Source organism: Erpetoichthys calabaricus, chromosome 6 (genome assembly GCF_900747795.2).
Source record: "Erpetoichthys calabaricus chromosome 6, fErpCal1.3, whole genome shotgun sequence".
In the NCBI taxonomy this organism is placed as follows: Eukaryota; Metazoa; Chordata; class Cladistia; order Polypteriformes; family Polypteridae; genus Erpetoichthys; species Erpetoichthys calabaricus.
The window spans coordinates 131,145,683-131,217,771 of NC_041399.2; positions in this window are offsets into that span (position 1 = coordinate 131,145,683).

A 72,089-nucleotide genomic window follows, 5' to 3' on the forward strand; every position below is an offset into this window, starting at 1 on the left:
ATGGAAAAAAGGACCTGCAGACTTGTACTTTCAAAAGCAAAACACTCTTTAAAACTGTCTTTAAAGCAGTGTTTGACAGACTGTTAGAAAACAAGGTACCCAAACAAGCAGAGGGAGAATACAATGAAAGCCACTCTTGAGTAAAAGGCATAGATGAAGTTTAAAGGAGCATGAGGAAAAAAATTCTCTGGTCTGATGAGTCAAAAATAAAACTATTTGGGTAGAACATCAAACACTTTGGCAAAGACCAGGCACTGCTCATCACCTGCCCAATGCCACCCCTACGGTGAAGCATGGTGGTGGCAGCATCATATTGTGAGGTATAGTCGCAGCAACAGGGACAGGGAGATTAGTCAGAATTTAGGGAAGGATGAATGCAGTGAAATAGAGAGGGGTTCTTGAAGAAAACATGCTCCTAAGTGCATGCAACCTCAGACTGGAGTGATTGCTCACCATTCAGCACAACAATGACCCGAAATATACAGCCAGTATGCTGTACAGGCTTTAAGACATGTCTCTCAATGTCCTTGAGTGGCCCAGCCAAAGCCCCCATAGAACATTTGTGGAGTGACCTAAAGATGGAACATTATAGACGCTTCCCACCTGACCTAATGGAGCTTGAGAGGATGTGCCAGGAAGAATGAGAAAAACTCTGCATATCGAGGTGTGCAAAGATTGTAGAGGTTTACCCAAAAAGACGTGAAGCTTTAATTAATGCCAAACCGGTTTCTAGAAAGTGCTGAATTAAAAATCAGAAAATTTCAGTTTTTGATTTTTAATGCATTTCTAAACCTTTAAGAAAGCATGCTCTCCTTTTGTCATTATGCATTATTGAGCACAGATTAATAGGCAAAAATGGCACATTTTTCCATTTAAATTAAATCTACCACATAATTAAGTGTGCAGAAAGTTAGCATGTCTGAATACTTTCTGATTCCACTTTATATATATATTTTTTTTATAAAACAGGTAGAGTCTACTGAAGACGGATGGATGATTGTATACAGTCTTACAATTCCAAATTAACCAACACCATCTGTTGTTCTCATGTAAGATTTATATGATAGAAAATGATTATATGTTGCCAAACAGGTGGCATTAAGACTGTTTACTAAACAAACCATGCTGTTCACAACGTGCGAATTAAAAAAAAAAAAAGCCTAAGCGTAGGCAAATTCTTTATTTTTAATCAAGTGCCTAATATAGTTATCAGATTCATTTTAATTAAATAAATGCTCATATTTTTATTTCATGTTATTCATTTATTTTATACAGAGTATTATTAACATTTGGTTAAGACAGAATATCACTGACTGCGCTCAGCAGGCTCCTATCAATTATGGAGAATCCACTGCATCCACTAAACAGGATCATTTCCAGACAGAGGAGTAGCTTCAGCGACAGACTGCTGTCACTGTCCTGCTCCACTGACAGACTGAGGAGATCGTTCCTCCCCCAAACTATGCAACTCTTCAATTCCACCCGGGGGGTGAGGGGTTAAACGTTAACATTATTCAAAGTTATTGTCTGTTTTTACCTACATTTTTATTACTCTTTAATTTAATACCGTTTTTTTTTTTTTTGTATCAGTATGTTGCTGCTGGAGTATGTGAATTTCCCCTTGGGATTAATAAAGTATCTATCTATCTATCTATCTATCTATCTATCTATCTATCTATCTATCTATCTATCTATCTATCTATCTATCTATCTATCTATCATCTCAAGTACTGAAAAAGAAACGTGCATAATGAACATATCATTAAACCATACATGCACACTTTTTTGTTAAATATGTATTACTGTATTCTAAAATAGTGCAAAGCACAAATTATATTTAAAATTATTTTCAAAACTGCCTCAGTAATTATTTTGTCTGTTGGATCATCCTAATCATTCTTCTGATATTTATCCCAGTGACAGTACAATAAATAAAATGATGTGAAAAGAAAATGTGACTATATAATGTATATTATACTTTTACTTGCCTTCTAAGTAGATCATAAATCCGACAAAAACAGCAACATTAAGTAATCTTTATATTTTATTTTTATAGTACCTTTCTATAGTAAACATCATATACATATATATGAAAGGTACTGACCATACATTTTCTTAAGCACTTACTGTAGAGATGCTTAAAAATGGGAATACTAAAGAAAAGGGTGCTCTACTAACTTCTGAAAGAAAAATAGCAATGCTGTTAATTATGGCATATGAGCACTTAAATTCTGATTTTAAAATTTGAAAGGATATTTTCAGTACTTTACCACTAAGAGAATGGTCAGAAAATAAATTAATGGTGTTAATATAAGTATGAGTAAAAACAAAAAACATTGATGACAAAATAGTAATCAATTACGTAGGGAGATTACTGAGAGGAAAGGTTTGTAACAGTTACAATGTCTAAAAACAAATCACTAAGAGCAAACACCTTTTTTGCTTGCAAACTTGCATCCAAAAGGACTTTATAATCAAATCTGTGTAATGTTAATTTCTATTTTTGGAAAATTAGTCAATATTGTAAATAAATAAATAGAGGCAATTATAAAAAGCATCATAAACTACAGCACAGATTAAGATGGAGGAGAATGTTTTTCTAACATGATAATGTTTTATAAAGAAACAGCAAAAGCAACTATAACAAGGACTGGTGAATTTGAGAGTTTTATACAGATTTAAAAAAATATACAACAGTGAACTGCAGACACATACTATACATTATGTGTAATTGTAATAAGACCTTGGTTAGGGTGAACAAGCGTTTTGCAAGTCTCAGTACAGCCACATATATGTCCAATGTCCATCTTAAAACAATCTATTTTTCATGCAAATAACACAATGTTATTTTCTCAATGCAGTACTTTTTCAGACACTGAACTACATATATGAGCACACAATACTTTGATAACTGTACCTCAGTGTAACTCATTTAATCAATAATTGCATCAGTTCAACTCAAAACAGACAAGATCTGAAAAACCAGGTGTCCTGTAATTATGTCTGTGTCTGTCTGCACACTAGCAAACTCACATCCCAATAAAGTAATGCTATCAGTAATATTGCAGATGAGTTTTTATTTAAAGCTTAGAATTTGTTAGTCGTTCATTTTATGTCATTGTAGCTGTAATGTGGGTGACTTGCTGTATATGATCTGAGTGGCTGTGTAAGGTGTTCTTCTAGTTCTGTGAAGTTATAATGTGTAGGAGCAGTTCTGGTTAAGAAATATTTGTGTAAATTGTAGTAGGAGAAAATTCAGAAATGCTTAAAAATTGTAATTACACATACTGTAAGAGAGCAGATGAGAGGGGTAATGTAAGAATTTTGATGAATAATAATCAACAAGATGGCCACCCAGGAGGATGCCATAATAATGGGGGATTAATCCAGTAATTCTGCAAGGCTCATACTTTATTTACCTTACCTTTCTTTGTTGAAAGAGATGGGTCTCTGGTCTTTAGACTTTTACAAATGTAAAAGAGGCACACTCATTTCAAGAAACATCCATCCATCCATCCGTTTTCCAACCCACTGAATCTGAACACAAGGTCACGGGGGTCTGCTGGAGACAATCCCAGGGCACAAGGCAGGAACCAATCCCAGGCAGGGTGCCAACCCACCGCAGGACACACACAAACACACCCACACACCAAGCACACACTAGGGCCAATTTAGAATTGCCAATCCACCTAACCTGCATGTCTTTGGACCGTGGGAGGAAACCGGAGCACCCGGAGGAAACCCACGCAGACAAGGGGAGAACATGCAAACTCCACGCAGGGAGGACCCAGGAAGTGAACCAGGGTCTCCTAACTGCGAGGCAGCAGCGCTACCACTGCGCCACCGTGCCACCATTTCAAGAAACAGAATAATACAATTTATTTGACAACATAAGGAGTATAGAAATATGATAACTGCATATATGTATATGACATATAAGACTGGATGCAGACAAAGTAGACAGACAAACATCTAACATGTAGACTTAGATGTTTACTAGTATTTAGTGGTCTTCTTTGTCTGGGCACAGATAAATAGATTTACAATGATCTTTATGTCTTTATGGATGATGTCTAAAGTTGTGCAGATTTGTTGCTTTGTTGTTACTCAGGGATCTAGTGTAAGATTCCTCATGCGTTGGAGTGCACTTGCTCTCTTTGCTGCATGATCCTTGTCAGTGCTGCGCTGCTGCTTTCTCGGCTTGCCTTCTGCTGTCTTTTGCCACTTCACAGGCATTACTCATTCTGGCCCAAGAATTTAAATGCTGAAGTTCCCTTCTTGAAGTAATGGTTGATCCTAAGCAGACAGGGTTGAGTGCTTATCTTGGCAGACTGGATCTCAGCTCTCAGGCTCACAAAGAGAAAGGTTTGGCTCAAAGATTTTAGGGTCAGAGATGTTTTCAGTCATTTTGGAGAGTTTCCCTTCCCTGAGAGAATCTCTGAACTTCTCACTTTTCTTTGCTTCTTCCCACTACTTCTCACTTACTTTAAGAGATGGGGTGCATGTGTTTTTTTTTTAATCTATGATTGGATTAAAGTCACTTCCAGTTACAAAACCAGTCTTTTAATAGGTGTGTTCTTCTGTTCATTTTAGTTGTCACCCCTTGAAGTATAGGTCTTTGTCCTTGCTTGAGTCCATTTCATGCCTTCTGGCTCAAGAGGTCTGCAGAGGGTCTTATGGAGAGATGTCAGGTCACCTCTGATTTACAACTTTATCATCAGATGAAGTCCAGGCACAGGTACAAGATGGAGTTCATTCACTTAGTTTGGAATACAAGTGGAGGTTTTGTGCAGCTTGATGCCTGTATCCCTGTTAAATTTGCTTTCTTAACAGGCCTGGTGTACCACGAAAGTCTGGCAGAATGGACGATGCTCATTTTTTCCTACAATAACAGGGAGAGTGGAAGATGGGGAGCAGTGAATCTTGTAACACCATAATGGTGGAGTCTTGAAGCCAGCTCATGGACATCAGAATCCTCAATGAAATGCAGAAGTGCAAAATCTTGCTTAACCTTGAACTTACGCGTACAAATTGTAAAAATGGGCCTCTCAATCCTTGTCACTTTTTTGGTTTTTTAGCAGGAGGTGTCACAGGTATGACTGTCATTATTATTATTGTGAAAAACAATTTACTAAGCAAAACAATTTACTAAGCATTGGATTAGGTGGAGTCTTAATACTGACAGTGGTGTGCAACTTATAAATTAACCCTTTAGACTCCATAAAAGCTTGAAAATAAGTGTGTGTGTGGGGGGGTCCTTCTGACAAAAAATGCCCATTATTGTATATACAAGACAGTATTCTAGCAGCTGGCAGACAGATCTTCAGAGGATGGACAACAAGGCAATCTGCTACAAGCCTTTCACAGGATGGATTGGGCAAGATGTGTGAGTAGCAGCAACTAGTCTTAAAAGACTAATTTAAAATACCTTAAAAGAGGTATTAACAGGATCCCTATGCTTCCTTTAGTTCCCTTGATGATGCTAAAGAGTGTGACAGTAGTTAGCAGGAAGATAATACCATGATGCCAGCAGTCTTTACGTTGTACTGCTTTGCTCTTGAAATGGCATGCTTCTGCCTTCTGTAGTCTAAACTATTCGGAGCAGGTCCATGGTAAAGTGGTTCAGGGCACAGAATTACTGTAATCCTCATGAAATAGCTATTTAAAAATTTCACACACAGCATTTAAGTGTGTATGCCTCCTGAGTGCCTGATCTGTGTGATGCTAGTTAGACATAAAAAAGTGAAATGATATCATTCCACATAGCTAATTTAGTGTATAGTATCTTTATGTATAATATGCTACCACAGCTGTCCATTTGTCTGTCCAGGATTTTAAATCACCTGTAGCTCGCAAACCGTTTAACCTATTGACCTGAAATATGGTACACATAAACTACATGACGTCTACTATCCGCTTTCGGGGTGATGATTGACCTCCAATGTTATTCCTCTTTTTATTTTATTGTAGAATCAACTCTCGGTAGTGTCCAGCAGGGCGGCTGTGTGGTGCATGCGTACGGGCGCTGTTCTCATCCCTACCACCTTCGCTGTCACTTCCCCTTCCTCTTTATATCTTAAATCATTCTTGAGGCAGATTAAAGACTTAATTGCCAGCTTAAGTGAAAAATGAACGAAAATGTACTAAGTTATTGCAACACAAACACTGACTTGATCAGTTTCAACGCAAATAGATGCCGACAAAAGAAGAGAAGAAACAGGCCTCTAGGGTAGAAAAAAGAAGAACTGCTCAGGAAGCAGCAAGCGCATAAACCTCAAAGTAAACGAATGGTAAACGTGCAGAGAAAGAGTATGAAAACTATGAATGCTCAAGTCAAGTGTATTCACTGCATGTTATTGTGCAGTGCGCCATTACTGGTATTCCAGAATACCAAAATAATGTTTTACTGTTTATCAAGCACTGGAGTACTAATGAGACCACCAATTACTATAGGGTTTTATTTTGGTGCACTGTATAAAGTGTTAACTGTTCTAGTTAGTTTATAGTTAATTACTGCAGACAAATACTAAGTTTGTTGTATTATATTTTATTGCAAGGTTCAAAGGTGCAGCTTGTTATAATAAAGGAATGGTTAATTGAATATCCCAGCTTAGCATTATTTTGGACTGGTACAAAGGAACTGGTAAAATTAATATTGCACCTGAGCAGCACATTGGGGCCTGGATCTTTTAAATGGCCGAGCACATAAAAATGATTTCCACAGTCTAAGAAGTTGTCTTTGTGGGAGTGTGAACTGCAGTGAACTGACATCTCATCCAACTTTGTTCTTTCTATTGTGTCTATATAGTCAAAGTTGCACAAAAATAAGTACCTTTGAATTTAATTATCACATTGGGGGAAGCTTTAATAAATGATTGCAGATATTCTACTTTTAATTTTAGTCTACCTAAAATATTTAGATAGCATTGTTATTTACAAAAATAACAACAATAACAATAATACTTTTATTATTAATTATATAAATTAATTAATTATTTAATTAATTTATTATTTTAGCTTAAGAAATAGAAGAACATCCAGCTTGTGAAAAAAGTTAGCGTCCGTCATAAATTAATCTTTTCCTGACTAATCCAAAAAGAAATCAATCATAATAAAGCTAAATGTTGCAAATTCTGTTTTATAATCTTACATACTTGCTAAAAAAATTTTAGATTTCCTAATTCATTTAAAATCTTGTTTTGGAACATTTTAAAAATATACTCTAAGCTTCAAATCTCAGTTTAAAATTCTGGTGAAATAGCTTCCCTGAGGTGCTGAAATGGTATTATGTAGCACATGTTTTGAACATATTGAACAACAATGAAAGCAACTTACAGTAAAAGGTCAAAGATGCACACAATCAAAGCAGTTTTACTGCTATAATAGAAGTCCTTGGAAGAATCTTCTTATTGAAGTTATTTTAAAGCCAAACTGCATTAAAGAGCCTTTTGAAGGAAGTCTGCTTTGTGATTTATAAATGAGCAAAGACAAACCACAGGAGTCAGATCTCTGCCCCAGTTTCTGATGATCACAGTTAGTAATGCAGTACAAGGATTATGTGTTGAGCCAATCTCTCACTCTACATCTTCTGTGGGATGTAATGCTAAGCATGCACAAACATAACAATTTTTCAGTGTTAGAAGCAGAAAGCAAGAATATACTGTTTTCAGTTATTACAAGGGTTAATACCAACTCAAACCTATTTTTGAAATATATACAGGTAGAAACTGTACATTCCCTGGAAACCTTGGAAAGTAACCCTGATTTAACTTCTTTAAATAATAAATACATATTGAAACATCCATTCATCTATTTTCTGAAATGGATGTGTGACACTGGACACATGCAGTACGGACCACAATGCAGGAACCCACCATGGATAGCATTCCAAATCCACTGCAGGGAATACTCCTACAAATACAGTGAGCATACTGATATAATGCCATAATGCCAAAGAATAAACATCCACATTTTTTTGTATTGTAGAAACCAGTGTACTCTGGAAAATCCTTTGTAGAAGCAAAGAAAATGTTCATTCTCCAGAACATAGAAGGTGACCAAGTTGGAATTCAACCCTATTCATTATATGTGATTCGCAGAGGAGTAGGAAAAAAAATGCAAAAATGTGACTGGAAGAAATAACAAATGAATGAGATATCAATCCTACACAGCCTGCAAGTAAGAGTATGCACATATGTTATGTTAAGTCCATAAATATTTGGACAGAGACAACTTTTTTCTAATTTTGGATCTGTACATTACCACAATGGATCTATACTAATAAAAGGCAAAGCCCTCACTCACTGACTGACTGACTCACTCATCACTAATTCTCCAACTTCCCGTGTAGGTAGAAGGCTGAAATTTGGCAGGCTCATTCCTTACAGCTTACTTACAAAAGTTAGGCAGGTTTCATTTCGAAATTCTACGCGTAATGGTCATAACTGGAACCTGTTTTTTGTCCATATACTGTAATGGAGGAGGCGGAGTCACGTATCGCGTCATCACGCCTACTACGTAATCACGTGAACTAAAAACAAGGAAGAGATTTTCAGCACGAGTCAAACGCGGGAACGAAGGTAAATGACGTTAATTTTTGAGTGTCTTTTAATACTGTGTAAGCATACATATTAACACATGTGCAATTAAACGTGTGCATTTACGGGGTGATTTCTCAGGCTTAAAAGCTCGCCTTTTATTAAAAAGGTAAATGCTAACTGTTTTCATTCTGAAGGGCACAAACCACGTTAGATTTCAGCCGTTAAACGCGCAAAAATGTCGGTACACCAGATAAATAAGCGCAACATATTATCAGTTGTATTGTATGTTTACAATACATATAGAAATGTGTTAATCGTTAACTAATAGTATGGGATGGTGTTTTTCGACTCGCGCCTTGATTTAAACAATTCCATGTCTTGGTGGGTTTGCGTAGCTTATTGTCAATATCTTTACACCTGTTTTTAAAACTTATTGACTGAAACGGGCTTTCACGAAAAAAGTTAGGGCTTTGCTACAGGATACACCCTCCATAAGTTAAGGAAGTAAAAATAAAAGGTATATATTTCTGTTTTATTTAAACCTTTTAAGTTCGTGTAAGCATACATATTAACACATGTGCAATTAAACGTGTGCATTTACGGGGTGATTTCTCAGGTTTAAAAGCTCGCCTTTTATTAAAAAGATAAATGCAAACTGTTTTCATTCTGAAGGGCACAAACCACGACTCGCGCCTTGATTTAAACGATTGCATGTCTTGGTGGGTTTGCGTAGCTTATTGTCAATATCTTTACAGCTCTTTTTAAGACTTAATTTAAAAAGGTTTTCTTCTTAATAAAAATTTAAAAGCATTACTTCGCCGGTGCGAAGCGCTCACTTCACACCCTTACAGGAATCGAACCTCAGACGTCAGCACTAGAGGCGAAGCCCCTAAAATTGCTCCACAGCGTGTGGTTCGTTTATTTGACAGCATGTAGATCGGGGTAATTACATTCACGGCATTCGTAGTCTGATTCACAATCTCATTGTATGGGTGGTTACCTACCAGGTAACGCTTATGGTTAGCCAGCAAGTCAGCTCGAAGTGATCACTCGAGTAAAAGCAGCTTCACAAAAAAACAGATCCTTAACAAATTGTTATTAGTATATTTTCTCTCAATTTAAAAAGGTTTTCTTTTCTTCTTAATAAACATTTAAAAGCAGTACTTCGCCGGTGGGAAGCGCGGGGATTTGAGCGACTGACACATACAGACATATTCATGAGTGCAGGTACTTCGGAAAGAAAGCACCGTGTAAACCTAAAGTTTAAATTAAGTTCATAGACCTACAAAAGGTTGCCATTGATTTCAGGCAAGATTGCTTTTCTCCTGTACAACTATACGTTGCATTCTCAAGAGTGTGCTTGCACAGCTTGGTCATATTACAACCGGAGTGCTGAACTGACAACATGGTATACAAACAGAACTATAACAATCGTAAAAAAAGAAAAAAAAAAAGCGAAGAACCCTTGCATTTAATAAAAAGGTTCCTTCCTTGGCGTTTGTTTATAAAACAGCGGAAAAGCTGTGTTAAAGCTGCTTCACAAAAAAACTGATCCTTAATATAGATATAGATATATATAGATATAGATATATATATATGTATGTATGTCTATATATATATATATATGTAAGCTTGTAAGTACTGCCTTACTTCTCTTTAAGAAAGGAAGATGTAATGATACTTGATTTAAATGATTCCATGTCTTGGTGGGTTTGCGTAGCTTATTATCAATATCTTTACACCTCTTTTTAAGACTTATTGACTGAAACGGGCTTTCACGAAAACAGTTAGGGCTTTGCTACAGGATACACCCTCCACAAGTTAAGGAAGTAAAAATAAAGGTGTATATTTCTGTTTTATTTAAACCTTTTAAGTTTATATGCATAGCCCCATTTGGCTGTTTTAGTTTTTTTTTCTTTCTTCAGTAATATTTAATCTCCTTAAAGAAAAACAACATATGCATTTTACTTTTTTTGTATCTCTTTAGTAATATTTTAGTGTAAAAGGATAACCAGTATTTAAACCTTTTATGTTACTTTATAAAGTTATTTTACACAATGTTGAAAAATTAATAAGAAAGCTACATATTTTGGCAGCTGCTGCTTTAATTTTCAAAGAAATGTAAAAAGCTCTCCAAGAGAAAACCTCAATGAAGAAGAAACAGTTTGCACTGTCTAAAAACGAGAAACCCTCATTTATAAAGGTTTGCTGCAGATGACTTAACTGAAAATAAATGAATAGTTCCTATGTGTATAATACATATTTATCTATTTTACTTATGCCTTTATTCCAGCAACTTGCAACATCTGAGGTACAATTTGTTACATTACTTTTGTTTTTTGCAGCACAGGCAGGTGAAGTGACTTCCTCAGGGTCACACAGTGGTGTCAGTACCAGGATTTGAACTGACAAGCTCCGGGTTTGCTGAAATATTACTGAAGAAAGAAAAAAAACGAAAACAGGCAAATGGGGCTATGCATACAAATGTCCATCCATCCATTATCCAACCCTCTATATCCTAAATACAGGAGCCAATCCCTGCCAACACAGGGCACAAGGCAGGAAACAAACTCCAGGGCAAGGTGCCAGCCCACCGCAGGGCGCACACACCCACACACCACGGACAATTTAGAATCGCCAATGCACCTAACCTGCATGTCTTTGGACTGTGGGAGGAGTACCCGGAGAAAACCCAGACAGACACGGGGAGAACATTCAAACTCCACGCAGGGAAGCGAACCTGGGTCTCCTAACTGGCACCTTTCACTGCGCCACCATGCCGCCCGCATACAAACTTAAAAGGTTTAAATAAAACAGAAATATATACCTTTATTTTTACTTCCTTAACTTGTGGAGGGTGTATCCTGTAGCAAAGAACTAAGTTTTTTCATGAAAGCCCCTTTCAGTCAATAAGCCTTAAAAACAGGTGTAAAGCTAAACTTGCAGAACCGCTATTCAATTACAGTTGCCTAACGCCACTCCTAAGGGGAGATACTGTGGGATCTGGGCATCCGTCAAAGCACCAATCACAGGCCCGATTAGAAAGCGGGAAGCTGTGATTTGTCGTCTCCCTCCCATGTAACAATCACAGCCCGTGTTACAACGCACTATGTATGTATGTATATATGTATATATGAAGAGGATGGATGGATGGATGGATGTATATGTATATATGTATGTCTATGTTTATATATACAGTATATATGTGCATATGTATATATATGTGTATATATATGAACATATGTATATATATATGTAGATGTGTAAATTTGTATTTGTATATATATGTATATGTGGATGTGTATATGTATGTATATATGTGTATATGTAGATATGTACTGTATATATATGTATATGTATATATATGTTTACATAACCTCTTTAACACACTACTTCTCCGCTGCGAAGCACGGGTATTTCGCTAGTTTTAAATAAAACAACTCAGATGCAGTTGAAGTGCAGACTTTCAGCTTTAATTCAGTGCGGTGAACAAAACGATTGCATAAAAATGTGATGCAACTAAAGCATTTTTTTAAAACAATCCCTTCATTTCAGGGGCTCAAAAGTAATTGGACAATTGACTCAAAGGCTATTTCATGGGCAGTTGTGGGCAAGTCCGTCATTATGTCATTATCAATTAAGCAGATAAAAGGCCTGGAGTTGATTTGAGGTGTGGTGCTTGCATGTGGAAGATTTTGCTGTGAACAGACAACATGTGGTCAAAGGAGCTCTCCATGCAGGTGAAAGAAGCCATCATTAAGCTGCGAAAACAGAAAAAACCCATCCGAGAAATTGCTACAATATTACGAGTGGCAAAATCTACAGTTTGGTACATCCTGAGAAAGAAAGCAAGCACTGGTGAACTCAGCAATGCAAAAAGACCTGGACATCCACGGAAGACAACAGTGGTGGATGATGGCAGAATCATTTCCATGGTGAAGAGAAACCCCTTCACAACAGCCAACCAAGTGAACAACACTCTCCAGGGGGTAGGCGTATCGATATCCAAGTCTACCATAAAGAGAAGACTGCATGAAAGTAAATACAGTGGGTGCATTGCAAGGTGCAAGCCACTCATAAGCCTCAAGAATAGAAAGCCTAGATTGGACTTTGCTAAAGAACATCTAAAAAAGCCAGCACACTTCTGGAAAAACATTCTTTGGACAGATGAAACCAAGATCAACCTCTACCAGAATGATGGCAAGAAAAAAGTATGGAGAAGGTGTTGAACAGCTCATTATCCAAAGCATACCACATCATCTGTAAAACACGGTGGAGGCAGTGTGATGGCTTGGGCGTGCATGGCTGCCAGTGGCACTGGGACACTAGTGTTTATTGATGATGTGACACAGGACAGAAGGAGCTGAATGAATTCTGAGGTGTTCAGAGACATACTGTCTGCTCAAATCCAGCTAAATGCAGTCAACTTGATTGGGTGGTGTTTCATGATACAGATTGACAATGACCCAAAACATACAGCCAAAGCAACCCAGGAGTTTATTAAAGCAAAGAAGTGGAAAATTCTAGAATGGCCAAGTCAGTCACCTGATCTTAACCCAATTGAGCATGCATTTCACTTGTTGAAGACTAAACTTCAGACAGAAATGCCCACAAACAAACAGCAACGGAAAGCCGCTGCAGTAAAGGCCTGGCAGAGCATTAAAAAGGAGGAAACCCACCATCTGGCGATGTCCATGAGTTCAAGAGTTCAGGCTGTCATTGCCAGCAAAGGGTTTTCAACCAAGTATTAGAAATGAACATTTTATTTCCAGTTATTTAATTTGTCCAATTACTTTTGAGCCATTGAAATGAAGGGATTTTGTTAAAAAAATGCTTTAGTTGCCTCACATTTTTATGCAATCGTTTAGTTCACTCCACTGGCACTTCATCTGCATCAGAGTTGTTTCGTTTAAAATTCATTGTGGTAATGTACAGAACCAAAATTAGAAAAAAGTTGTCTCTGTCCAAATATTTATGGACCTAACTCTATATATGTGTGTGTGTATGTGTGTGTGTGCGCGTGTGTGTGTGTATATATATATATCTATGATTCTAAGAATTTTTTACCTAGTCTACCACTGAAAAAAAACATAAATAAAGTCACACTTGGACCTGCCAATCAGGAGTGTTTTTACAGTTACAAGCATTGTTTCTTTCTATATGCAAACAAGTAATGGGCTCTTCTGTGTACAAGTCTTCTAACCTAATGGAAACAAATAGGAAAAGTAGCAAGCCTAAATAAGAAAAACTTATTAATCAGTTACACACACCTATAGTGGATCTCCAAGACTACGAGTAAAACAACCCAAGAACTGTAACGGGGACCCTCACACTAGGATTTATCTTTCAAAATTACCTCCCTTATATAAAAAATAAAAATAGAAAGCCACTTATCATAGAGTATACTGAACTCTTTCCTGCATGTTTGACCAACATGCAACATGTTGCCATTCTTTTGCACCATGGCAAACAAGAATTTATTAAAATACTGAACATCAGTTTATTTTGTTTAAACTTCTAACTTTATTTAGAAAGCACAAATTAGCTTACTTGATACACTTTTTACTCCAGTTTCTGTGCCACCCAAAACCATCCATCCACTTTATTCAGACCAGGGTCTCAAGAAACCTGGAGCCTACCCCAGCAAGCATTGGGCATAGAGTAACAGTAAACCCTGGTTAGGGCATCAGTCCATCACAGGGTGAACACATGCATTAGGGCTAATTTAACAAGACCAGTTCACCTAATGTGCATGCCTTTGACCTGCAGGAAGAAACCAGAGCACACAAGAGGAAACCCAAGTGGATATGCAGAGAAGATGCAAACTCAATGCATTTGGGATGTGTACCCCAGTGTCTTTGTTGCAAGGTAGAAGTGATTCCAGTGGACCACTGTGCCCACCTTACATGAAACTTTGTGGAAAAAACCCAGGGAAAAAAATCAGTATAAATGAGACATGGTGTACTGGTCAAAACTAAAACTATCACCTAACCACAAAGTTTACTTATCACTCACAATTATTTGATTACGTTTATTTAACTTTGATAAAGCATAAACACTGTTTATACATAAACACAGTATAAGTATATACCGTGCATCAGATCATAATTCTTACAAGTCTGAAAATACCTTTTTAGGGATACCTTGGTTTGAGTAATTGAGAAATTCAAATTATTACTCCATCTAAGGTTGAATTTTTGTCTTGCACTTAAATTTGTCAGGTAAAGGGACTTCAGTATATGGTTGGGTTGTTTAAACAAAAGAAACATTTTCTGACTGGGGGCATCCCATCCAGCCAGTATGAAATCCTGATAGTTCAGCTTAGAGTCCTAGTAGGTTCCAATCCTATCATAGCAACATTAAACTCTAGGCAGTAACCAACATTAAATTGGTAATGACAGCAAAACTTATAAACTGCATTACATTATTATAATATATTTCATTCTATTTCCTTGCTCTCTAAAAACCCAATAACAATATAAAAATAATGGTTATGAGCAATAACAGTTTTATTTAGTAATTCAAAAAGTTAATTAAGAGTCCAGGAGAACCTCAGTACATAAGTGTGTTTTTGAGGTAAAAATACTATCTAATGGCAATACAATCATTTCAGAACAATTTCCAATATACAGACAACTTTAATGTAAACAAGAATAAAAACTCATTTCTAATGTTACTTTTAAACTGCATTAATAAACATTCTTTACAAAATGTTAAAATTATATTGGGAAATTAGTTGGATTACAGAACTAAAAGTAAACAGTTGTAGTTAGACCTGAATACAACATAACATATTTTTTGCTTTTGCTGTAGTACTTCATTAACACTGTAATAATAATTCTATACACATAGTGCCTTAATTGCCATTTGCTACCCATTGTTGGGTTTACTGAACAATCCAGGATTTGACTAGTATCATATTTGTTGTGAAATACATGTCATATTACATTTTATCATGACATATATTGCAGACTGGTAAACTAATTATTAAATAAAAGCAATGTATTTCTGCTTGGGTCTACCACAATACTGAATACTTAAACCGAAACACACTTCTCGTAAACTCACATGCTACACATAACCTTCTCAAACTCGCAAGTGTGACATGTTAAAAAAATAAAAATATGGGTTTTAAGAAATGTAGAGTAAAAAAGCAATATTCTATATGTTATGCTTCTGGTTACGTAAGTTATTAAAACCAACCTAAACGGCAAGATTTTTACAAGATACAGTAAAAACTATAACATTTTGACAGTTACAAGAACAGTCACACATTTGGTTTAATCAGCAATAGCATTAACCAGCAAAGCACCTGTTATAGTGTTGACATCTTGAACTATCTTCCTGCTTTAGAAAAAGCAGCACCTGAGTCTTCTCTCATCTGATTAATGAGAATGGCTGTTTTTGCAACTTTCACAGATTTGATACAACAGCATTTATTAACAACACCATAATATATCAACAAATGCTACTATGATTGGGATGATTTAAAGGCTAGTAAATAAATAAATAAATACATACATACATACAGTTATGCGGTATAGTTTTTAGACTTTGCAGAATTCCCAAAGATAAAAAGTTATTTTAGCATGGCAAAATATACTTTATTTGTAGATTGTTGATTGTAAATTATAATGCCAAATAAGGTACGGAAACATTGTTTACAAAATGAACTACAAAAATATATTAAATACTTAGTTTTGGAACAACAAAGCACAGAAGAGTATTTTGTTTGCCATTCAAATGGGTAATTTGATTAAATATTTCATGTAAGTGATGCATTTTTGCATTCCTGACAGTTTAGGTTTAAAAAAATTGTTCAAAACAACAAAATCCTAACACAAAATTAGCTGTGCCAACACAACAATAGACTTCATAGTCATAACACCTGGTAATAATATGAAATCTATGTGAAGCTGTCACATGCAAAAATGTACTACCTTAAGACAACAAAATGTCAAAAAAAAGTTCAGAAACAATGTTTTTATGACCAGACAGTGAACTTTGTGAGCTGGAATGTCAAAGGTCCCAATCATTTCAGGTACCATAGCTGCCAAAATCATTATTGCTACTAGATGGAAATCCATTGAATTGATGACTGATCAACACTGGCTTGTTTCATTTTTTAATTTGATCCATTTAGAAATGTCCACTGCTAGAATTATTGAGGCTTCATATATAAATCTATCAACCTGTAGAGTTCAGCCTCTGATGCACTAAAAGCCTATATATCATCTCTTTTCCATCCATCCATTATCCAACCCGCTATATCCTAACTACAGGGTCACGGGGGTCTTCTGGAGCCAATCCTAGCCAACACAGGGCGCAAGGCAAGAAACAAACCCCGAGCAGGGTGCCAGCCCACCGCAGATCATCTCTTTTCTTTTTCATTTTTGCACCTTTGCTGTCAAGTATCCCTCACAATCTTATATATCTATAGATGAAACTCCAGAGCTCAGAGAGGGTTGGGGATTATGATTTTGTTAAAATTGTTTTTTTCTGTGATGTAATTTTTATGGTTAGTATGGGGGAGTGGGGGTGGGGGGGGTTTAGGGTTATTACAAGTATGTATTGGTTGAGATTTATTTTCATATTTGTTCTTTGAAATATTTGTTCATTTTTATTGATGGAAAATAAACACAAATTTGATAAAAAAAGGTTTAAATTCCAAGATAGTATTTTGACATGACACTCACTTAATAAGTAAATACCAGTTTTCACTCCAGCTATACAAAGGAAACTAGGGGTGTAGGAATCTTAATAAATAGAACTATCCCACATGTAGCATCAGATGTAATATGTGATCCTGAAGGGTGATACATCATGGTGATGGGTAATTTATTTAGCCGAACAATTCCACAAGCAGGAAGTTTGCAATGCAATATCAGCTATTACCAACACAGACGAATGATAAACACAGTGTCACACACGTGTGAGTAGGAGACAGCTAAAGGGCCTGAGTAAATGTAATACTACACCAGACCAGGGGTTGGCAGAGTGTGCTGACTGTCTCTCTCAGTTTCTTGCAGACCATTCCCGGGAAATCTCGCCAGGTCCTGGCACCTCTGATGATGTCACTTCTGGTTCCAGCATAGATGACATAATTTCCTTCCCCAGCCCTTAAAACCGCCATCTTACCACCAAGTAGTCAGTTCTGTTTTGGACGCAGTCTGGTGAACATCTGTTCAATAATTTCAAATTTTTGCAGCTGGGTTATAATATACGAGTGGCTGCCCCAAAACTTTATAATGTCTGGAGATTCATTCTTCTTACAACAGATAAAATCATAGACTATAAAAATATAACCCACAAACTGTATTTAGAGAATACTGTAAGTCCTTATATTCTACTCAGTCTAAAGAAGATAAGAAGCAATCTAATGAGTTTTTGACTCATTGCAGATACCAGAGCTAGATACTACTAGTGCTGTGGAACTGGATAAACTTCTGACACTCTCAGAATTACTAGATGCTACAAACTCACTTCAGAGTGGGAAATCAGATGGCCCTGATGGTTAAGCAGTGGAATTTTATAAAATATTTTCAAATAAGTTAGCTTCACTATTATTAACAACAGTTATAGAAGCTAAAGACAATGAAATTCTACCTCAAACTTTTCGCCAAGTATTAATTTCTGTCTTTCCTAAGAAAAATAAGAACTTACTACAATGTTAATCATACAGACCAATCTCACTCCTGAATAATGACGTTAAGATACTCTCAAAGTCCTAGCTAGGAGGATTGAGAAAGGATTCCTTCTGTAATATCACAAGACGAAACTAGATTTATTAAAGGCAGATACTTTGCTTCTAATCTTTGACATTTGTTTAATATAATATAGTCACCCATTAAATCTAAAACCCCAGAGGTCTGACTATCTTGGAATGCAGCAAAAGCATTTGATATGTTTGAATGGGACTACCTGTTCACCACATTACACAAATTTGGTTCAGCCCAAACATATGTGAATGGATTAAACTACTCTATACTAGTCCAGAAGCCTCAGTTCATATTAACAACATTATTTCAGACTACTTCAAACTAGAATGCGGTACTTGACAAGAATGTCCCCTATCACCATTGCTCTTTGCAATCGCCATTGAGCCATTGGCTGTTTACTTTCGAAATGCATCAGAGATAAACAAGATTTTCAGAGAAGGACTTGAACAAAAAATATCATTGTATGCAGATGATATGGTACTGTATATATGTGACCCACATAATTCCATGCCAGTAGTCCTAAAAGTACTAGCAGATTTTCCAAAGATATCTGGACTCAAACTTAATCGGAATAAAAATGAGCTTTTCCAGTGAACTCTCTAAGCACACAATATTAGGCTGGGCACATTCCCATTTATCTTAGTAGATCAGTTTAAATATTTAGGGGTAAATATCACAAGTAAACAAAAAGTTTTTTTTCAAATTTTTGCTGTCTACATGGGAAAAATTAAACAATATGAATAGATGGTCCACTCTCCATCTCACATTAGCAGGGACAATCAATACTGTTAAGAACAAAATCCTTCCCAAGCTTCTTTTTCTCTTTCTAACCATACACATAAAATTAACAGTCTGCGTTTAAGAAATTAGACTCAATCATAACATCATTTATTTGGAACTAGCAAAATACCCGTGCTTCGCAGCGGAGAAGTAGTGTGTTAAAGAGGTTATGTAAACATATATATACATATACATATATATACAGTACATATCTACATATACACATATATACATACATATACACATCCACATATACATATATATACAAATACAAATTTACACATCTACACATATATATACATATGTTCATATATATACACATATATATACATATGCACATATATACTGTATATATAAACATAGACATACATACATACATACATTAACATATATATATATATATATATATATATATATATATATATATATATAGCAAAATACCCGCGCTTCGCAGCGGAGAAGTAGTGTGTTAAAGAGGTTATGTAAACATATATATACATATATACATATATACACATATCTACATATACATATATATACATATATACATATATATATATATATATATACAGTATATACATATACACATCCACATATATATACATATATATATATATATATATATATATATATATATATATATATATACACATATCAACATATATATACACATACATATACACACATACATAAACACACACATATACATCCATCCATCCATCCTCTTCATATATACATATATATATACATACATAGTGCGTTGTAACACGGGCTGTGATTGTTACATGGGAGGGAGACGACAAATCACAGCTTCCCGCTTTCTAATCGGGCCTGTGATTGGTGCTTTGACGGATGCCCAGATCCCACAGTATCTCCCCTTAGGAGTGGCGTTAGGCAAGTGTAATTGAATAGCGGTTCTGCAAGTTTAGCTTTACACCTGTTTTTAAGGCTTATTGACTGAAAGGGGCTTTCATGAAAAAACTTAGTTCTTTGCTACAGGATACACCCTCCACAAGTTAAGGAAGTAAAAATAAAGGTATATATTTCTGTTTTATTTAAACCTTTTAAGTTTGAATGCGGGCGGCATGGTGGCGCAGTGAAAGGTGCCAGTTAGGAGACCCAGGTTCGCTTCCCTGCGTGGAGTTTGAATGTTCTCCCCGTGTCTGTCTGGGTTTCCTCCGGGTACTCCTCCCACAGTCCAAAGACATGCAGGTTAGGTGCATTGGCGATTCTAAATTGTCCGTGGTGTGTGGGTGTGTGCGCCCTGCGGTGGGCTGGCACCTTGCCCTGGAGTTTGTTTCCTGCCTTGTGCCCTGTGTTGGCAGGGATTGGCTCCTGTATTTAGGATATAGAGGGTTGGATAATGGATGGATGGACATTTGTATGCATAGCCCCATTTGCCTGTTTTCGTTTTTTTTCTTTCTTCAGTAATATTTCAGCAAACCCGGAGCTTGTCAGTTCAAATCCTGGTACTGACACCACTGTGTGACCCTGAGGAAGTCACTTCACCTGCCTGTGCTGCAAAAAACAAAAGTAATGTAACAAATTGTACCTCAGATGTTGCAAGTTGCTGGAATAAAGGCATAAGTAAAATAGATAAAATATGTATTATACACATAGGAACTATTCATTTATTTTCAGTTAAGTCATCTGCAGCAAACCTTTATAAATGAGGGTTTCTCATTTTTAGATAGTGCAAACTGTTTCTTCTTCATTGAGGTTTTCTCTTGGAGAGCTTTTTTCATTTCTTTGAAAATTAAAGCAGCAGCTGCCAAAATATGTAGCTTTCTTATTAATTTTTCAACATTGTGTAAAATAACTTTATAAAGTAACATAAAAGGTTTAAATACTGGTTATCCTTTTACACTAAAATATTACTAAAGAGATACAAAAAAAGTAAAATGCATATGTTGTTTTTCTTTAAGGAGATTAAATATTACTGAAGAAAGAAAAAAAAACTAAAACAGCCAAATGGGGCTATGCATATGAACTTAAAAGGTTTAAATAAAACAGAAGTATACACCTTTATTTTTACTTCCTTAACTTGTGGAGGGTGTATCCTGTAGCAAAGCCCTAACTGTTTTCGTGAAAGCCCGTTTCAGTCAATAAGTCTTAAAAAGAGGTGTAAAGATATTGACAATAAGCTACGCAAACCCACCAAGACATGGAATCGTTTAAATCAAGTATCATTACATCTTCCTTTCTTAAAGAGAAGTAAGGCAGTACTTATAAGCTTACATATATATATATATATATATATATATAGACATACATACATATATATATATCTATATCTATATATATCTATATCTATATTAAGGATCAGTTTTTTTGTGAAGCAGCTTTAACACAGCTTTTCCGCTGTTTTATAAACAAACGCCAAGGAAGGAACCTTTTTATTAAATGCAAGGGTTCTTCGCTTTTTTTTTTTCTTTTTTTACGATTGTTATAGTTCTGTTTGTATACCATGTTGTCAGTTCAGCACTCCGGTTGTAATAGATAGATAGATAGATAGATAGATACTAATATGACCAAGCTGTGCAAGCACACTCTTGAGAATGCAACGTATAGTTGTACAGGAGAAAAGCAATCTTGCCTGAAATCAATGGCAACCTTTTGTAGGTCTAAGAACTTAATTTAAACTTTAGGTTTACACGGTGCTTTCTTTCCGAAGTACCTGCACTCATGAATATGTCCGTATGTGTCAGTTGCTCAAATCCCCGCACTTCGCACCGGCGAAGTACTGCTTTTAAATTTTTATTAAGAAGAAAAGAAAACCTTTTTAAATTGAGAGAAAATATACTAATAACAATTTGTTAAGGATCTGTTTTTTTTGTGAAGCTGCTTTTACTCGAGTGATCACTTCGAGCTGACTTGCTGGCTAACCATAAGCATTACCTGGTAGGTAACCACCCATACAATGAGATTGTGAATCAGACTACGAATGCCGTGAATGTAATTACCCCGATCTACATGCTGTCAAATAAACGAACCACACGCTGTGGCGCAATTTTAGGGGCTTCGCCTCTAGTGCTGACGTCCGAGGTTCGATTCCCGTAAGGGTGTGAAGTGAGCGCTTCGCACCGGCGAAGTAATGCTTTTAAATTTTTATTAAGAAGAAAACCTTTTTAAATTAAGTCTTAAAAAGAGCTGTAAAGATATTGACAATAAGCTACGCAAACCCACCAAGACATGCAATCGTTTAAATCAAGGCGCGAGTCGTGGTTTGTGCCCTTCAGAATGAAAACAGTTTGCATTTATCTTTTTAATAAAAGGCGAGCTTTTAAACCTGAGAAATCACCCCATAAATGCACACGTTTAATTGCACATGTGTTAATATGTATGCTTACACGAACTTAAAAGGTTTAAATAAAACAGAAATATATACCTTTTATTTTTACTTCCTTAACTTATGGAGGGTGTATCCTGTAGCAAAGCCCTAACTTTTTTCGTGAAAGCCCGTTTCAGTCAATAAGTTTTAAAAACAGGTGTAAAGATATTGACAATAAGCTACGCAAACCCACCAAGACATGGAATTGTTTAAATCAAGGCGCGAGTCGAAAAACACCATCCCATAATATTAGTTAACGATTAACACATTTCTATATGTATTGTAAGCATACAATACAACTGATAATATGTTGCGCTTATTTATCTGGTGTACCGACATTTTTACGCGTTTAACGGCTGAAATCTAACGTGGTTTGTGCCCTTCAGAATGAAAACAGTTAGCATTTACCTTTTTAATAAAAGGCGAGCTTTTAAGCCTGAGAAATCACCCCGTAAATGCACACGTTTAATTGCACATGTGTTAATATGTATGCTTACACAGTATTAAAAGACACTCAAAAATTAACGTCATTTACCTTCATTCCCGTGTTTGACTCGTGCTGTAAATCTCTTCCTTGTTTTTAGTTCATGTGATTACGTAGGAGGCGTGATGACGCGATACGTGACTCCGCCTCCTCCATTACAGTATATGGACAAAAAACAGGTTCCAGTTATGACCATTACGCGTAGAATTTTGAAATGAAACCTGCCTAACTTTTGTAAGTAAGCTGTAAGGAATGAGCCTGCCAAATTTCAGCCTTCTACCTACACGGGAAGTTGGAGAATTAGTGATGAGTGAGTCAGTCAGTCAGTGAGTGATGGCTTTGCCTTTTATTAGTATAGATTTGAAACATCCACACATCCAAACGGTGACTCTACAACAACCTAAAGCAGAAGTGGGCATGGCACTAAGTTTCAGTTTTATTACTGGGCGGCAAATATACAGGACATAAAGACCTGGGGCCTCATGCATAACACCATTAGTAGAATTCACACTAAAACATGGCGTAAGGACAAAAGCGGAAATGTGCATACGCACAAAAAAATCCAGGTGCATAAATCTGTGCGTTCGCCAACTTCCACGCTCTTCCGCTACATAAATCCCGGTCAGCATGAAAAGTAACACATGTGCATGTGCCTGCTGCCACTCCCCAAACTTCTCCCAGAATTATGCCACTTTGAATATGCAAATCAATATAAATAGTCCTTAAGCTCAGCGTTCTGTGTAAAGGCAATGGCAAAAGCACAAGGGGGAATAAAAGAATTTCAGTGAATACCAAGTGGAGGCAAGGAAAAACTTACTATTTGTTGGTTTAAACAGTGGTATAAACAACAAAATGAAGTTGATCAAGTGACATAGAGTGTCAGAGAAACTTGAAAGCTCAAGTTCACAAAGTCACACAGTGCCTGAAATAAAAAAGAAGTTGTCAGATATCAAAGTCGCCGTGAAAAGGCGAGTCGTGGCCCACTGTCTGAGTGTCATATGAAAGCTTATTAGGGTACAGAGAAAAAAAAATAGGCACACAGTGGGGAAGAAAGCACGAAATGTCAACATTAATCTCGAAATTTCCACTCTAATCACATAGTTTATTTTGTCATTAACAGTAGAATGAACATCATAACCTTCATCTTAAAATCGTTTAACTTACTAGTTTCTCAAATCCCATCATAACTAAAGTAGCATGTTAAATGCTTTTTTTTGTATTTGATCTTCTGTGTGCTCTATGTGTGTGAATCACTTTGTGCTTCTTAAATGGGCTTTCTCTTCCTCCGACAGGACACAGAATCGATTACATTCATGATATTACAGCTCTCTGAATAATTAAAATACTGAGATGTATACTTGATATCATTTTCATGATGATAGGAGTTAAAGCATGTTATTAAACATGGGGACATGGTGGCACAATGATTGTTCCTGTCTCACGCAAGATGCTTGTTGTGCCGTGTGCGACCTTCGATGAATTCATAGTGCAGCAGTACTGTCTCTTTCAAACGTACTAACCCCCAATTCCTGTCCTTATTTTTCTTTCTCCAAATACCAAATCGCTACACAATCAGCTCTGTTATAAACGTTAAGCCATCTGTAAGCTTAGAACGCCGATTTTTCAAAACTTTTAATTATACTATCTATCTATCCTTCCAGTGTCGTGCCAGCACCAGCAAGAATACAGCACGAGGCAGGAACAATCCATGAACGGAGCGCCAGCTCCTCACTAGCGCTGCGGCACCATGTCCTCAAATGTTTAATTATTAACAATATAGATTATTTAAATGAAGTTAAAGTTTTATCTGTATATTATAATATACATATTTTATTGCATTTCATCTTAAAAATGATATCATTATGATATGTAAATGCACACTTTATAAAGTGGCTCAGGTTGTGCAATATTATAACTGTATCACAAGTTTACAGTGAAGTAATTGTACTTATAAGTACAAAACGTTCTACAAGGAGCACTTGATGGACTGATTGAGTGCGTTTATAGTTCTTGGGATGAAGCTGTTTCTGAACCGCGAGGAAAGGCGCTGAAGCGTTTGCCGTATGAGAGCAGTTCAATAGACAGCATGGCTGAGGCAGCGTGTGCTTCATGCTGTATACCAATAATCTCTTTCCAATCAGCTGCTGTAGAGGTATGATTCCCCACTCAGATACAGTGATATAAATATTCCGAGTAGTGCAGTAAGAGTAATATGGAAAAAGATGATCCGCTGTGGCAACCCCTAACGGGAGCACCTGAAAGAAGAAGAAGAAGGTGCAGTGAGAGTAACAAGGCTAAAGCAGCTATGGTATTTAGAATAATTTGACCTTTCTGTGGACCATTCTATTGTTACAAGTTAATTACAATAAGATGCATTAAACTAATAAACATTATGTGGTTAATTTCAGTGTATTTATAAAGCCGCGTCAGGGATGTGGATCTAAAAAAGAAAGGGAAACCACACTGGAACAGTAGCACTGCTTTGAGGCTGGGTGCCACCAGTTTGCAAAACCGAGTGGAGAACTTGCGAACGCCAAGCATTTAGCTACCATTAAAATGTAAGTGGCTTTACACCAAGTTTAGGTTTTATACATTGCTATTTGAGCGTGGAAATGGGCTTGCGCAACATTTTTGTGCGTATGCACCGTTTATACATGACGGCCCTGGACATTGACACAAACCGATGAACATACACAAGCCTGGTCTGGAACAGAATTAAAATCTTGCTGTACTTCTTTATATTCCCTGCTCTGTGCTCCAGTAAATACATACTATTGTCAATACACTAATAATCCAATTGCCCTTCATTCAATAAGAATATGGAACCAATGTAGCTCTTACCTCTTGCACCTTTACATGACTTTTTCTACCCTCTAAAACATACACAGTATTTAATGTTTGGAGAATGTCTGGGATTAAAAGAGTTAGAGACTTGTACATACATAATATTTTTGCATCCTACAAGCAATTAAGCTTCAAATTTAACTTGTCATCAACACAATTTTTCTACTGCTTTCAAGCTAGACATTTTGCTAAATGGAACCTGTCCAATTTTTTCACTTTCTTCCTATTTCTATGTAGCATCTCTATAATTTATAAAAATATTTTAAAATCATTTCCTTTCAAAGATCCCAGGGTACAATGTGTAAAGGATCTTTCACTTAATATTTCAGTAAAGGAGTGGAAGACAGCCATGCACAGAATACACTATACATATGCACAAGGGACTCAATTATTCAACTTCTATCAACCATATCATTAATCAATCAATAACAATTTAGAATAAGCTTCTATAGCGGGGAAAAGGATACTCCTCCCTTGCTGCTTTCAAAATTTGCTTTGTTGGCTGGTTCTCCTCTTTTTCTTTTGGGTGGGGGTTGAATTTTGTTTTTTAAGTCTGATTTGATTGTATGGATTGTAATTTACTTTTAATAATAATCAATAAAATATATAAAAAAGAATTAACTAAAATAGTGATTGTTTCTAGCATGTCAGCAAGGTCAGCTGCTGATTCTTTCTTCCCCTTCCTATAACCACTAGCAATGTCTTTATATTATATTTCTGCACACATACAAAGATACTTTATGTAATGTGAAATGTTGATATTCATGTCTTTCTGATTTTAGTTCCTTTAGATTCCAGCCGATTCACCTAAAATAAAACAAAATGATCAGCCCAGTTCAAAGCATAATTTTTGTGAATAACACAGAAAAGTTCCCCTACAATTAATTTTGAAGGTGTGAGTCACTCTACATTAACATGATCATAGAAGGTCAGCTTATCATACACTAAAAATGTATTTCCTAATGTGTTATCCTTAGAGATTAACAAAGTATATAAAAAATTTCCTAGAAATATTTTTCGGAAACTACCCTTCGTAATAGTCCTTATCTGACTTTTGTAAAGATCATCACAATGCTTAAAGGAGTATTTTATAGAACAGAATGGAAAAAGTCAAAGTAATTTCATCAATTTTTTCATAAAAAAGCACACATCTAATCATTTAGTCATCTTTTCGTATGTATTGAGTTTTAGATATTTTTAGTAATTGTGATTCTGCAGTTTAAAAGCAGGGTTCTAAGTATTACCACATAACTCACACATAAAAATATTACATACTACACTAATTACTTGTATAAATATTGATACACAGGCAGTAAAATCTGGTTTCCTTGTACTATGCCCTGTGATCACAACAGAAATCAGTGTTATTGTTGCAGGTCATATCCAGCTAAGAATGGATTGTTTATTCTGACAGCAAATTTATTGACATTTAACTTTTGTATTTGACCTGTATCAATTGGAAATGGGTTGTTTAACTATGCTGAACACAGCATTAGGTTTGAACTATTTTGTATTAGCAGCAGCTCTACAAAACACTCTGATATTTACTGACCTTTGTGAGGAACAAATCATTCATTTGGATAAAGTGCTCTAACCTTGAATATAAAGAAAATAATTCTTTTCTATATCTGATGTGTATCAATAGTTCAAGGGATTTGAGGCTTTGCTATCCCTCCCTAATCTATGTTAAACACAAATAAGTTACATAGTTTATTGTCAGTAAGTAAATATCTGTCATGATTAGAAATGTTGTCGCATTTTGTTCTAGAAAAGGACTTTTCTAACCAGCCCACAAGTAAGGCATTCTGCAATAAACCTGAACTGAAACTTAAAACAGTGAAGCATTTTCCAAAGGCAAGACTTACAGCAGTTTCATTTTTAACAATCTAATTTATTTATTTCTAATAGGTTAGGCATTCAAATTATTCAAATGATTCAGTCATTAGTGACATATGATGTCAATTTTATCAAAGTCTGATAAAAATGATTCTTAAATAAGAGACTTACTTTTTATGTAAGCAGTGAAGAGAATTGATGCAAATATTTTGAGTAAAGTAGGGGATGTGGCACTATACAGTCTGATTACACATAATCAATCCATGTAGTATTGTGAGAAAAATAATTTGATTCTTCTAATAACTGTTGCTCATTTTGACTCAGGCAGAAAACTGTTGTTTTTTAAGAATGAATAAGAAATTCCCACCATCATTCTGGAACAATTAATCAGTATGTGGCCTAGCTCTGACCTACTCTGTTAAAGAGCACACATTTCTAAAAGTCTGAGGAGCATTTGTAAATATATCCTTTAAAGCAATTAGGATGAAGAATTCACAAATGGATTTGCTATAATTTTTTTGGCTGATTTTAGCCAAGCAACTGACAAAGAAATAAGCTAAAAATTTGAGTGTGTGCATGTGTGTGCAATTAACAAAAATTTACTTTCTTTGTCTATTGAATCCTTTTCAAGAATAGGAGTTATTTATCATTACAGAGAATTAAACAGTCTGATGTATTTCTCAAATAACAGAATCAGGATTTTTTCAACAGAGTATTTGCTTGTTTTTCTTTTCTTTACACAAGTATGTCAGCTGAAGGCAACAAAAGTTCCAATGGTTGCTTTGACTCACATCTCTCTATGGGATTCACTGACAACATCAGGCAGAACAATATTTATGATGTAGATTACAAGCATGGAAAAGAGTTAAATCTCTCTGCACTTCAATGCTTCCTGAAATTGAACAATTCACCTCATTACCTTATCATATGAACAGTTTTTCAGTGCCCTGAAATTGCTGTCAAACGTTTTAACACTGAAGGACAGACCCATATCAGTGTTCCATGTGTTTTGATGGTTACACATTTTTTCCTGTCAGATTTTTAATTTGCATTTAACGCTTCACCAGTTTGCTTTTCACAACTAAGAAATACTAATAATTTTACAATTCAACTTAGGTCCATGTTTTGTACAGATATTACAGTAGGTGAAATTAATTGTAAATGATCTAACTGAAAACTGCAGTTATGACTACATTAGTACTTGAAGTAGTAACATGTACTGACTAATAGTGTCATTAATTAGATGCGTTAGTACTTGTTACATTATATGTGGCTATAAATTCCTACAAAGTCTTTGTAGTGAATCAAATGCAAATTTAATTTCTGTCTTCAGTCTTTAAATTGTAGGGGTCATCTTTCTTCCTTAGTCAGATGCGTAAGAAGTATACTTGATTGCAATTTAAATGCTAATGCTTTTATATATTAAAAGTCTTTGTAGAGAAAAATAAATAAGCAATCATCTATCTCAAGTGATAAGAAATGCTTTCAGTGAGAAGGTAACTCTTATGAACACCTCAAGTTAACCACTATCCTTGGATATTTTTTAATCATTCAATATCCTCATTGAAAATAATTTCCGATTATAAATATATTGTATTGCTTTATGAAGTAGTTCTCAAACAGACAGAAAAATGTTCCTGAATTTAATTTCACATTCAGTGGCTGTGTTAGTCAGGCAAAGAGTGGTTGTTTTGATTTCACTAAGATGTCTCAGTGCTCTAAGAGAGAACACTGCTGTATGAAGTGGCTTCTTATAGACAGTACTTTGTATATTCTGTAAAAATTAATAAATTATTTATTATTCAGGTAATATCTAAGTAATATACTGTCTCAGTTCTACTATTCATGGAGCCTTGAAGTGACTTTGCTATGCATTGTGAGTAGCTTCCTAAACACTGTTGCTCAATTAGTTTCAGCTGTCCCAGAGTTTCATACCCTAACTGGCTGATTACAATTTCAATAGTTTAATAAGGCAAACCTTCATTTCTTGGCACACTCACCTTTCTCATTTATTCTTGTACTTTTGACTTTATTTGTAACATTTCAGCTAATTTTCTGTCTAACACTTTGTTGAAGTTTTTCTCGTGAGTTTTTTGCAGGTGCCTCACTATGCCCAAGCCAAAGACGTTACTTTTTGTTAATCTCTATTCTGTTAACTGACTTTACCTATTAAAATTTGTCCTCGACTGTGCTCATAACCATACCTCCAGTGTTCAGCATTGGGTATCAGGAAATGATAAATGCTGTTTGGGAAGCTAGAGCATTGGCAGACTTCCACACAGCTGGCATCAATTTTGAATGATTTGACATTGCTTTCCAATGTAAACTTCCTTTTATAAAACATGCAGATATGAAATCAGTTTGCATTGCTTTTGAGCTGGCCATCCTGGTCCAAACATGAATAATGAAATCATCCATATTAAATGGAACTGAGAAGAGAGACATAGCTCAACTGCACTTATCATCAAAGATGGACTATATGAATTAAACAAATGACCATTTAAATAAAAATAAATACAACTTGTAACCAAACATATTTCTTGGTGAATATCTATGTCCAGTATTAATGGATGGATCAGTACAAGATTTAACTGAGTTCTCAAGGCAAGTATTTTTGAAGCTCAAACCTGAACAACTTAAGAAACACATCTGTACTGTCAATAGGTGAAAAATGGCAGGGCACAAGGGAAAAAAGTACAGGTAAAAGATGAAATACAGTCAAGAATGGACGAGTAAAATCCTGTCTTTTGTCACACCAAACACTAACCAAAGAACTAACAGAACACTAACCAGAATCATGGTCAGTACTCAGTACTAAAGCTGTAAATACATAATAACAAACACACATGATGCTAATGATGTATCTACGAACTTGGACAAGGAGTACTCTGTGCTGCTGCATTATAAGTTGTCATGCCAATGATAACGTGATTTCTGGAAAACATTTCCCAGCAACCTGCGAACATATCAGTAACACCAGGTGCTCAAAATGGCATCACAGCAAAATCTTAAACAAACAAAAATTTCTATAGCAAGAATGCAATTATCCATAACAAAAGTAATCAAATGTCTAGAATCCTCATGTTCAAAAACATACAAAGCAGACCTGAAAATTAAGAAAAAATTCTTAAGACTGGAAAAAATGGACTATGTTCCGAAATGGTAACAGAATGCAAACACTAGCGTGGTATCTTTGATCATATCCTCCTTTTCTTCACAGTTTTGTGCCATAGTCAAAATGCAGTAAACAATACTGATATTATAAAGAGCATTCCTCTATACTTTTTCTCTTTGTTTGGTCCTAGCTGTGGATACAACAACTTTCTACTTTCGTGAATTCAGCAGTGTAGTGATTTATACCGCAACAACCCACTGTGAAATTAGAAACTTCCTATGGTTAAATAATACGAAGCCTCCAAGATGTAAAAAATAGATAAACAAATAAACAATAAACATAAAAAATAAAAATGAATGTTGCAGGAAAGAAATTGCCACTTTTAAGGCCACATTTTCCAAAATTATGACAAGTTAATTTTTATAAACAGTGGAAGAAGAAAAAACAAAATCATATAAGTATTGATGTGTACGGTTCTCTGAAGTATTTGTGGGCTCTTTTTTTACAGAAGGCAACACTTTATTGGACACTTATACAAAGCATATGCTTAAGCAGATTACAAATTACAGATTTGATACATTTTGCTACATTTTACAAAAGTTTTTTAAATTTATTTTGTATATGTGGCTGCTCTTTGTGATGAGGTAAACAATATTTTCATTGTATTGCATCAATGGTTTCAGTACATATTATCTTATGATATTTATTTTATTTAGGTTAGATTACAAACAAAACCTTAAACTTACATTTTACCAGTGTTCTCTGTGGATTTCATTTTCCTGGCCAGTAGAAATATAATCTGATTACCTTTTTAAATGTGCACAGTGAGGGTTTGAACTTATTGGAGGTCTGTGTCAAGCATTAGCATTAGCTACTGAACACTACTGATACTTTATTATGTCCCCCACAGTGATACTGTATATTGATGTGCCAATATATTTTCAGAACTTGAACTACAGTAGGATTTTTACTGTTTGAGGTTAAATTTATATACAGTACCTCTGCATGTCCACTTTGTAGTTATCATAAAATGGTGTCTTCATCTTAAAGCTTAAAATAAAAAATGACAATAGGTTCAAAAGTAATAGCTTACATTAGTACACTACATAAATATACTTTTCAGATTTACTTCTGTTTGCAGCATTGCAAACTTAAAAAAAATATATTAAAAAACCATATACAGTAAAATACCTTGTAGTTGGTTGTTTGAGTAATGAAATAGCAAACATAGCTTTTCCAGAATCTCTTCTTGATAATTGTCCACTTCAGAAGAAGAGGTACTAAAGAAAAGTTATTGCATAACAAGTATAGGTAGACTTTCTAAGGAAATACCTTTGAGGGGGATTATGGGGGAGGAGCTTGGGCACATGCTTCTTTAGTGTGTTGTCAAATGGGTACTTGAGGGTTGTCTGGTTCTTTAAAGATAAGCTGGAGCTAAAACATCTGTGGCAAGTAGACATCCTCTAAATGAATGGCTAAAGACATTCCTGAAAGTATTTCTGACATCTAAAGTATTTACAAGTATTTTACTTTTCTGAAGTCTTTTCATTCAGTGCTCCAACAAGGTTGATGTCAGAAGGACAGTAGTTGGAAAGGGTTTGATAAGTGAAAAAAAGAGTAGGACTGTAGAAAGAAGTGTAGAATGTTAGAGACGAATGTCCATTGTTTGGTAAAAAATGTGTGAAGTGAACAAGTTTCCCAAATGCATAGAACAGCCACTGACTTTGAGTACATTGTAGGTAGGCGCAGATAGACATTTGGATTTGTTTTCTTTCGTTAGGTTGTTTATTTTCCACACACTTCAAAACAGACGAAAGAGTAAAAATAAAATAATTGAAAAGGCTTCAAATTGTACAGTTACTGCGTAATATAAATACACTGACTGGATTCAATGATAACATCCAAACTAGATATGGAAAGGTGATATGAAAGAGAATCAGTGTGACAATTCTAGATTTTACATTTTAGAGGCAATTTATCTAATATATTTTTTTTAATTTTAAACAATTTATATTTTTATAAATGATTATATCAATATGTAGAGTAGGTGAAGTGTGAGATTTCGGTCCAAAGCCTGTCAAATAACAATTCAAATTGACTTCATTTCACCTTGTGAGGAAAGAAGTGGAGCATGAGTGAAAGGGTTAATGATGACATTGTTACATTGTACATTTTATTAGGATGAGTAAGGAAATATATTCAGTTCACTGATTAGGTAATGTAGGTAGCTGAGATGACTCTGCTAAAACAAAACTTTAGCTGTTTCAGAGTTGAAACATTTCTGGAATTGCTTAATTAATAAGGCAAGATATTATCACCAGTCACAGCCAAAAAGGACAAAGCTATTGTCTTTTTCTAACAAGTGTTTTATTTATAAAACTATAGGATAACATGTTGGGGAAAAAATGTATGCTTTGAAAATAAATATTTGATTTTGAAAGGGCAGAGTCAAACAAACTGTGACAGAGACTGTTTAATAGAATCATATTTCATAATTGTTTATTTTAAAAATGGAGAATAGCTTTCTATTCATATTTATAAAAGTAGTGCCCTTTCCTGGGTTGGTTCCTGGTTGATATTTAAAGAAATCACGGCAACCTGTTTATGCTGTAATTCACTTGCAGTGCTATACAAAAGTTCTGGAAACAATGTAAATATTCAAAAGTATGAGCAGGTGAGTAAAAGAAAGTATAACAATTGAGCAAAAACGTAATAACAAGGCTGAATAACTGAATTTGTACAGGTCTTGTGAAAAATTATTTTATATATTTTTATTAAACACATACAAAGGTTTGCTTGCTGTTATGAGAAGGATCATAACATTTTCAAAAAAAAAACACATGAAAGTATTGAGCAACACTATCTAGATTCATTTTTGTCACTAAAATCTCATCTTACCTTGCTACTGAGTACACTATGTAGATTCACTTACTGAGTTCACTTTACTTCACTGAGGACCAGTCACCATTCAGAGGGAGTGTATTGAAGTGGTACAGAGCTACAAGTACATGGGGGTTCACATAAATATCAAACTGGACTGGTCTGGCAACAGTGGCACTGTACAAGGAGGGACAGAGCAGACTGTACTTGCTAGAGAGACTCAGGTCTTTTGATGAGTGCTGCAAACTGCTGGAAATGTTCTATCAGTCCGAAGTGGCCAGTGTGGTGTTCTACTACACTGCAGACTCCTGGGGAAGCAACCTGAGCACAAAAGAAGCACAATGCCTGAACAAAGTTATTAAGAAAGCCTGCTCCATCACAGGGTGAACTCTGGACACACTGGAAGCTGTTGTGGAAAACAGGATGTATGCTAAGAAAAGCCTCTGGGGGTGTTTTCTGCCCACTGCTATCAGGCAATTCAATACTTCCACCTGATGTACTCAATAAGTGTATTTATTTATTTATCAGTTGATTGATTGGATGTATTATCTGTTCTGTGAGCCTGTTTCTGCATCTGAATTAATAAGGTTTATCTGACCTAATGTAATAACCCAGCCACAGGGGATGCGCAAACCAGTGTGTTTCTTCGTGCCGGTGCCAAGCCCGGATAAATGGGGAGGGTTACGTCAGGAAGGGCATCCAGTGTAAAATTTTGCCAAATCAATATGCGGACAATACAAATTTCCATACCAAATCAGTCGAGCCCCGTGTTAACAACGACCTCCACCAGTACTGTTAGCCAACAGGGTGCTGGCAGAAATTGGGCTACTGTTGGCCGAAAAAGAAGAAGGAGAAGAAGAAGGGGGAGACGTGTCCGGAGGCAGGAGGAGAGGAGGAAAGTAAAGAGAGTGGAACTGAGGGTAGGGACTTTGAATATCGGCAGTATGACTGGTAAGGGGAGAGAGTTAGCAGATATAATGGAGAGAAGAAAGGTTGATGAATTGTGCGTGCAAGAGACTAAATGGAAGGGGAGTAAGGCCAGGTGGATCGGAGGTGGATTCAAATTGTTCTATCATGGTGTGGTTGGGAGGAGAAATGGGGTAGGAGTTATTCTGAAGGAACAGTATGTCAAGAGTGTTTTGGAGGTGAAAAGAGTGTCAGGCAGAGTAATGATCATGAAGCTAGAAATTGGAGGTGTGATGATGAATGTTGTTAGTGCATAACACCGCAAGTTGGGTGTGCAATGGGTGAGAAAGAAGATTTTTGGAGTGAGTTGGATGAAGTCATGAACAGTGTACCCAAGGGACAGAGAGTGGTGATTGGAGCGGATTTCAATGGGCATGTTGGTGAAGGGAACAGTGGAGACGAGGAAGTGATGGGTAGGTATGGTGTCAAGGAGAGGAGTGAAGAAGGTCAGAGGATTGTGGATTTTGCCAAAAGGATGGACATGGCTGTGGTGAATACGTATTTTAAGAAGAGGGAGGAACATAGGGTTACGTACAAGAGTGGAGGAAGATGCACACAGGTAGATTACATCCTATGCAGAAGAGTTGATCTGAAGGAGATTGAAGATTGCAAAGTGGTGGCAGGGGAAAGTGTAGTTAAGCAGCATAGGTTGGCGGTCTGTAGGATGACATTGGAGACTGAGAAGAGGAAGAGAGTGAGGGCAGAGCCAAGGATCAAATGGTGGAAGTTGAAAAAGGAAGACTGCAAGGTTGAGTTTAGGGAGGAGGTGAGACAGGCACTGGGTGGCAGTGAAGAGTTACCAGAGAGCTGGGAAACTACAGCAGATGTAGTAAGGGTGACAGCAAGAAGGGTGCTTGGCGTGACTTCTGGAAAGAGGAAGGAGGAAAAGGAAACCTGGTGGTGGAATGAGGAAATACAGGAGAGTATACATAGGAAGAGGATGGCAAAGAAGTGGGATAGTCAGAGAGATGCAGAAAGTAGACCAGAGTACAAGGAGATAAGGTGCAAGGTGAAGAGAGAGGTGGTGAAGGCTAAAAAAAGGCGCATGATGAGTTGTATGAGAGGTTGGACACTAAGGAGGGAGAAAAGGACCTGTACCGATTGGCTAGACAGAGGGACCGAGCTGGGAAAGATGTGCAGCAGGTTAGGAAGATAAAGGATAAACATGGAAACGTACTTACAAGCGAGGAGAGTGTGTTGAGCAGATGGAAAGAGTACTTTGAGAGGCTGATGAATGAAGAGAACGCGAGAGAGAAGAGGTTGGATGATGTGGAGATACTGAATCAGGAAGTGCAATGGATTACAACAACAACAACAACAACATTTATTTATATAGCACATTTTCATACAAAAAGTAGCTCAAAGTGCTTTACATAATGGAGAGAAGAAAAATAAAAGACAAAATAAGAAATTAAAATAAGACAACATTAATTAACATAGAAAGGAGTAAGGTCCGATGGCCAGGGTGGACAGAAAAAACAAAAAAAAACTCCAGAAGGCTGGAGAAAAAAATAAAATCTGTAGGGGTTCCAGGCCACGAGACCGCCCAGTCCCCTTTGGGCATTCTACCTAACATAAATGAAATAGTCCTCTTTGTAGTTCGGGTTTTTCACGGAGTCACTTGATGCTGATGGTCATACAGACTTCTGGCTTTTAATTAGCAAGGAGGAAGTAAGGACTGCTATGAAGAGGATGAAAAATGGAAAGGCTGTTGGTCTAGATGACATACCTATGGAAGCATAGAGGTGTTTAGGAGAGATGGTAGTGGAGTTTTTAACCAGATTGTTTAATGGAATCTTGGAAAGTGAGAGGATGCCTGAGGAGTGGAGAAGAAGTGTATTGGTGCCAATATTTAAGAATAAGGGGGATGTGCAGGACTGTAGTAACTATAGGTTAACAAATATCCAGTCAAAGTCCAAATATCAAAGAAACACTTTCACAAAAGGTACAAATATAACAGAACAAGTGCGCTTTTATTCAAAAATATAACTGCAGAAAAAAAAAAGCATGTGACATTGACACATATTTATTATGACTGCCCCTGTGGTGCAGCGGTATCAACTCCTGACTGGTAATCAAAAGGTCACGAGTTTGATCCTGCACGATTCCATTTTGAGAAGTGAACTGCTCTTATTCTTACTATTTTAGAATACAAACATACATTTGATTTCAGTCTGTAACAGCCGGTGTAATTTATGATACTTGTAAAGGTTAGCTTTGTTTTTTTTTTATTATTCAGTTTTATTATCTCAGCCGCATTCACAAGCCCAAACACCTCCCCCCCCCGCATTTCACAGTGCTGTTTTCACATAGACGCTATAACAGAGGTAAACTCCGATCATGACGACCCTTCTACATCGGAGCAAGTTTGCACATCGCACTTTTGCCATCGCTGTACTTTGTATATCTATATGGGAAGCTCTGCACTTTACTTGTGACTTTATGCTGTAGGAAGTAAGTAAATAAATAAAGGTAAATAGGTAAATAACATCTGAAAGCAATGCTCCGATGTAGAATGCAAGCGGCTCTACACGCTAGTGTTTAGATCTGGACGGTGTATCTGCCCCCAAAAAAAGTGTAACTGCATTCTCGTACCATTGCTTGAGTACTAAAGTGTCAGCAGGCACTTTTCGTGGCATTACACATATTTTTTGAGCATGCCCTCTGCACACTACTTGTGACTTTAGGCTGTAGGAAGTAAGTAAATAAATAAAGGTAAATAGGTAAATAACTTTGCTTTCGAATATTATTTACCTATTTACCTTTATTTATTTACTTACTTCCTACAGCCTAAAGTCACAAGTAAAGTGCAGAGCTTCCCATATACATATACAAAGTACAGCGATGGCAAAAGTGCGATGTGCATTCTTGCTCCGATGTAGAAAGGTCATTATGATCGGTGTTTACCTCTGTTATAGTGCGTCTATGTGAAAACAGCAGTGTCAAATGCAGGGGGGTGTTGGGGCTCGTGAACGCGGCTGAGATAATAAAACTGAATTTTAAAAAAAAAAAAAACAAAGCTAACCTTTACAAGTATAATAAATTACACCGGCTGTTACAGACTGAAATCAAATTTATGTTTTTATTCTAAAATAGTAAGAATAAGAGCAGTTCACTCCTCAAAACAGAGTCGTGCAGGATCGAACTCATGACCTTTTGATTACCAGTCAGGAGTTGATACCGTTGCACCACGGAGGCAGTTGTAGTGCATGCTAATGCAGCTTTTTTTTCTGCAGTTATATTTTTGAATAAAAGCGCACTTGTTCTGTTATATTTGTACCTTTTGTGAAAGTGTTTCTTTGATATTTGGACTTCAGGCTTCATACATTATATAGTGTATGCCTACATTTTGTCATTTACTACTAGAATATGAAAAACGTTTCTGTTTTAAAAATGTCTTTACACAGATTACTGTAGAAACGGAACACACATGAAATGCGTGTGTTCCAAATAACAATCTATTATTTCCACTCTGAAACTCCACTTTAATCCCAGATAATCAATCAAGGCATGAGCTGGTAGAAGTTTGTGCACGTTCTAAGTCGGTGGGGGATGGAATAGCCGGCTGCTTGCAGCTTGTCTTTATCGGCACATTTAGAGGACAAAAGACGCTGGCGGAGAGGTGCGAACGGATTTAAGAAGCGATTTAAGGTGGGACGGATCTATGAGTTTTTTCGTAGGCTCTGGTAATTCTAGTGTTAAGAAGTGAGGTGATGATTAGTGAGCAGCAGCATGGCTCCATGCCAAGAAAAAGTACCACAGATGCAATGTTTGCTCTGAGGATGTTGATGGAGAAGTTTAGAGAAGGCCAGAAGGAGTTGCATTGCGTCTTTGTGGACCTGGAGAAAGCATATGACAGGGTGCCTTGAGAGGAGCTGTGGTATTGTATGAGGAAGTCGGGAGTGGCAGAGAAGTATGTAAGAGTTGTGCAGGATATAGATAGACAAATAGATAGAGGGAAGTGTGACAGTGGTGAGGTCTGCGGTAGGAGTGACGGATGCATTCAAGATGGAGGTGGGATTACATCAAGGATTGGCTTGAGCCCTTTCTTATTTGCAATGGTGATGGACAGGTTGACAGATGAGATTAGACAGGAGTCCCCGTGGACTATGATGTTTGCTGATGACATTGTGATCTGTAGTGAGAGTAGGGAGCAGGTTGAGGAGACCCTGGAGAGGTGGAGATATGCTCTAGAGTGGAGAGGAATGAAGGTCAGTAGGAACAAGACAGAATACATGTGTGTAAATGAGAGGGAGGTCAGTGGAATGGTGTGGATGCAAGGAGTAGAGTTGATGAAGGTGGATGAGTTTAAATACTTGGGATTAACAGTACAGAGTAATGGGGATTGTGGAAGAGAGGTGAAAAAGAGAGTGCAGGCAGGGTGTAATAGGTGGAGAAGAGTATCAGGAGTGATTTGTGACAGACGGATATCAGCAAGAGTGAAAGGGAAGGTCTACAGGACGGTAGTGAGACCAGCTATGTTGTTTTTGGAGACGGTGGCACTGACCAGAAAGCAGGAGACAGAGCTGGATGTAGCAGAGTTAAAGATGCTAAGATTTGCACTGGGTGTGACGAGGATGGAAAGGATTAGAAATGAGTACATTAGAGGGTCAGCTCAAATTGGACAGTTGGGAGACAAAGTCAGAGAGGCAAGATTGCTTTGGTTTGGACATGTGCAGAGGAGAGATGCTGGGTATATTGGGAGAAGGGAAGAGGAAAAGAAGAAGGTCTAAGCGAAGGTTTATGGATGTGGTGAGAGAGGACATGCAGGTGATGGTTATAACAGAACAAGATGCAGAGGACAGAAAGATATGGAAGAAGATGATCCACTGTGGCAACCCCTAACAGGAGCAGCTGAAAGAAGAAGATCTAATCTAATGTAATCTAATCTAAACTAATCAGCTAAAATGTGATGACTATGTTGTAAATTCTGGTATGCTGCTAAAGCATCTCTGACTCTACAGGCAATTGCAATTGCATATTAATTAAGGAGCTTAAAGTGTGTAATGTAAAAGACAGAGTAGGCATGGAGGAACAAACAGATTATTATGGAAAGAAATCGGACCTGATATGCAGTGAATTTGTGGTATCAGAAGAAAAGCAAGAAGGCAGTCATCTCATATCAAAGAAAAGGCAGTTGCTTGTATAGTCAGGATGGGTAAAGTAGCAGGATGTAATTTGCTTTGTGTTAATTTATGCTTTGAAATACTCTGTTGGTTTAACATTTCCTGTGTTTTTATTCCAGCTTTTGTTTAAATATTCCTTTAATTCCATCATTTTATATTGTTATGGATTTAAATAAGTAACCTGTTATTATTACTTTACTTTATAAATTAATTTTGCAGCCTACTTTGGTTGTTTCATTTAAGAGTTTTGTTTTATGTGTAATTCATTTCTGTCACTAATTTATACTTTTGGTTTTGTTTTATTTTGAAAAAGTTGTTTTTTTTAACATCTTGTTTTTCTTATGCAATACAGTTTATTTTTCTGTAGGTACCAAGGGTTTGGTCATTTGTTTTTGGTTTGCTAAACTGGGACAAATGAAAATGTGTGATGCATAATGACTCCACTGCAGTAGTATAAAGGCCAGTTTTGTGCACTACCGGGTTGTCCAAGATGGTAGATAGACTTAAACTAATCCAGCAGCATTTTTGCAGCATTTTCATGGTTATTGAACTTTTAGCTAGCACCTTTGACTTTCACTTCCTGTTTAGGGCTTGATGCTTGTCATTTTCTGTCACAATAAAGAAAAACAGTAAAGTTTTCTAACCTTGAGTTTTGTATGGAGTAAGATCGTTGTCAAAAATAACTCATAATAGTTTAAGTCAAATTTACATTTCACACATTATGAGTACAATTCTCTGGCTTGAACAAACTATCCACTATCAAGGAAGAAACAATCGATTTTTGTTACTACGCATGTGCAACAAAGGTAGAAAGATGGAGTTATTTTTGACAGTAATTGTACTTCATACATAGACCCCTTACAGTGGCTCCAAAGGGTAAAATCAAAAGACAAATTGAAACTGACACAATGAAATTAATTAAACAATGACAACATACAATTAACAATAAAAAGTGAGAGCATGAAATTAACAGCGGTGTGTTTTAAACTTTATATAACATCTTATCTGAGTGTCCAGATGTTTTCTATACGTGTGTATAGGAGAGCAAAATGTTGCTTTTAAGAGGTTTTTTTTTAACGCTGGCAAATTTTGATGTGGAAACACTGGGTTGGATTAATGACTGAGTGCAGAGAATGTTACACCCTTATAACGGAGGAATATTTAGGACAAAAATAAATAAGCAAAATAAATCAAAAACTGTGAAATATGACAATAAATACATAATAACATTAAATATAGGAGTTTGCATGTTCTCCCATTGTCTGCGGAGGTGTCCTCCCAGAGTCCAAACACATGCAGGTTAGGTGCTTTGGCGGTACTAAATTGTGTGTGTGTTTTCACCCTGTGATGGACTGGCACCTTATACTGGCTGGGATAGCCTCTGGCAGAACCCTGCGACCCTGTTCAGGAATAAGCAGGTTTGACTGAATGATATAAGGAAATAAGGAACAAAAACCATATTTCGTGACCCATTTAATTATTTATTCTTGCATTTCATGTTATTATTTATTTAGTGTCAAATTTCACAATACTTTTATTTATTTTCGTTTTAATTATTTGCGTATTTATCCATGATTCAATCTAATTTCTAAACCCACTTTACCCTGTGCAGACGCAGAGTCACAGGGAAGCTGCAACCTACCCCATAAAGCATTTTTCTTTTCTTTGGTCTATGCAAATTAAATATTACATAAATCGAGTTCATTAGATTACAGTGTGCCAACTTTGCCAGTCAGTATGACCCACATAACCATGTTGGGCCGAGAAAAACTCAACTGAAATTTTTAAAAGTCATCCATATTGTCACAAAGTTAATAAAATTAGGGTGGTCCAGTGCCATTTAACCTTTTGTAATGGCAAGTGTGCATCACAGTGAAACCTATTCATTAGATATGGCAAGTCTGCCTGCCAATTTGACCCACGAACTAACATTGGGCCAGGCAAACCTCAGCTGCAACATAAAAAAGGAATATTGCCACAAAGCTATGAAAATAAGGGTGGCAAAATGATTCACAACCCTCTAAAGCACCTGTTAAAGATCAAAGTTAATCCTAATCATTAAAAATGGGAATGTGACAAATTTATCAGTCAATTTGAGCCAGGTACTCACATTGGTCTGTGCAAAACTCAACTGCAGCTTAACAAAGGCACCTGCATTTTCTCAAACTGTGCAACTAGGGTGGACCAATGCCATTTAGCCTTTTACAGTACCCATTAAACATCACGGTTAATTTCCTTTATTGCCAAGTTTGCCAGTCAGTCTGACCCATGTAACCGCACTGGGACAGAAAAACTCAACTGCACTTTAACAAAGGTATTCACTTTTCTCTGAAAATTAGAGTGGGTCAGCAGCAAACAAAAATTTATAATGCAAGTCGAACATTACATTGAAATCTGTTCATTAGATATATGGGAATGTGACAAATTTGCCAGGCCACTTGCCTTGTGCACCCAAAATTCAACTGCAACTTAACAAAGGTATCTTTCTTTTCTCAAAATTAGTATAGCCCAATGCCATATAACCCTCTGCAGTGCCAATTAAACATCTACTTACATTCATTAGATACAGGAATGTGCCAGCTTTGCCTGCCAATTTGACCCGTGTACTCAACTCAGATATAATAAAAGCATCTGTCTTGTCACAAAGCCGTGAAAATGAGGGCTGCTCAACATCACCTAACGCTTTACTGTGCCCATTAAATATCAGAGTACATCTTATTCATTAGATATAACAGTGTGCCAAGTTTGTCATTGATCTGGTCAAAACTGAACTACCATTTAACAAAGGCACCTGTCTTGTCACAAAACTTTTAAAATTAAGTTGGTTCAAGTTGATTTAGCTCCTTTGTATCCGATCAGGTAGAAAATGTGGAAAACTAATTTTTTTTTTCAAATAAAGGGCCCATTTTAGTGATGCACATTAATATCTTTTTATGCTGCAGAATACTTTGACTGGCTCGTAATGGTGAATAAGTAACTGCTTTGCACAAGTTGTGTGAATAAGAAGCTAGCTGGAAGCGAATAACTTCAGGCTCACATGAAACGGTCATGTTCTTCCCATATCTGTATCGGCTTTATGCCAGACCTCTCAAAAACTTGCAGGTGAAATAAACAGAGGGTCCAATGGCGCACCCCCATGATGGACTAGCATCATAGCCTGGGCTGATTGCTCATAGACGTTCACTAAATGCTGCTAGGAAAAATTCCAGTCCCTGAGACCACCAGTTAGATCACAAACACACAACACAAAGACAGCAATTGAAACGATGACCAAAGCTTTAGCCCGTATATATATATGGAGTAGGATCCACTGTCAAAAATAACTCCATCTTTCCACATTTGTGGCACATGCGTAGTAACAAAAATTGATAGTTTCTTTTTCGATGGAGAATGCCTTGTGTGTCCAATGACATATTTTTGACAGTTTGTTCAAGCCCGAGAATTGAAGCAAGCGTATTTTTCAGAAGCGTAAGAGTATTGCTTAGAAGCAAGCATAATTTTCAGAAGCACCAGCTTAATTTTCAGAAGCAAGCATAACATTCATAAGCGCAAGCATAATTGACACGTGTGAAATGTAAATTTGACTTATATTATTACGAGTTATTTTTGAAAGTGATCTTATTCCATAATTTTGATTTACAATTAAATGCATGGTTTTTGTCTTCTCAGTTTTGACCTGTTTATGTTTTTGATTTGTATTTTGAATTCCTTATCTTCAAATCTCAATTAAAAGTCTTTACTGTCACTTCACATCAGTATATGACCGATATGAAGTGTTTTAACTTGTAAAACTCTGACAACATTTGATAATTTCTTTAAGAAAAAGAAAAATATTTTTTCTTTACAGGTAATAGGAAATAGGAAATATTGTCTGTTAAACCAATAATATTTTACAACAAAGGAAAACAAAGACAAAAACGTGTCACTAAAACAACATTATCAATATGCAGCATCACGCATGGATGAAAGGGGGCATTGACGCTCACAATATCTTCTCTTTTCTCATCCACAGCCAGGAAAAGAAACCAAAACAAGATGCCTAATCTAACCTTGACACCCAGAGAAAGTTTCACCTCTTCTGGTACAAGCGGTATAAATGTGGTCCACTCCTAGGAGGTGGCATCACTTGTCAAACTGTCACCTGAGGCAGACAGAGCTTCTGATCTATTGTTAATTCCCAAGTAACCTCTCTCTTTCTGTTTTCTGCTTTGCCATCTATTGTTTCTTTTTTTTATATTAATAGGGGTTTTTACTGATGGTTTAAAAATTCATATATATGGAAATGTCCATTTTTTTGTATAACATAAATAACGAAGTATTATACTGCAAAGTTTTTTAGTGATTTATACAAACACAATGAATGTCTTTACTTCCTTCCATTAAGTGTAGGTCACTTTCGAGTATAATGCTGAACCCACTCACTCATCTTAACCTCGTAAATATAGCCTGAACTGTGAAAACGCAATCTATATATAATTCTTTTTGATGAAGTATGAATTTTTAAATATATCATTTTTACTGAATTTTTCACACAGTGAACATTCTTTATTTACATGAATAGAGATCTCTTTTATTTCAGAAGAATCTTGTACCTTATTTATTATACAAAAAAGTTAAATGAGTGTTACTTGAGAATATTAGTTTTTTGAAGTTATAAGTGCTTCACCTGTAAAATACTAATATTGCTTTGACAGAATTACAATTTTTATGGTCTAATTACGAGAGGGAGTCAAACTAAAGTTAGAAAATGGAATTTATTAGAAAATGGAATGAACCTTAATTTCTCAATGTAGTCTCCACCTTTCTCAATGCACTTGCGCCACCTGCCTGGAAGTGCCTGGATTGCAGCAGAATAAAATTTTTTGTGTTGTCCTTGCAACCACTCATGCACCGCTTTCTTCAATTCGTCATCTGTCTTGAATTGACGACCACTTAGATGTTTTTTTAGCGGTCCAAAAAGGTGGAAATCCCACAGTGCTAAATCTGGCGAATAAGGAGAATTTGGCAATACCTCAAACGTTCTCCAGACAATCCTTGGTATTCTTAGCAGTATGTGGCCAGGCATTGTCTTGCTGCAAAAGGTCTCCTTGAGACAGCAGTCCCCACATCTTGGATCGAATAGCAGGCTTCACATTGGTCTCCAGCAAGTCACAGTAACTTGCACTAGTGCCTGTAGTACTCCTCAGCATGTAGTGTTCGAAAATAACTCAGATGCACATGAGGTTGTGAGGTCAAGACAAAACCTTTTATTCTGCTGGAATCTAGGCACTTCCGGGCCGGTGGCACAAGTGCATTGAGAAGGATGGAGACTGCATTGAAAAATGACATAATCAGTTTTGTTAAGGTTCATTCCATTTTCTAATAAATCCCATTTTCTAACTTTAGCTTGACTCCCCTTCATACATTGTATTTTCAGCTTTTCAAAATGAGTATATTATAAAGATGAAATGATCCTAGCTTGCAATTAGAAATCAACAATAAAACCATAAAAGTAACATTTTTGGAGAAAAAAAACATTTCATGTCTAAATCACTCAATGATAAATCAAAGTTTTTTTTAAATTTTATTATTAAAATAAGGCATATCATGTTGGTTCAGTCATACGCACTTCAGAGACAATGTGGTTTGGCTAATTAGCAATTCTTAAAGGTCCAGGAATAATTATTGCCATGTTTCAAGTTCTGCCAGGTTAGACTCTCCCCCTTTAAGACTCTGGAGGAATAAACAGGTTTGAGGATTTGAAGACTACAGAAAAGACAGTGTCATACTGCCAGCTGGAGAAAGCATTTGCACATCAGGATGAGACACAGGAAACACTGAATTTGTGTTGTGTACTCCAACATGAGCATGAGATAGGGGCTCCAAAACGAGCATGAAAGACAGGCAGCCTGGGTGGAAGAATTCACTGGGGCAGATAGTTCAACAGTTGGCTGGAATGCCTTGCTGTCACCCTAAAGAGAAAGAGACAGACGCCATGAAGAGAAAACCAAAGATGACAACAATTTGTGGCCACTAGAGGGTGCACTTTAATAGAAAGCGGCATACAGCATTGGGAATATTTTGGTATTGTGTCACAGGTGCAAATGTAGATTTGTGCCTGATTCCAGAATTGACTCCACGATGGGGCAAAAACTTCATTATGGCCATAGCCACAATTGTCTCTGCTGCTGGGAGCAAGAATGCTAGCAAAAACCCAAATGCAGGGAAAAAGAGAAATTACAGTCAAGAAAGAATGAAACAAATAATGAAGAAAGAGAAAATGGAAGAAAAAGATGTGTGCTATGTGTGGTGTTATGCGGTTGATGGAATTCAAGACCCAAATATTTATGACCAGATTGGTTTTGTTTCTACTGTGTTATTTTTTAATTTGTTTGCTCCATGTGCTCATTGCTCCCTTGTGTTATTTTCTGTAAAGGCACTATTTTTATTTACTTTTTTGTTGCTTACTCTTGAAGTAGGGATCACATCAGGAAATGTCCTACAGACCTCTGTAATGTTGGACTGAACTGCACTTTTCAGTGCTGTGTTTTGTTTGCAAAGGATGGTCTGTGGAAAGGATATAGGTGAATGCTATTCAGAAACTTTATAAAGGGGAGGTGAGGTGGATACTGGTGGCATCAATCCTCAATGATTTTACAGGCTTTTATGTGATGAGAGAACTGTACTTTAAGTCACAGCCAATTGTTATTTCTTTGTCAAATAACCTGATCCCTATACCACTGTTGCATCTAATTAAAAATTCATAGCAAGGTTTTCAGTCAATCCTATGTTGGTTTTCTATTATCTTTCCTGTTTAAATGTAATGAGAAATTCATTGAAATATTTTAGTATTGCTGCTCCATCTTTTGGAATACCTTGAGAGATGCATTGGTGGAGACAGGGTTGCCAGATTAGAAAATTAGAAATATGGGACACTCTTAAAATCTCCCTCTGTATTACTATATATATAAATTTATACATGCCACCTACACACCCAGACCAATATATTATATAAAAGTAGAGACATAAGTTAAAAACATAAAGCAAGGATTTTAATGGGTTATGTGGAAAACAAAAGTAAAATCATTTGAAAATTATTTAATACAAGGTAAAAAAAATCTGTAAAAGTGAAATCATTTGAAAATATTTATTTAATACAGACAACTGAGAAATATTATTATTATATAATACAGGCAGTTAGAAAAAATTGACACTGTATGTTGCAATACTGATACAGAACTGCACAACAGCGCTGCTGGAGAGCAAAACGGTAACAGTGTCACTGTCCTCAGCCAACCATAGCAACTGAACAAGTTGCAAACCGGCAGCAAACACTAGTTTCCTCATTACAATTGGGTTATTTTCATCAAGAGAATCTGAGAAAAGAAAGTATAATTACTTATAAAGTTACAACTAAGTACCGTAAGAAGGTAGTAAAAATATATTTTTATTACAGAATTTGAAAATGAACTAAATAAGGGACATTTGGATGTCCCTGAAAGGTCAGTACGGGACAAGGGACAAAATTATCAAATATGGGACATGTCCCGTATATAAGGGACATCTGGCAACCCTAGGTGGAGACTGTTTTTGCAATTTGTGAGCCAGTCGAGAGATGGATGCAGTTGATTTGGTCCAAAGTTACAAAAGTGGGTGAGGCCTTGTCAGAATGTATATTTGTAGAAGGTAAAATTTACAGTATGATATTTTGGTTACTGACATCTTATTAATGTATTGTTAAAAGGACCAACCAACTCCAAGACTAATAAATTCTTTGAGATGTGTAGCAGATAAGGCTTTGATCCACCTCTTGAACGCTCAGGTACCACTCCAAACACCGGACAAAAGTGTAATTATTATTTATTAAATAATAATACTGTGCACCAAGCACTCTACACTCCTCACTACACATACAAATCACTAATCAATAAACACCACAATAATCACAATGCCTCCTCGCCAAGACACTTCGCCACCCTACCTCCCAGCTCAGCTCAATGTCTGGGCTTTCCCAGGAGTCCTTTATACCCCATGACTCGGAAGTGGTTCCTGTTCAAACCCCACAAGTCCTTATTCCTTCCGGGTCAGGGTAATCAGTCCTTTTCTTCACCCCAGGAGCACGTCGTTTCTTCCCGTCATGTGACCATGACGTACTCCCGGGTTATAGGGCACATACGAGCCTCCGAGTCCCCTTACAGCAACTCCTGGTGGCCCCCAAAGTATCCAGCAGGGCTGCGTATAAAAACGACATAGTCCATGAAGCCCTGCTGGAACTCGGGGCACGTCTATGCTGTTGGGAGAGCTCCTCCTGGCGGCCTGGGGGTGAGGGCCGGAATATGTAGCCGGCCATTCATCACAGATGATATAAGACTGAACCTAGCCTTTTCTTTTTATTTAAGAATCCAAGGTTCTGCAAGCAAGAAGGCAATTTACCCTGAAGCGAAACATAATCTGTACATTATACTGTAGGCTCAAAACAGCATAAGACCTAAGGGCTCTCCTGTCTAAAGGGAATTTCAAACATAGTTAATAAATTAAATCAGTCCTTCATACACTACTCGCTGTGCAGTCTCTTGATTTAATTTTTAAATAGGTGTCCAATCCAATCCAGAGCAACATCTTTAGTATGATGTGGATTCTTTCACATGTGCATACACACACACACACTATAAATATGTGTATGTGTACGTATGTAAATATATATATATATATAAATAATATATATATTGTCACACACATGCGCATGGGAGGCAGCTAAAGGGCTTGAGTAAGGGCAGTTCCGAGGCATACCGGGATGTGACAGAGTGCACTGACTCTTTTTCTACCTTTCCTGTAGACCATTTACGGGAGATTCCACCTGGCTCTCTTGACATCACTTCCGGGACCGAGCCTATGGAAGGAGACCTTGCCAGCTCTGGCCCCTGTGATGTCACGTCCGGGCTCGAACCAATGGCTGAAGACCTTCATGAGCCCGACCCCTATGATTTCACTTCCTGTCTTCCCCTTTAAAAGTCTGCACCTTTTCCCTATTCCCTCAGTTCTGTTTTGGACTCGGTTTTGTGCACAGCAGTGCTGTATATACTTGCTCAACTTTGCAGCCCTGAAATCAATTATAATGGTGGCTGCCCCAAAACTTTCCATGACTCTGAGTTGAGTTTCTGACAATATGTATGTATATACACAGCATATCATAGTTTAAAGTTTAAAAATGTCTAGAAATTTTAAACTCTTATAAAAAAACATTTCATGTACTCCAGCTGTCTGCATCATTAATTTATTTGAATATTAGTTAGTAAAAACTGGATCATTTTTCTATGTATTTAACACAAAATGGAGATCATTAGGAAATAGGGCTAATGCTACCATTTTATTTCTGTAATATACATTTTATTTAATATGTATTTGCTTTAATTAAAAATGCAATTGGATCACATAAACTGATTGAACAAATATATTAATTTGAATACACTAAGTAAATGAAAAGTCAGTCAGTCATCTGCCAACCCATTATATCCTAACAGAGGGTCATGGGGGTCTGCTGGAGCCAATCCCAGCCAGCACAGGGCAGGAACAAACCCCAGGCAGGGAACACATATACATACACACCCACCAGGGACAATTTAGGATCAGCAATGCACCTAACCTGCATGTTTTTGGACTGTGGGAGGAAACCCACACAGACACGGGGAGAATATGCAAACTCCACACAGGGAAGACCCAGGAAGCGAACCCAGGTCTCCTTACTGTGAGGCAGCAGCGCTACCACTGTGCTACCGTGCCACCCTGAAAAGTACACTCTGCTAGTTATTTTAATTTATAGTGTTCAAATTTTTCAACAGACAACTACAAAGTGCAGAATATTTCTTTTTATACAATATTATTTGTATGTATTTTGAAGAAACCAAAAAATGTATGTGTGTTTGAATTATCCATCAGTCCACTTTGTGAACTTTTATAGTGAATTACATAATAGAAGGTAGCTAGATCCTACCTTAGTGGGAGGGTTGGGTGCTTGGTAGGCAGAAACCTATCCTAGTTAGAACAACATTCCACTGCATGGCACACTCATGTATGCAGTATAGAAAAGCCAATTAAAAGAACATGTATATTTTTGGCATTTGGGTAAGGAAATCAGAGTATATGTAGAAACAGGTATATTGTCTTGATTTTATGAATTTGTAGTGAGAAATTGTAATAGCTAAGGTACTGTGGATATCAGAAACTCCGGCTATTCTGCTTTTCACTTACAGTCTAAAGAGTATTGCACCTGACACTCAGCTAAATGCAATTTGAATAACTGGTGAAGCATGTCAAGAAAGCGGGACAATATTAACCAGCAATCTCTATTAACACTGCATATTGCTTCACAGATAGTGGTCTTGTTCCCATAAAATCATCTGACTCCAAGTGATTTTAAATGACGGTTCAGTATCTGAACATTTAAGTCAGTAGAGCTCATTTATCAGTAAGGACCCTTGGGCCCTGGAACCTGTAAAGCAATCTCAGCTACAAAGTGATACATATTCAATATAACTTTAGCTTTCTATGATTACTGCAGACATCTGGATATCCCATTGAGACTGTTAAATGAATGCATATGAGAGTAAGTAAGGTGCCAGTGAGAATGAAAAATCTACTCAAACTGCAGACATACTGCTCTTAAAGACATGCTTTATTTTGATTTGTTTAACATTTTGCTGTTAAATCAAAGATAACGTATCCAAATCTTGATTTATTGTATTTATTTTATGGGGTGTTAAAATCTGTTTCTTGGAAGAATGCAAAAAGAGCAACACCATGACAGAATAAAGTGTTAGAGCAGGATATGAAACCCATAGTAACTACTGCATATCACCATGTCTCAGAGAACAAGGAAGATTTGTCCTTGGTATTTGATATTAGTGAGGTTTGAAAACCACAAGCTGATAATGTGACAATACTGTGAACTCTGAAGTAATAATTGTGGGTACTCTGGGAATGGTATATAGAAGAACTAGCAAAATACCCGCGCTTCGCAGCGGAGAAGTAGTGTGTTAAAGAGGTTATGAAAAAGTAAAGGAGACATTTTAAAAATAACGTAACATGATTGTCAATGTAATTGTGTTGTCATTGTTATGAGTGTTGCTGTCATATATATATACATATACACATATACACACATATACAGATATATTATATATACATATACACATATATTTTTTATATATATATTTTTTATATATATATATATATATATATATATATATATATATATATATACACATACATACATACATACATACATATACACACATAGATGCACTTACAATAACATAGAAATCAATATAAACAACATTAACATCATTATCATATGAGAATATGAAGTAATATATAAGAAGCACATTTCATATAAATATAAATAATTAAACAGTAAAATCTTCTTGTATAATTTGCTACCGTGGCTTTTCGTTGGTCTGTCCAGGATATTTAAATCACCTGTAGCTTGCAAACTGTTTCACCTATTGACTTGAAATGTGGTACACATATAATACGTCACGTCTGCTATCCGCTTTATGGGTGATGATTGTATTACTCTTTTTATGTTTATTTTATTTTAGAATCAACTCCTATCTGCGCACACCAGGGCGGCCGTGGGCAGATGCGTATGGTGTATTCACTCCATGTTATCGTGCATTGCGCTGTCACTGGTATTTTGATAAAAGAATTTGAACAATATATAAGAAGCGTATAAATTATTAAACAGTAAAACATTAACATTTAAGAAGTAAAGTTACATTGAGTACTACTGCAGTGCCTTCGGGTATACCTCATTTTTTGTTTGCCCATTACATGCTTAAATGTATACATTTTTTGGTGTACCTACCCGAGAACACGCGACATATAACCGAGCGTGGGAGAAGCATGGATTTTAAACACGTGTTGAGTTCATCTGCTGGTCTCCCTCGTGGAATAACTGGTAATGTTTGAGTAAAATGTATAGCGAGTAAAACGACATTACCTCCTTTTTTTTTTTACGATCTCTGAGATGTTGCTTTTTTCGGTTCAAGGCTTCATAAGCTCTTTTATGTGCCATGGTGTACTTAATAAGTACTAATTATCCCATACCATCATCTTTGAATGTTGCAAGACTTTCGCCTTGTATGTAGATCGGGGTAATTACATTCATTGCATTCCTAGTCTGAATCACAATCTGATTGTATGGGTGGTTACCTGGCACTGTAGGGTTGCCACCCGTCCTTTAAAATACGGAATCGTGCCGCGTTTGACAATGAAATTGCGCGTCCCGTTTTGAATCAATACTGGACGGGATTTATCCCGTATTTTTGTAATCATTTTTTTTTTTAAAGCAGCGTCTCATGCAAATCATCCCACACACATTTTATGAAGATGCCTCCTTTCCTACTTTTGATTGGGTAATACTTGATGTCATTGTTAGTTTGATTGGTGTTTTTAACTGTCCAGTGAGGAGGGCGTGTCTTTTAAGTACAGTCTGCAAAGTGTTGGCACTGAGATGTGGCGTCAGCGCCATACTTGAAGCCCCTAACGTTGCGGTCAGCAAGTCGGCTAACATCCGCCATGTGCCGTCTTTCAGTTGCGAGAAGCAGATCATAGAATGGTTGAAACTGTTGCCCCTAACGTTGCGCCACGGCGTGTGGTTCGTTTATACCTCGTGTCTTCTCATTAAACTTTTATCTCGCGAATATGTTATTGCAATCCGCAGCGGGAGCGTTTCTATAAACTTTATTTAAACTTACGTTTTACACCGTGGTTTGTTTCCCTTATGAACATGCTTGTATGCTTAACTCGCTCCGTTCTCAATTGTTTAATTAATTTTTTGCTCTTCGCTGTTTGCGGCTGTTCCTCCATTTCCCCCTACTTCGTTCTTTTATCTCGCGAATATGTTATTCCAATCCTTAACGGGAGCGTTTCAATAAACTGATTGAAAATAGTTTCGCATTTACCTTTTTAGTAAAAGGCGAGCTTTTAAGCCTGAGAAATCACCCCGTAAATGCACACGTTTAATTGGACATGTGTTAATATGTATGGTTACACAGTATTAAAAGACAGTGAACAACATCAGTTACCTTTGTTCCCGCGTTTGATAAAAGGTGAGCTTTTAAGCCTGAGAAATCACCCCGTAAATGCACACGTTTAATTGCACATGTGTTAATATGTATGCTTACACAGTATTAAAAGACAGTCAAAAATTAACGTCATTTACCTTCGTTCCCGCGTGCGACTCGTGCTGTAAATCTCTTCCTTGTTTTTAGTTCACGTGATTACGTAGGAGGCGTGATGACGCGATACGTGACTCCGCCTCCTCCATTACAGTGTATGGACAAAAAATATGTTCCAGTTATGACCATTACGCTTTGAATTTCGAAATGAAACCTGCCTAACTTTTGTAAGTAAGCTGTAAGGAATGAGCCTGCCAAATTTCAGCCTTCTACCTACACGGGAAGTTGGAGAATTAGTGATGAGTGAGTCAGTGAGTGAGTGAGTCAGTCAGTGAGGGCTTTGCCTTTTATTAGTATAGATTAATTATTTTAAACAGAGAAAAGGTCCCTGGCCTCTAGAGAGAACTCTTGCCTAGTGTTCTTTATTTTGTTCTTTATTTCACCTTATACAACTTCTTGTATTAGGAATTTATTAGTTTTCGCATACTCCTTGGGGACAGGGTGCAGGGTCAGCCATTGTACAGCACCCCTAGGGTAATTTTAGGTTAAAGGCCTTGCTCAAGGGCCCACTAGAATAGGACCTAGTTGGAAAGAACGGGGATTCAAAATGGCAGCCTACCAGATACCAGCACAGATCCTTAGCCTCAGAGCCACCACTCTGTCTTGGTGCATTACTTAAACTTCACATTGATCCAGACACATAAGTGTTTTGTTCTTAGACTACCTATTCTTGCTAACAGATGGGACTGCAATAGCAACCTTCCCCTCAGAATTCCTCTGCCTATGATGACATGACGTACATGGCTGGAATTCCCTTGGGATCACCAGAAGATTCCACACTGGGCATTACCTTCCAAGAAACAACTATAAATGAAAATGCTGCTCACTAATAAAACCAAGTTTTGCTAGTTAATGGAAATCTCCTTCCTCTGACCTGTTCTTAGTGGGGAACAACCTGATCAGGGCCAGGATGCAGTAATTCTGAGGACATCCAGACTAAGAACAGTGTTATTAGTACCTTTTATATTGTAAATGCTGGTATTGGCAACACGGCAGTTACAAAAAGGGTATCACAGAAGTAAAACATTTTTCATGGAATATTATCTCTTCCCTTGAAGCACTTGACGTTAGACATTGCAACCTTGTTCAGAGTTACATGACCCTCTACTATAAAGATGGTATAGGCCTTTCAGGGATGTAGGAATATCAGGTGTTGCTAGAAGGAGCTATAGCTTAGTGCTCCTGCTGGTTCATTGATTTGAGCAGCACAAAGAAGGAACCACCACTTGATAATACATATACACAAGATGACTTGTACACACACTCACTCAAACTACAACAGTTCAGAATCTCCAACCAGTTTAGCAGGCACAAATTTGGGATGATGTTGGCATATGAATACCTGAGAAAAATTCCCATAAACATATTCAACAAACAACACATGCTAAATTTACAAAGGCAGCAGGGCAATGATCCAAACTCATCTCATTAGAGCTGTGAAGCAGTAATACTGATCGCTACAGTTTGATGTAATCATAATAAGTACTTCTGTACAGGATTTTTATACTGATGAAACGTTTCACAGCCAAAAGCCAGAGTAATCATTTAGACTAAAAGAATTATTTTTACATCAGATGTAAGAGACATAGATGTTTTAGCACAAAAAGTCTGGTTAGGCAATACTTCTTTAAGGTTAACAATAATTTGCCTAATGAATAATATCTCTCACTTTTTTGGTAATGACTGATTAAGTTCATGCATTTTCGCATCACAAAAAAATCAAGTAATGGGATGCTCAAACCCTGTTTTCCTGAAATGGCATTGTCATGATCTGAAATGTAGATTATATCAATATAGATTTATATGTTATACAGATTTATATATTATATAACAATATAAATGTAAACCTTAATTAAACTGCTTAAATTAAAACAACATCTTAAGATTAGAACTGAACAGCTGTGAGGTGAAAAAGGACAAGCAAAACATGGAAATAACACACAGACTACACACACTGCCTGACTGAAATATAAACTCTGAGACTGTCTGGTATACAGTAAGCACTGATAACCACAGTATGCTGTCAGATGTTTGCTGCAGAGTGCAAGGATCATAAACAATTGGAAAAAAATTGTCTAAATACCAGTCTTTTCTGCAGCAGGGGCCTCGTGTATAGAAACTTGTTTATGCTCAAAAATGTGTGTAAGCCATTCTTACACAAAGTTGGTATTTTTAAAACACAACCTTGGCATGGAAATTGGCTTAAAGTTACAGCATGTTTTGACCATCTGTAAGCCTAACACAGACTTTTTTGATGTTGGCTTTTTTGCGACTCCAGGTGGCAGGACAATGAAATGAACAGAAAATCTTATTTCATTGCACATTTCAATGAACAATCCAACACCTTCCAGTGTTCTTGAACTTATCTATATTATAGATATCTGATATATTCACTCAATACATCTGTCTTCAGTGTTTTAATAACACCTACTATGTACACTTAATGGTAATTGCATTTAGTGTGCAGTCTGTCAATTTTGTCTATAAAAAGGGTGTGCTGTGAGTTGTATAACATAACTGGCAATGACAGCATCAGCTCATATGGATGATGTATCCAATGAAAAGCTAAAGCAAATTTTCAGGGATAGCAATGTTTCTTTGACTCATGATGATGATGACTAGCTTATAAGCTGATTTAGAGCTCCTAGAGCCATCTGCTTAGAGTTGTGTGCTGAACTGAAGCCTACATTACAGACAGAATAACACTCTTTTACAGGTTTGAACAATCATAGGTATTTGGCGATATTCTCAGTTTAAACTTACTTACTGGTCTGGAATCTCACAGTTATTCCTAAGCAGTGTTGTACCATTTGTATGGTGCTATTTGAGGTGCTACCCAGATACATGTAATATCCTTACAATAAGGATGAATTGATAGGATTGCGATTAAGTTTAGTACACTACAAACAACTTGTGGAGCCTTGTTTCATTAAAATGTAATGGCAAATTTTGGACTCATTAGGTGGCACACTGCTGCATTGTGATGTCTTGTGCAGTATTGCTCAGTATAGCACAGAAAGAAGGATGGCCTCAGAACATCAACGCAGTGCAAATTCAAAGACATCTGGAAGTTGTACGTTCAGTTCATCGAGACAATATTGCAACACTGACATTTACATGACAAATGCTTATATTTTTATTACAATTTCTATGTGGATATTCTTAATATATCTCACAGTTCTGCACATACAGCCTATGTCAATTCACATTGTGCACTGGCGGAGGTCGTGATAGTATATTGCTATTGTTCTTTCTACTCAGCTGCTCCCACTCTCGTTTTGTTTGTTTGTTTGTTTTACTTGTGACTCTTGCAGAGAGACCAGCTAAATAAATGGTTTTGCAATTCTCCACTTTAGTCAGGAATATCTAAAGTTCACATTCAGTTTAGTTTGTTTTCTGTCCTTGTTTCCTCTGTTCTTCCATGGGGAGTGGCTAAAAGCATGTATACAATCATATAGTTTTAAGATGATTTGTAATATACAACGTAACTTGATGCAAGACCTGGTCTGCATACAGTTTTATATCCTATTTTTGTGCACATGTAGTTTTTGCCTTTTAAGCAAAATTTTAGTCTGGGATCTAAGAAAGGTATTATACATAAGAACCCCAGAACTCTGTGTTTCTTTGACACAGGGGCATCATACTACCAACATGTATTCCACAAAGTTGGTGGCTTTTTGAAATTTAGGAAACATATGCACTTTACCTCAGCAGTGGGTGATAATAATGAATTAAGTTACTGAGGTAAAGTCATTACTTATTTTGCACAACACCAAATGGGGCTGTGTCCAAATTGCCCTTAATATAGAAATATCACTGCTCAGCTTGCTTGCTTTGTGAACAATGCAAGGATTCACTTCACACCTAGAATAGCCTGCCATCACAAAAGGCTGCTACTACATTAATATTAAAAACAATCTAATATTTAGAATATTATAGTATATGCTGGTGTCATTTTGATGATCATTAAACAACATGAAAGTGTTTGTGAAGGTGTGCTATGTGCATGTCTAACTCATTTCTAAAAATGGACCTTTTCCATAAAGAAAGGTCATAACACTCTTGTCAGCTTTTCAGAAACCTATCCATGAAATACAATGCAAACCTTGTTTTTTTATTTTTATTTCATCTGTGCATAGGGAATACACAGCCACATTTTATTAAGCAATGATGAAACTGAAGAAACTTACTTATTGCCTGACCATTGTCATCTTCCCCTTGACATTTAAAATGTAAATGCTATCATGTATAGCTGTCACACAAGTATTCCATAAATTAGCCTCAATGAATAATGCAAAAAGAAAAAGCAAGACATAACAAGATATATCAACAAACTATAAATATGTCAACACCTATCTTAATAGCTCCTAACCTTTCTTTGCCTTTATTCCTCCAGACTGACACTTCAGACACAGGTCTTGGTGCCATGCTGAACCAAAGCATTGATGGTGTTGAACACCCCATGATGTCCATTGGACAGGGAAACCAGGTATGCGGTTATAGAAAGAGAAGCTCTGTCTCTGACAATCAAGTGAGAGATTACCTAACTGAGATATTATGTCCTAGGCCATGAGTTTACCCTCATCACCGACCATGCTACTCTCCAATGGATGGTGGTGCATAAAGTATTCAAACCCACGAGTCACAAAGTGGATTTTGCACCACATGTCTTACAGGTTTACTGTCCTCCATCACTGGGGCAAAACCCACGCCAATGCCAAAGTTCTTTTGTGGGTTTACGACCTCTCGGTTTGGGTTGCCTGACACAACGGGTCTGGGCTCGAGGGGGCAGGGCCATGTCACAATATGAGCACATAGGAGACAGCTTAAGAGCTTGAATAATTGTGTTACCCGCTGAATCAAGGACTGGCACAGTCCTCTAATACCTTCTTTCTTTCTCCCTCTGCAGACCAACTGACTGACCATTCCACCACTGATGTCACTTCCGTTTCCTGCTTCACTGGTCCCATACCTTCCTGTCAAACGGTCATATAATCCACCATCTTTGTTACTATTCTTAGTTCTTTTTGAGCTCCTGCCTGTAAAGACTTTTTTTTTTGTTTTTTTTTGCCAGATTCAAGTATACTGGGTTATCACATTGGTATATATTGTTGTCTCTTGTGCTTATTTTACACTATCTATCTATCTATCTATCTATCTATCTATCTATCTATCTATCTATCTATCTATCTATCTATCTATCTATCTATCTATCTATCTATCTATCTATCTATCTAAGCAAAATCAATAAGAATTGAGTGATGCTGCCAGGACAGACTGTACCTCCCCACAAAACAACAGTTTGGCATTGCTCTTATAATGTGGTGATAGATAAAGGGCAATTTCAGTGCAACGACCCTGCTTAACACCACTGATTATTCTTTTACTGACTCCTAAATACTTAACCTAATGTCTTTCTCATTAAGATAATCTATTGGCCCTAGTGAAAAAATACTTATGTCAGAAATAATTTAAAGTAATAAATCACAATTATTTTTAATATGTGGCAGTAGTTTACACATTTTTTCTGAAAAGCAATGTTTTTGAAATATGTAATGTTGCATTCAAAAACAATATCTGATTTTTCAGATGCTGTAAAAAAAAATTGAAATACCTGTATTCCAAAAACATGCCATTGGGTTATCAAAGGTTTTGGAAACAACAGGTAGGTAAATAAATAAAAGAACACAAGGTGATAACAAAGCTCTGAAAGACATTATCACTGTATTTAAGAAGGAGCCAATTATACAGGCTTTCTTTGCTTTGCTCACCTTTACCAATGCTAACAGACCAGAGTGCCTGACAAAAATTAACTAGATTCTACAGAGGAAACAAAACCCACCACTGAGATGGAAAAGGCAAAAGTAAAGCTGATTAGAATAAATCAAACAGGAGTACAAAACAATACATATACAAAAACTATACAAAAAAGTCAAAAATAAAAAAAACACTGACAGATGGAAAATAGTTTCTAATGTCAGGCAACTGAAAATTCAAAATTGCATAATATGTACAATCTCACTTTTCCTAATTCAGCTGGACTGGGCCTATTTTGGAAGCACTCTGCACAAGGTAGGAAACAGCTCTGAACAAGGCACATGTTCATTACAGGACCCACTCATAAGATGCAAGTGCAAATTCACCTAACCAGTACATCTTTGAAAATATGTGAAGAAAACCCATACAGACACACAAATAACATCCAGATGTAGGTCTCAAAACCAGGATGCTGGATCTGTGAGGTGACATTTCTTCTCATTGTGCCACTTTGCCACTCATCAAAAAGACAAACTCTGTATGTTCCAAAGAGAGCAAAGAGATGACAATGTTTTTACTGTTCAAGGGTTGCTTTTATAATGTGAGTAATGATCAGTATAGTGCCACTCATGTTGTTCACCTTGCTGTGCAGCCATATAATTACTTGATGGAAAGACACAGTGGCCATCTTGGATTTCTTGAATAATAGAATGTTATTAGCTTAATAATCATAAAATGCACATGAACACAATGAATTACACTCAACCACTTGTAAAAACCAAATGCATAGGTTGAGTTGCTGTGTCCTGGAAAAAAATGCATGGAAAGAATCTAAAAACCAATGTTCTGTTTAAAAAATTATTAACATAAACAGTATAAGTAAACAAGCTGACTGGGCCTTTGCTGAGGTCCACAGTGTGAACTGCATGTTGTATATGTTGTTCTCAAATTCAGCAGGAATATTACAGTACATCAGAAGAAGAGTGGTAGGTATTAAAAAGGTGCTGTTGTTTCTTATCTCCTAATTCATTTACATTTGTAGGAGATGCCACCTGATCCAGCACTTTATATTCAGAGTTGCTGAAGATGAATGAAGGTGGCTCTTGAGTACAGAAATAATGGATCCAGTTGTTATTGTCCATGATGGAATGAAAGACACATGTAAGGGCAGGCTGTCAGTCCTGCAATCCAAATATAAAGGGTTAGTTACCAAGCTTAGATGCAAAACTGAGAAAGTGGTTTTCTCTAAAATTCTGCCTGTGCCATAAGCCTGTCCAGGAAAGACTAGAGACTAAAAGGTTTAACATGTGGCTCCAGTCTTGGTGTAGGATAGAGGGACACAGGGTTGTTGGACTCATTGGTACTCCCTCTGAGACACATACAACTTGTTACAATGTGATGGGTTACATTTAAACAGAAGGGGTACCAGTGTATTATAGAGGAACATAAGTAGATTGAGGATTATTATTCAAACTAAGGAATTGGGGGGCAGAGACCTATGGACAGGCCAGATTAAGAAAATTATATTAGGGGACAAACGGTAGTATACAGTAAATAAAAAAATACAATGTAACTTTGAAAGTACTAGTCCATTGCTAAAAGACCAAAGTAAATTTAGTCTTAATGAAGCCAGATGTATAATATAGAAATATGACACTCAGTACCCCAGCTCTTGTTAACCTAGTCCAACAGTAAGCAAGATTCTGTTTACAAGGAAAATCTCCCAATAAACAAACTCTATTAGACATATAAATGTAGGTTGCATGTACAGAGAGCACACTGAACATTTTAAAAATAAACATAACCTATTTTGAAAATAACCATAGCCTGATGCAAGAGAGAACTTTTTCTGTAGCATCATATTATCCATTGGCATTGGAAAGCATCAATAGTACTGTGTGCGCACTCTGCTGTTCAGCATTATGCTGACAATGTGAAAGTCAATGTAACGCTTGAAAGGCCTGGCAGCTACTGTATATTCATGAAAATATGAACTACAAAATATTCATTTGAAGTAAATGGTGTGCCACACTTCATCAAAAGGACTACAATTAAGAGAGCTCATAAAGAAGAGCCACAGGAGATGCAGATTTCAGTACTCAAAACACTTCAATCAACAAATCTGTCTACCAATACCTGGTTGCACAGATGATGTTGCCAAAACATCCACCTTTTGAATGCTTGTCTAAATGAATAACTCTTGTCTAACTGGAAAAGCAAAAATGCCATTGACAAAATAGATGCAGCATTTTAACATATAGTATGTTCATAGACCTCAATGCTTATCTAAACTCTAATTTCTGTTGTTATGTCTTATAGTGATTCAATAGTTAAAATGACAGAAAGATTTCATAGCAGACATAGGCTCTTCTCAAACATGTGGAGCCCTGTAGCTGTGGTGGTCTATGTGTGTGTGTCTGTCTGTCTGTCTGTCTGTCTGTCACCACTGTCGCAATGCTCATCAAAATGTTTAAATTATTTATTAAGCTTCAGTTGCCTTGTGCTAGTGAGCTCCTGAATGGATAATGGCAATAATTCAGCTTTTTAGTTTCACTCAGTGTCAAGCCTTTTGTTCAGTATCTTTTGCTCTCTCCTAGAAACCCCAGTGGTGGTTTATAATGCATAGACTGGAGAAACTCGGGATGGGTGTTTTAGGGAGAAGCCCTCTGGGTGTAGCCTTTGTAGTGTAGGATTTAGCCACTTTTCACCACACACTTTTTAACAGGTTGCCCCCAGATGTTTATTCTCACGTGAGAATCACATTTTTCCCCACAAGACTAAATTAAGTAACAGAATTAGAAATTGCCATAAGGTAGAAGTATTAGACATAAAAAAAATTACTTGGATTTATATGAAGCTGTATGTATTTTTTATAATAGAAATAACAAGCCCCTGGATAAATAATAGAGATGGGGATGTGTGTAACACAGACAAACAGACTTTAGATCTAGGAAGGATAAGCAGAACCGAAAAAGTGGGCAAATCACCATTTCTGTAAAACACGACTTGAATGTAAGTCTTAGCTTAGTTGTGAACTTAGGGATCAATTCTTTATATTAGTGTTATAGAACCCCTAATGCAGACAATTGCTTCAATTTCATTTATTTTAATATTAAAGAGGCTAGTTTAGAGGGTGTATTATAGTCATGAGTGACTATCACCTAGACTAGCCTTACAAATAGCAGACTACAAGACAAGGAGTTCTTGAATGTAATCAGTGACTGTTTTTTAACATAGAATTTTAAAGGACCAATGCATGAACTAGCCTTAACAAAAAGTTATGGGTAAAGAAATCAAAGTTTTAAATACATATAAATTTAGATTTATTGATTAGACAGTTTTCTTATAGTTGACATAAGAAGTAATGTTTACTTGACAGCACCTTCATTCTCAATACAAAGTAGTGTGAAACACTAACTGCTTGAAGGCATTTTAAATGCAAATACAATCTGAATTATACTGAGTTTATTGCATGTGTTATATTGATTTACTTTCCCTTCCTTTTGTTAAAACAAATGGGAATATTTTAAACATGACATAGAATAGAATGTTACTGTTTGAATGACTATATAGCTGATGGAAGGTTTGAGCTAATTTCCTATGATCTGATGTGCTAAAGAAACATTACAGGAACTTTGTTAAAATTCTAAAGCATAATGTGGAAATGTTACTAATTATTGTAATTAACAGTGAAAATAGCTTCAAGAAACACAATTAGGATGTGCATATGGAAGCTATTTTAATATCTGTAAACTATTTTTTGAACTATTTTAAATTTAATATAACATGCTAAGATATATGCTTAATACATATTTTTCAAAATTTCTTCTGACCCAAATTGCTTTTGAAATAATTTAAAGGACTCTATTCTTCTATCTACTCTTGCAAATGACTCTAAATATAAGGCTAAAATATAATGAAAATAAATGTGTGCCTAGCTGAACAATATTCTGTAAATAGAAAAAGTGAAACACAGAATGTTGAGATTAACCATTTTTGGTGATTTGGATCTTTTTTCTAAAGCTAATTACAAAGTCATGGGTCCAGTGGCTGTGGGGTTCTTCCTAGACTTCTGTGTGGAGACAGTCGAGGAGCAGTGGAACAGGTTTAAAAATGTTTTACATGTACATACCTAAATTTTGAATTAATAGGAAATTTTAAAAAACTCCACATTGGATTAATAAAGATTTTAAAAAGAAGCTGCAAAGGAAAAAAACTGCTTTATAATGTATATAAGACTAATGACAGCAAAATGATTCATAGAGCATATGAGAACATGAGAACAACCATTAAGAAGTATATCAGGGAGGCTAAAAGACAGTTGGAGAGGAATAGAGCAGATAAGGCAAAAGAAGACCCATAGAGATTCTTTCAGTATTTTAGTAGAAAAAGAACAGTCAGAGAGGAGGTGTAGTGCATCAGAAATAGTAAAGGGGAATTAAAAGATACAGACAATGAAATAGCGGATGCCCTAAACTTACATTTTTGTGAGGTCTTCAAAAGTGAGTAAGTGAATAGCCTCCCAGATGTAAACGGGACTACTAAGGAGGTACTGAGGAAACTGGAAATTGTAGAGGGAGAAGTACTGCTCATATTAAATAGGCTGAAATCACACAAATCACCAGGACCAGATAATATTTACCCTTGAGTTGTTAAGGAGGCTAGCAAGTACATATATAAACCCTTGGCACAAATTTTTAGGAAGTCACTGTGCACTGTATTCCGAAGGACTGGAAAATGGCAAATATCATCCCATTATATAAAAAGGGTGACAGGGCAGATCTAAGCAACTATAGGCCAGTAAACTTAACATGCATCACAGGAAAATTAATGGAAGGAATTATTAATGATAGGATTGAGCAATGCCTGGCAAGGACAGGAGTTATTAGGAACAGTCAGCATGGGGCCAGAAGCGGGAGGTCGTGTTTTACTAAAATGCTTGAATTTTATGAGGAGGCAACAAAAAGATATGATCAAAGTGGAACATATGATATTATTTATCATTTGATAAGGTGCCACATGAGAGGTTGGGCATCAAATTAAAAGAAGTGGGAGTTCAGGGTGATGTTTTTAGATGGGTGCAGAATTAGCTCAGACACAAGAAGCAGAAGGTGATGGTGCGAGGAACCTCTTCAGAACTGGCTGATGTTAAGAGTGGAGTTCCACAGGGGTCAGTGCTAGGGCCGCTGCTATTTTTAATATATATAAATGATTTAGATAGTAATATAAGTAACAGGCTGGTTAAGTTTGCAGATGATACTATGATAGGTAGATTAGCAGATAATTTGGAATCCGTTATATCATTACTGAAGGACTTGGATAGCATACAGGCTTGGGTAGATTTGTGGCAGATGAAATTTAATGTCAGTAAATGTAAAGTATTATACAAAGGATGTAAAAATGTTAGGTTTGAATACACAATGGGCGGTTGGGAAATTGAGAGTACACCTTATGAGAAGGATTTAGAAGTTATAGTGGACTCTAAGCTATCGAGTTCCTGACAGTGTTCAGAAGCCATTAAGAATGCAAACAGAATGTTAGGTTATATAGCACGATGTGTGGAGTACAACTTCAAGGAGGTTATGCTCAAGCTTTATAATGCACTGGTGAGGCTTCATCTGGAGTACTGTGTGCAGTTTTGGTCTTCAGGCTACAGAAAGGACATAGCAGCTCTAGAAATGGTCCAGAGAAGAGCAACTAGGCTGATTCCAGGGCTACAGGTGTTGAATTATGAGGAAAGATTACAAGAGATGAACCTATACAGTTTAAGCAAAAGAAGATTAAGAGGTGACATGACTGAAGTGTTTAAAATTATGAAAGGAATTAGTACAGTGGATCAAGACTGTTATTTTAAAATGAGTTGGTAACTTCTTAAGGGGGCGGCACGGTGGCGCAGTGGGTAGCGCTGCTGCCTCGCAGTTGGGAGACCTGGGGACCCGGGTTCGCTTCCCGGGTCCTCCCTGCGTGGAGTTTGCATGTTCTCCCCGTGTCTGCGTGGGTTTCCTCCGGGCTCTCCGGTTTCCTCCCACAGTCCAAAGACATGCCGGTTAGGTGGATTGGCGATTCTAAATTGGCCCTGGTGTGTGCTTGGTGTGTGGGTGTGTTTGTGTGTGTCCTGCGGTGGGTTGGCACCCTGCCCAGGATTGTTTCCTGCCTTGTGCCCTGTGCTGGCTGGGATTGGCTCCAGCAGACCCCCGTGACCCTGTGTTCGGATTCAGCAGGTTGGAAAATGGATGGATGGATGGAACTTCTTAAGGGTAAATTTTGCAGAAACATTAGGAATTTTTTCTTTACACAAAGAATGATAGACACTTAGAATAAGCTACCAAGTAGTGTGGTAGACAGTAAGACTTTAGGGACTTTCAAAGCTCGACATTTTTTTTTGTGTTTTTTTTTTGAAAGAAAAAAGTGTATAGAACTGGAGAGCTTTGTTGGGCTGAATGGCCTGTTCTTGTCTAGATTGTTCTAATTTTCTAATGTTCTACTATGCTGAGAGCTGCTCTCTAGAGGACACTGAAGCTACATTACCTTCCATTAACTCTTAGCTTCCTCATCTCCAAAGAGTACAATGAATATAGAAAAAAAAAAAATTGTACTTTAGAATCATAGATCGGAATTGTGTTTAAATCCACAGGGACCTCCACAGAATATGACTACTGTATAATCTTCATGCTTTTCTCCTTTCTTTTACTTTTGATTATGCTTCCCACACTTGGACCCATATGTGCTTTCTGTAGGAAAATTATAACATTTGGCTCTTATCAGGTTGTTATATTAATGGGACCAATTTCAAGGTTTTGCCTGACTGATATCCTGTGGCTCCTGATTCCGTCTAGTAAAGCATATAGTAAAATTGACACACATGTCAAATTGGGAGGAATGTTTGACGTTTTGTTGTAATAAATAGAGATTAGTTTACTTTAGAATTCACCTTCTAGTAGCAGAGGTATGTGCCAATAGTTTGAACATTATGAGAACAACTATATGCCCCTTCCTTTAATATATACGCATCTAGATTGACTTGGTTCAGATACTCTGAGTATTCACTTGGTGTGATGGATATGCTTTTCAATTGAGTGGAGACCACAGCAACAACCAAAGCAGATACAACTACAGTTGTTAAGTTCAATTTAAAATCTTTAAACAAAATCCTTCAATAAGAAGGAAAAATTATAGGAAACTTGTACATTGTGCGTCCCACCTGCAATGTTCACATTTATTATTAAAAAACAATTAGCTAAGATACAAACAGAAACTGGATTGAAATGGCCATCTGTTTTGCCGCTAGTGCTAATGTCAATAAGAAATACCCCGAACAAATTAGGCTTTATTACCTCATGGGATGTTAATAGCAGGACCAATGTAATAGTCAGCGCCCTCCCCAACTATTTCCCCTATAGGATCTACAAGCACTTTCAACAGATACTGATGAAATATTGCAATACTGACTAATAATAATAGTAATAGTCTTTACACCTGCAGGTAAAAGCTGTTCTTCCTAGTCCACTAGCAGTAACAGTACATATGTTTGTATCCAGAGATTGAGTCACTAGTAAAGGTCTTCAAGCAAAAGAAATGTTTGACCAAATGAAGAAACAAGCCATACCAGGTACTCCTACTGTATGTACTATCATTGCACTAAAAGGAAGGGAGACCAAGTTGGATCTTACTGCCAAAAGGTAAGATAATATGGAGTGTAGCCAAACAAACTAATAATTGGACACAGCAGAAATAGTGTCATATACAGAGTATCTGTGAGTTTTCAGTGTGTGAATTGGAAAGCCCTGATGTAAACCACAGAACCCAGCTGGTGGCAGAAGATTGTAACATTGGTAAAAAGATGGAAACCTTTGCCATTGAAATGTATTTCTGTAAAGGGGTTGATGTGTTGGATTAATGAGAATTGTGGTGATGTCTTCTGAAAGGAAGAGTAACACCTACTGTTTAGCACAGATACTCTGTGCCACTAGTGAAAAATATGGTGGAAATCTAGCACAGACTACAGTTGGATAAACCAACAGGGTGACAAGATGTAAACATGAAGATATGAGCATGGATATTTGTATGAGGACTTTATCTCCGGTCATTCTTCTACACATGTCATTGGAAACATAAAGTAGTAACTTTTGAAGTCCCCCCACCTCCCCCCAGCAAAATGTTATAACTACTTGTGTCATTTTCAAACATACTATTGAATGGTGTGATCATAGAAGAAATACAGGAAATCAGTTACTCTGACACAAGTAAAATATTATGTTGGTCAGGCAGTTGTTGACAATGTTTATTTACAAAATTTAGAACATCTTAAGTTATGGGATAGCACATTTTTGTGATTTATAGAAGGGAAAATGCAATTAAAACCACCACAGTTAAGATCAGACAGGGTTAAAGTAAGAACTCAGATCAACTTCTAAACCTTTGAAAAATAGTCACCTATGCTAATTTGAACTGCATGAATAAACCATTGATACTTTTTACCAGCTCTCCCAGAACTGTCCAGTCTCCAAAGACAAGTAATTTTGCACTAAGCATAACTCCAGTTGCTCTTTAATGGTACTTAGTTTGTCTGTAGGTAAAATGTTTATCCATGTTTTCCTAAAGTATGGTGTGTGACTGAATTTCAGGGGTGTTAATTGTTCACAAGTTGCCACAGCCAAACCGTTACAGAAGGAAAAAGGCAACAAGGATTTAAGCCCTAACTATAAAGCTGATTCCTGACTAGGTATGACTTTTGATATTAAACCACTGCTGTTTAAGGATAAAATCAATGATCACAAGTATATTTCTAGATGGTAACAGTGTTGCTTATACCAACAATTGGTATTCTTATTATGGTTGTCTGTATGTCAAGAAGATTGAATTATATTAAATTTAATCTGTTTTCTAAGTGATTATAAATCTAATAACTAATAAATCTAATAATGCATAAATTTATTAACTTTTAAGATGATGTTAAAAATGTAGTTTATAAACTGTGATTAGTCAGTTGTTCTAAAGAAAATAAAAGGTGAAACTATTAGGGAAAAACTTACTGTACTGTATATATTGCCATGTATATGCCTGCCTGTTTAACATCGTCATCCTAAATCATTCGTACCCAACATTTTACTATAGATCATATGGCATTTTACTTTTTTTTTGGTTCCATTGGTCTGATAATAATTTACATATAAGAAGTCCTATTCTATGAACCAGATAATTTCTTAAGACTTTTAATCTGTTTAACTATTTTGGGACCTTTAGGTAATATTAAGCCATAAGAGTGCTGAAACATCATCCCATTTACTTGTTCTTAATATGCTTTCTAGGTGTGTTATATAAATTAATCTAACCTGTAAAAGGCACTGTTTTGTTAAGATTAATCAATCTGTCATGCTGCACTCAACAAGCATGTATGGCAGTCCCATTAATTAGTTTAATAAATTACATCTATTCTTTATTTACAGAGTATTTTCCTAACAGCTAGACTGTGGTCAAATGTCCAGGCACCCATAACAATTCTGGACTGCCTGCTTTCCACCATAAAACAGTAGGTGCCAGGTGTTTCCATAATAATATTTCTTAGTGATCTCTTGGGACTTAGATACTGTAGCAAAGCCATTTCAGTTTTGTGTCAGGTTCTCACCAGGATTCTGTCTCTGGCTTTAGGTTTTTTATTATAATCTTTTTTTTTTCTCTTTGTAAACTGTTATTTTATTAATTATTTTTTACTTTATTTCCTTTAGTTTTTAATTATTTTCCATTAACTGTCTTCTTTTGGCTAATAGTCTCATAGTTATCTTCCTTTTGTTTCCAAATTATTCTATTTTTGCCTGTTGCCTTCGCCTCTTTGTTGAGGCCAAAGGAGCAGGGCCTACACTAGGATGTTAAGTGGGCTGCTTCCTGAGCCTCTGTTTAAGGCATTTGCAAGCCTGTCCTGGAATGGAATCTTCAGTTTTTTAAACTGTAGACTGCTTATATTAAGTTTTAATTTTTGCTGAATCGAACCAAAATTAACTGAATTTACAGGACTCTTAAAAGCAATGTGGCTACAAAGGCAAAACACATTGAAAGTGTCTATATAGTATACACTGTCTGTATTGCACCAGTAATGTATAACCTTAAGGCAGCTGTTTCAAGTACAGTAATCCCTCACCTATCGCGGGGGTTACGTTCCAGAGCCCCCCGCAATAGGTGAAAATCCGCGAAGTAGCGACCTATATTTATTTTATTATTTATACATATTTTAAGGCTTTATAAACCCTTCCCACACTCTTATAAACCTTTCTCACTCTCTTGTTAACCTTTCCCACGCTCTTATAAACACTTCCTATGCTCTTAAACACTTTCTAAATTCTTAAACACCTCAGACCAACACTGCACACTGCATGCAGCGATCAGACGTCAATGTGTCTGCACTTGCTTTGTGAAGGGGGGCAGCTGAACTCGCGCTGAGCAGAAATGGACTTTGTGCTGCTTCTGCCAAAATGCCTGCTTGTCGCTCTGCGCGTTCGGAAGGAGGAGTGTGTGTGTGTGTGTGTGTGGGTGTGTGAGAGCTGAACGCACCTTTGCTCAAACCCCCCCTCCCTGGAAGCGCAGTACGCTCCTGCCACTTCGCATTGTCAAGGGGGTGGGGAGCTGAATGAACGCTAAGGAGAAGTGGACTTTGTGCTGGCTTTGTGCTGCTTGTCAATAATTTAAAAGCCTGTACATCACCAATTTTCCTGTCTCACTGTCTTGTCTTGCGTGAAGTTAAAATGTTTTATAATAGTGAGATGTTACTCATATCCTTAGCCCGACATCCACATATCATATGTGTTAACAAAGTGTGTTTTATAAGTTTACATGTGTTTAAAGCATGTGGGATGGGTATTTTAAGGCTTAAACTATAAAAATGTTTATTTATATGGTCTTTCTATATCGCGGATTTTCTCCTGTTGCTGATGGGTCTGGAACATAACTTCCGCGATAGGCGGGCAATCACTTGTATTTAAAAACCCGCGAAGTGGTGAATCCGCGAAAAGTGAACCGCGAAGTAGCGAGGGATTACTGTAGTTTATAACCTGAGAATGGGAAATACTGTAAGTATGAATCAAAAGCAGTTTCAATTAGTTTATAGCTTGGGAATGGAAAGGAGTATGAGGATCAAAAACTATTAGCAAAGTCATCCATCATAAGAACAGACAGCCAATCAGCTTTGTGCTGTATACTTGTACAATGTACAATGTTAAATGTACTTGAACCCCATGTGTGCATTTTAACATAAATATGGCTCAACCAAGGGATCAAAAAAAAGGCAATGAAAGGGGAATGTCATAAGGAGTGACATCAGTGATCGAGACATGAGACCATCTGATTTGGATATCAGAAAAAGTAACCTACGAATAACACTGATTGCTAAATCAAAAAACGCCTAGGACAACATCCTCCTAATATTGCTAATTTTTCAGTACGCTTTTCTAAGACTACACATATATCCAGACTTTGCAATCTATTTTATTTCCTATTATATCTTCTTTCTATTTGGTATTATTATATGGTAATAAATAACACATTGCTTTTACATTTCTATACTTTGTCTTTATATCTTGAGTGACTGAAGTAATTATTAAGACACCTAGTCTGGGAAGACTGCCACTTCCTTGCCTGCAGGATTATCAGAGCTGACTTGATAATTAGAACAAGTACGGTAGAAATAAGACACTGTTGGTTAGAAAATGGCCCTATAACCAATGTAACTGAGCTTTCGTGTGTCACAATGACACTCATGTGTTTCTAAATGCTGGTGATAGTGAGGCCCTATGTTGATTACTAATAGTGCCAGACATTTGTCTCATACATATTTATGTAAAGGGATTCCTATATGGAATATTTTGGAGTTACTGGCAATTGGCATCACCTGAGACTTTGTCTAGATAGAATCTCTATGTGTATTGGTATGTATCTGTGTGTGGTAATCTTTAAGTGCGGGAGTAAATTAACCTAGTAATTTACCCGCTAAGTCTTAGAAAGTCCACGATAATATAAAGCCAAAATCTAACGGGAGGGATATACACAGTGCTTTTCTCGGAGGAAAGATAATGCTTGCAGTTATTTATCTGCAATTTAAATATTGAGAATTTTCTTTGTTTGGGTTCAGATTTTTTAAGGATTTTTCTTGTTTTGAAGTGGCCTTTTTGTTTTTTGATCTTTTCTAGTTGACCTTTTCTTTTTTTTTTTTTTTTCTTTTGATTAGTTCTGTGATGTCAAAAGTAGTCCCTGTTATTTTGTGCAACATTATACATACTGTATATACTAGCTCTCACAAAGATTTCAAAATATAATTTGAGAAGTGATATAATTTATGAAAATCTCTTTCAATAAACACTTCTTTATATTGAAATAAGATACCCCGAAGTAAATTATTTTGTGAAATTGTTGTTAAAGAAATGTCCATCAGTCCATCAATTATTGTTTTAAACTTGCTTAGTTAATGTGAGTTCATGGGGGATAGGTGCCTACCTACTCTGTAAGCAGGCAAACCTGGAAAGGATGACATGGCACAAGTCATACATGCCTACACTCACTCATGCTGAGCCAGCTTACTAATAAACCTAGCACACATACCTTGGGGACAAGAGAGGAAAACCATACTATCTCTGGGGGTAACACTTACGCACTAAAATTATCAAGGTCACCCTGTATTAAAAACAAAGCAAAACATATTTAATACACAGTATAAGTGCACAACAGAATCAAAGTAAACAAATGACAATTTTATGCTCTTCTTGAATGGCATTAGTATTTCAAATGAACAGATAATATAAGAAGCTGATGGTACATTGAGGAAAAAAATGGTAAGCAACTGTAGAAGAAAATACAAGCAAAAATAATCCAGAAACAAAAATGTAAATTAAATCATTTTAGCACTCTAGAAGATGTGTCAGAAGAGCAACTTTGTTTGACCTCGGCTATATACATTTTTGGTGTTATATTAAAGTGACAAATGAAATATAATAAATCGTTTGTTATATAGCAGAGTTTACAGTTATATGATGTAGTGGGCTGATTCCCATCAGTTTAAATGACTGAACAATGGCAATACTCCCTGGTACATGTCTCTGAAATGCTTGTAATTGCTTTGCAAAAATAAATCCTGCAGTTTTACTACACCTGCTTCACTTTCCTCATATCATTTAAGGGTTTTTTTATGGGTCTTCTTAAGTGCTTTGTGATGCTGCTGACCATAAAAGGTGCTATATACAATATAATAAAGATTTATTGGATTATAAAATCTCTGATCCAGCTGCACTACTTGAATGCTGATCTTTCACAGAAGGGACATAGCAATCCAAAGTTATTGATCACATTTTCTACCCAGGGACCATAAAAAACACACATGCTCCATAGTGAACTGAAGTCAGTAGTACTCTGAGAGTAAAACAAATATTTTTATGACCTAATCCCTCTATTTTGGAGTTTAAAAATTCATACACTGCTAAGTGTTTCTCTGTTTTATGACAAAATATGAAAGAG